The 72,089-nt window shown below is 42.3% G+C and overlaps 2 protein-coding genes and 1 long non-coding RNA gene across 4 annotated transcripts; 1 reads left to right on the forward strand and 2 right to left on the reverse strand.

Moving 5' to 3' along the window:
- Positions 1-22,006: 22,006 nt before the first annotated feature.
- On the reverse strand, positions 22,007-28,436 carry LOC115152377 (potassium voltage-gated channel subfamily A member 1-like). Its single transcript, XM_029697193.1, has 2 exons — positions 28,125-28,436; positions 22,007-27,602 (listed from the first exon to the last, which is right to left on the reverse strand). The coding sequence occupies exon 2, from the start codon at positions 27,364-27,366 to the stop codon at positions 25,888-25,890; it is 1,479 nt and encodes a 492-aa protein (XP_029553053.1). The 5' UTR covers positions 27,367-27,602; positions 28,125-28,436; the 3' UTR covers positions 22,007-25,887.
- A 16,505-nt stretch (positions 28,437-44,941) lies between these two features.
- On the reverse strand, positions 44,942-48,239 carry LOC115152378 (shaker-related potassium channel tsha2). 2 transcript variants are annotated; one of them, XM_029697195.1, is made up of 3 exons: positions 46,395-48,239; positions 45,763-45,816; positions 44,942-45,636 (listed from the first exon to the last, which is right to left on the reverse strand). In XM_029697195.1, exon 1 carries the CDS (start codon positions 47,887-47,889, stop codon positions 46,438-46,440), a length of 1,452 nt encoding a protein of 483 aa, XP_029553055.1. In that variant the 5' UTR covers positions 47,890-48,239; the 3' UTR covers positions 44,942-45,636; positions 45,763-45,816; positions 46,395-46,437. The 2 variants fall into 2 exon arrangements, with proteins under 2 accessions (XP_029553055.1, XP_029553054.1); XM_029697194.1 differs by having other exon boundaries at positions 45,763-48,239.
- A 16,477-nt stretch (positions 48,240-64,716) lies between these two features.
- LOC115151327 (uncharacterized) lies at positions 64,717-65,503 on the forward strand. The gene is made up of 3 exons (XR_003867277.1): positions 64,717-64,777; positions 65,117-65,194; positions 65,486-65,503. It is a non-coding gene; the product is annotated as an uncharacterized LOC115151327 (long non-coding RNA).
- The last annotated feature ends 6,586 nt before the right edge of the window (positions 65,504-72,089 follow it).

Genomic DNA, 72,089 nt, shown 5'->3' on the forward strand with positions numbered 1-72,089 from the left:
TAGTCATTTAGCAGATGCTCTTATCCAGAGCGACTTACAGTAGTGAATGCATACATTTCATACATTTAAAAAACAAAACAATTTTGTTCTGGCCCCCCCGTGGGAATGGAACCCACAACCCTGGCGTTGCACACACCATGCTGGCGTTGCAAACACCATGCTCTACCAACTGCGCCACACCTACCACCATACCCCGTTCAAAGGGACTTTGAATATATTTTGTCTTGCCCATTCATCCTCTGAATGGCACACAATCCATGTCTGTCTCCTCCCCTTGATCTACACTGAATTGTGTATGTGAAGTGGATTTAACATGTGACATCAAAACTGGATATGTTAACTCTCTTGAAGTGCTCTGTTGATTAAGGTCTTGTAAGTAAGCATTTCACGGTAAAGTCTACACTTGTTGTATTCGGCACATGTGACAAATAAAGTTTGATTTTATAGTATATGTCATTGAAAAAACATGTTTTGTAGACTCAGCGTATATCATAAGGCCTTTTTGAGGGCATAGTCATACCCTAAGAAACACCTGGTTTACAGGCCACATTATGCTGGTGTGCAAAGTGATGCTTAATTCCTATTGCAATCCAGCCAGAGGACTAACAATTTGAACTTTTACTCACCTACAACCTGCATTCAGAATGACTGCCATGGTAGGAAAGATTTATAATCGAGATTACTGTAGTTCTTTCTATCGTGTTATTGACCGTACGCTTGTTTGCGTAACTCTGTGTTGTTGTTTTTGTCGCACTGCTTTGCTTTATCTTGGCCAGGTCGCAGTTGTAAATGCGAACTTGTTCTCAGTAGAGGGGGAGGCACTGCTCTCTCTCTCTCTCTCTCTCTCTCTCTCTCTCTCTCTCTCTCTCTCTCTCTCTCTCTCTCTCTCTCTGCTCAGTGTTCCTGGTCGTACAAACACACACACAGGAGAGCAGAGTGCTTTCACACAACAAGCACCTTACACACTCACAGCTGAAGTGATTTTGCACAATTGAGGCCTGATATGTATTTTGGAATTATAAATAGTTTTATATATATCATTTTTTTGTAAGAAACAAGTATTACCTGAAGGTTGGAGTCTGTAATGGAAAAGAGAACATATAGGCTGTGGGCTACATGACTGGGAAAGTCACTGTAGGAAATCCAATACGGTTTTTTAATAGCTTGTGTGAGTGAGTGTGCTGGGTTAGCTTTGTCTTTGGCAGGGGCAGGGAAGAAATCTCAAACAAATAAGAAAATGATTGATTCACTTATTGATTGCTTTATTTTGCTGCAATGGTGTATTCATGCTAGTTACTGTAGTGCTTATTGCTATGTGAGAACAGGGAGACAGTAATGGACATGGTGATGAATTACACTCTGTAATAATGCGCTCATTGTTACTGTTTTTGCTGCAGCTTCTGCTCTGGGAGTTGAGTAGCAGTCAAACACACACACACACACACACACACACACACACACACACACACACACACACACAGCAGTCACTTAAAGGTCTGACATCCAGGTTTTCCTGCCTCCTAGAGGGACTGCTTGCTGCAAAATGTGTAGGGTATTCTCTCTAGCTGCTGTGCCTTATGTCTGTGCTGTCCTTGAATGCTCCTCTGTATCTGGGGGAGGGTACCATAATCCATCTCAGGATCACACACACAGAACGTTGCAAACACACACACATACTGTACATACACACAATCCATCTCAGAATCACACACACACACACACACACAGGTTAACCCCCTAGAGTCGATGTCCGCCCCTTGCGGAAATCTAATTAGCATAATACAACAAATCCCGATAAAAATCTGTCAATTTAAGCCACCTGCGGGGAAAGGTGACAGAGATAGAGCGGTGTTTGTCAGACCATGAGACATTCCGAAAATCGGTCTTCTCACAAAATCGTCTGTAGCGTCCGAATGTTTTGGCATACAAACTACCATATATTACTGTATATACCTACACAATTGTGTTCTCCGTTTTGCTCTACGACCCCCACAAGCGTCTTGGGGCTCGTCTGAAGTAGGTACAGCTGCCAACTTCTGTCTGTAACGTCCGAACAGTTTGGGCTACACACTAATATGACACGTCTGTGGAAAGGTGAGACTCTCAGAAATATCATAGCCCCAAGACATGCTAACCTCTCACCATTACAAGAACAGGGAAGGTCAGCATTTTGGGGGGGATATGATATTTGGGAGTCTGTCACTTTCTCACTCATTATTTTCACGATTCATTCAGGATCATCCGTCATCTTGGTAGCATTCACATTAATGTAGAAGTGTTTAGAAACATATTCTATTATTATAATATTATAATAAAAGTGACTCCAAAATGACACAATACATGATTTACCATTTATTTCTATTGGGCACAAAATCAACCAACACAAACAGCAAATGCATCCAACAAATTTGTAGTCACAAGTTTGAAGTAGTCATTACATGCTATGAATATGGGACCAAATATTTAAAAAAAATTCTACTTGAATACACATATAAATGACATTTGTCCCAATACTTTCGGTCCCCTAAAATAGGGGGACTATATACAAAAAGTGCTGTTTCACCCGATATGGATTCATCCGATATTGATGAAAATACTCTCAAATTAAAACTGACAGTCTGCACTTTAACCTCATAGTCAGTCATTGTATCATTTCAAATCCAAAGTGCTGGAGTGAAGTGCCAAAACAACAACAAAAAATTGTCACTGTCCCAATACTGTACAATATATGCCATTTAGCAGTTGCTTTTCTCCAAACGGACTTACAGTCATGCATACATTTTATGTATGGGTGGAATCAAACCCACTATCTTGGCATTGCAAGCACCATCCTCTACCAACTGAGCTACAGAGGACCACTGTGGTTGGAACTGAAATCTGGACACTGACTGTAGGTCTATAACCTCTCTCATAGTCTAATATAATATTAACTCCTGCAGAATTAAGCAGTTCTTGCAGTAAACTGATACACAAAATGTAGGCTACATTTTGACTCGGGAACAGCAGTAGAGAAATAGGATTTCTTTCTTTCAGCATCATGAGAGAACGAATGCGCGGTTAGGGATCGTCTGTAAAGGTGCTATCTTCATCAGCATCATAAAAGCTGATAGTGAAAAAGCATAAAATAAACATCCAAACCAAAATGAAATCAAAAACATGTTGGGTCATTTTTAACAACTTTACATTTTCTTAAAATGGTCTAAATCTTTCCCGCTCTTTTAGAGTTATAGCATTTTCTGCCCGGTCCCTAAACATCTTTGCTGCACGAGAAAAGCGGAGATGAAAGAGAAAACAAACTTTACCGATGTCAACTAGATTGAAGCATTCATTCTATCAATTTATGCCATTATTCTGCTAAGCAAGGATTTATTAAGTCTAATTATAGACAAGCTGACTAACAAATAGCATAACAAAATGTCAGAAATTAGAAGCAGAAACATAGGCCTTTGAAAAAAATAAAAAATCTCCATCTCTGACAGTACAGCGCACATTCTGTATTTGGTGCAGTCCGGCGCAGGCCTCAGATTTTCACTTTATCACATACAGTCAGGCGATTGCAGATGGGTTATTTCAATCGCTGGCGGGTGCAGCTGAACAAACAGCTGACCCGCGTATCACTAACACCCAATCCATCTCAGGATCATATGATGATAGCCAGATTATAATTACCTGGTGCAGGGGGCGCTAGGTGGTAAAAACCTGTTGGGACAGACAGCTCTCTCTCAGCATCTCAGCAAAAAAAACACTCTTCCCATTTTTCAGCCCTGACAGACTATTTCCAAAATAGCACCCTATTCACTTAGTGCATTACTTTTGACCAGGTCCAGGCTCTCTAAAGCAGAGAGAGAGAGAGAGAGAGAGAGAAATTAGTCCTCTCTTGCTGCAAACTCACAACTCATGATCCTGTGGAAAGGGTTTACTGTAAATGTGCGTTTGCAGTCATGCAGCTCCCGTTGGCCCACAGCCCCACTGGCAGCACATATCCATTGTGTAATAATGAGTCTCTAGGTTTGTGACTCAAAATGGGAAGTTGTTTATGATTAACTGCACATGTCTGGTTTCCCTGAATTTGTTCTTTTCTCCTGGGTTTTCCTGTATAAGGTGAGTCGTACTGTATTGCCAATCTTGGACATCGCCATATCCAACCCTCGCGTCACGTTCGGCCGATTACAACTAATATTCATCCCTATTTATCTCCCCTAACACCAGAGTTGTAGTATAACAACAAAGATATTCCCAGAGAGAATATTCCCATAGAGATACAAGAGAATGTGTTATATTTCATTCTGTGGCTATCCCTCTCAGAGGTCAAGACCAAGGACTCTGGCAAAAAGTCGCCGTATGCGGAGGTTTTCCACAGAAGTATGTGAAGCGATGCAAAATCAATAGAGAGGGAGAGGAGACCTTAGATGAATGACTTTCACACTGTGGTCCAGACAGATAGAGAGCAAGCCGCACTGATGGGACTGCCTGCTATGTGATCTATGGGTGAGGAGTGAGAAGGGGGGGGCGGCGGCGATGGAGATGGGGTAAGGAGGGGAGTGAGTAGGTCTTGTGAATAATGAGCCTTTTCTCCAGTGATTTATCCAAAGCACTAGGCTTAGCCATAGAATCAAGAACTGTGGGCCTTGTCTAGATGTGCCTTGACCAATTAGAGGGATTGTAATGGGTTTGCATAGCTTTCTACTGTACTGTACATCTATGGTATGGCTGCACACATTGCACAGCCTACGTCAGCATTCGTTTGTGCACTCAGACTGTCTTTTCCTCTGTGGTTTCTATTGGCTAACCCCTTATGTGCTGCTGTGGTGCAGGGTGTAATGTGCAGCGATGCTGTAATCCAATCGGTAAATTCATATTAATGTCTGGGTTGGATGATGCTAACTTTCAGCTTTTCTCCCCCAGACAGGCCTGCTGACACTGCATGATGTATAGAGGGACTGTAAGATGAGATCTTCCTCCTGGGTTGGTATCGACAAGAACACATTCTAGACTGGTTTGCTGACCCAACAAGAACAGACTGGACTAGACGGGATTGGATCTAGCTTTAAGAACCAGCAAGATAATGCAGAGGAATGGAAGGACTTTTACTGTAGGTGAGTGGAAGGTTTACACCTTAGATGGCCGCTGTCCACTGTCATGTTGTGCTGAACCTTAGAATTATGATTCAGTCACTGTTTGCTTCAACGGTGCTGAATCGTAGATGGCCGCTGTTACAGATGGTCTGTTTACTTTAGCAGCGTTTTACCTTTTACGTATGTCATCACATATGGATGAATGAATGAATTGATGAATAGATGAATGGATGAATCAATGAAGATGTGGTTCAAGGCCACTCCACGCCTAGTGATCTATCCCTCATCTTGCTTTCCTTTTCTCCCTGGTCTGTCCTGAATCTCTCATCTATTTCTCATTTATTTCTTTGCTGTATTACTGCCGGGATGTAGAGCTGTCAGGGGCGTGAGGTAAAGAGCAGGCACATTTAACCGCCCTGCCTGACTTCCAACAAAAACCATTTTGGACTGCTGCGTCTCAAATGGCACCCTATTCATTATATAGTGCACTACTTTTGACCATGGCTCAAATGTGCCAGCTTGACAGCTCTACAAAGTAGTGCACTATATAGGGAATAGGGTGCCATTTGGGACAGGCCCGTGGATTTCCACAAGGACAAAGTAGGGGAAATATGTCCTTAATAATTAAGCAAGTGTGTCAGCAGCAGCACAGCAGCTGCAGCCTGCCTCTCCTCTCTCTTTGATGGAGGTAATGCAGCGAGGAAGTGGGCCACAGTAGAAATGAATGTGGGGGAGGGCTGGGGGTGTTACATACACATACACAAAGGTATGTACACATGCACACACACACATACACACAAAGACACTCACACACACACCCTTCCTTCCATCCTTCCTTCGGGGTTGGGTGGGGTAAAGGCCTAAGAGTGAGTGGGGTGGGGTTAGGGAAATACACTATTCTACAGGAAGTGGAGGTACTACAGTATCGCTGTCAAAGCAGATTTTGTACATGTAAACACTTGATTGGACTGTTAGAGATATGCAAGAGGGTTATGTGCACTAATTATATATAATATAAACATTTTTGAATGCAGAAAACAAATCAAGTCAGCGAAGTCTGTCTGTGTCTATGAATTTCTATACACCTCTCATATATTTCTGTGGTTTCATAAATACTGGCCACCACAAAATGCAGCTTCAGAAACTTTAGGGATTATGTAAGTGGGAATAACATTTCTTTACTGAAATCGATCTGGAATAGCAAGTAAGCCAGAAGTCTGACTCAGGAAAAACAGCAGGCCTGTGTGTGTGTGTGTGTGTGTGTGTGTGTGCGTGCGTGCGTGCGTGCGTGCGTGCGTGTGTGTGTGTGTGTGTGTGTGTGTGCGTGTGTGCGTGTGTGTGTCTGTTAAAAACAGATACACTATATGGCTAAAAGTATGTGGACACCCCATCAAATTAGTGGATCCGGCTATTTCAGCCACACCCGTTGCTGACAGGTGTCTAAAATTGAGTGCACCGCCATGCAATCTCCATAGACAAACATAGACAGTAGAATGGCTTGTACTGAAGAGCTCAGTGACTTCAACGTGGCACCGTCATAGGATGCCACCTTTCCAACAAGTCAGTCTGTCAAATTTGTGCCCTGCTAGAGCTGCACCAGTCAACTGTAAATTGCTGTTATTGTGAAGGGGAAACATCTGGGAACTAAAACAGCCCAGCCACAAAGTGGTAGACCACACAAGTTCGCAGAACGGGACCGCTGAGTGCTGAAGAGCGTAGCGAGTAAAATTTTCTATCCTCAGTTGTAACACTCACTACCGAGTATCCAAACTGCCTCTGTAAGCAACGTCAGCACAAGAACTGTTCGTCGGAAACTTCATGAAATTAGTTTCCATGGCCGAGCAGCTGCACACAAGCCAAAGATCAACATGCGCAATGCCAAGTGTCGGCTGGAATGGTGTAAAGCTCGCCGCCATTGGACTCTGGAGCAGTGGAAAGTTCCAGTGAAGGGAAATATTAACACTACAGCATACAATGACATTCTAGACGATTCTGTGCTTCCAACTACACGTGCTTAGCAGATGTTATTGCAGGTGTAGCGAAATGCTTGTGTTTCTAGCTCCAACAGTGCAGTAATATCTAACAAGTAATATCTAACAATACACACAATCTAAAGTAAAGGAATGGAATTAAAAATGTCCAGAAGCAAGCTGTTGGTGTCCGCGACGTGGCTGGTTTTCTCTTTGTAGTCCTTGATTGTCTGTAGTCCCTGCCACATACGTCTCGTGTCTGAGCCGTTGAATTGCGACTCCACTTTGTCTCTATACTGACGTTTTGCCTGTTTGATTGCCTTACGGAGGGAATAACTACACTGTTTGTATTTGGCCACATTCCCAGTCACTTGCCATGGTTAAATGCGATGGTTCGCACTTTCAGTTTTGCGCGAATGCTGCCATCTATCGACGGTTTCTGGTTAGGGTAGGTTTTAATAGTCACAGTGGGTACAACATCTCCTATACACTTCCTGATAAACTCAGTCACCGTATCAGTATATTTGTCTATGTTGTTCTTGGAGGCTACACGGAACATATCCCTGTCCACGTGATCAAAACGATCTTGAAGCGCAGATTCCGATTGGTCAGACCAGTGTTGAAAAGTCCTTAGCACGGGTACTTCCTCTTTGAGTTTCTGCCTATAGGAAGGGAGGAGCAAAATCGTGTCGTGATCAGATTTGCTGAAGGGAGGTCAGGGGAGGACCTTGTAGGCCTCCCGGAAGTTGGAGTAGCAGTAGTCTAGTGTTTTAGGAGCGTGAGTACTACAGTCAATGTATTGATAAAACTTCGGTAACGTTTTCCTCAAATTTGCTTTGTTAAAATGCCTAGCTACAATAAATATGGATATGGTGGTTTCCTGTTTGCATAAAATCCAGGGACGTTCTTTGAGGGGCGTTGTGGTATCGGCTTGAGGGGGAATATACACGGCTGTGACTATAACCAAAGAGAGGGAGGTAGTACAGTCTGCATTTGATTGTGAGGTATTCTAGGTCAGGTGAACAAAAGGACTTGAGTTCCTGTATGTTATCACAATCACACCTTGAGTAGTTAGTCATGAAACATACACCCCCAGCCTTCTTCTTCCCAGAGAGATATTTATTCCTGTCTGCACAATGAACTGAGAACCCAACTGGCTGAAAGAACTCAGACAGTATATCCTGAGAGAGCTATGTTTCTGTTGAACAGAGTATGTTACAATCCCTGATGTCTCTCTGGAAGGAAATCCTTGCCCTGAGCTCGTCAACTTTATTGTCCAGAAACTGTACATTAGCGAGTTATATACTCGGAAGCGGTGGGTGGTGTGTGCGCCTCCTGAGTCGGACTAAAAGTCAGCTCCGAGTGCCTCTTTTCCGCCAGCAACAGTTTGTGGCAACAGTTTGGGGAAGGCCCTTTCCTGTTTCAGCAGACAATGCCCCCGTGCACAAAGCGAGGTCCATACAGAAATGGTTTGTGGAGATCGGTGTGAAAGAACTTGACTGGCCTGCACAGAGCCCTGACCTCAACCCCATCTACCCCTTTGGGATGAATTGGAACACCGACTGCGAGCCAGGACTAATTTCCCATTTAGTGTATGACCAACAGTCAGTTTTCAGACAACTGTTCATATCATACCATTCCAAAAAAAAATTACACGAGGGAGGGATTAGATGGACACTGGGGGAGGTTTGATTGTTGTACCACAGACTTGAACGATAGTTCCTCAATTACTGCAGCAGACAGACGGAGAGGGAGACAAGACTGATTTCCACCACAGTTTCAATTAAATGTTCCCCTCGCAGGCTCGCATGGATACTGCGGATAACAGTGATCCCAAATACCAGGTACAATATCTCCATGGAATTAGTGTCTCTAAAAGGACAGCGTCATAGCAACGGCTTTACAACTTCCGGTTTGGACAAACTGTACACAAAACACACACACAAATCAAATCAAAATCAAATCAAATTTATTTATATAGCCCTTCGTACATCAGCTGAAATCTCAAAGTGCTGTACAGAAACCCAGCCTAAAACACCAAACAGCAAGCAATGCATGTGAAAGAAGCACGGTGGCTGGGAAAATCTCCCTAGGAAAAACTCCTGAGAAAGACCAAAAACCTAGGAAGAAACCTAGAGAGGAACCAGGCTATGAGGGGTGGCCAGTCCTCTTCTGGCTGTGCCGGGTGGATATTATAACAGAACATGGTCAAGATGTTAAAATGTTCGTAAATGACCAGCATGGTCAAATAATAATAATCATAGTAATTGTCGAGGGTGCAACAAGCACGTCCGGTGAACAGGTCAGGGTTCCGTAGCCGCAGGCAGAACAGTTGAAACTGGAGCAGCAGCATGGCCAGGTGGACTGGGGACAGCAAGGAGTCATCATGCCAGGTAGTCCTGAGGCATGGTCCTAGGGCTCAGGTCCTCCGAGAGAAAGAAAGAAAGAGAGAAAGAGAGAATTAGAGAGAGCATATTTACATTCACACAGGACACCGGATAAGACAAGAGAATACTCCAGATGTAACAGACTGACCCTAGCCCCCCGACACATAAACTACTGCAGCATAAATACTGGAGGCTGAGACAGGAGGGATCAGAAGACACTGTGGCCCCATCCGATGATACCCCCAGACAGGGCCAAACAGGCAGGATATAACCCCACCCACTTTGCCAAAGCACAGCCCCCACACCACTAGAGGGATATCTACAACCACCAACTTACCGTCCGAAGACAAGGCCGAGTATAGCCCACAAAGATCTCCGCCACGGCACAACCCAAGGGGGGGGCGCCAACCCAGACAGGAAGACCACGTCAGTGGCTCAACCTACTCAAGTGACGCACCCCTCCCATGGACGGCATGGAAGAACACCAGTAAGTCAGTGACTCAGCCCCTGTAAAAGGGTTAGAGGCAGAGAATCCCAGTGGGAAGAGGGGAACCGACAAGGCAGAGACAGCAAGGGCGGTTCGTTGCTCCAGCCTTTCCGTTCACCTTCACACTCCTGGGCCAGACTATACTTAATCATAGGACCTACTGAAGAGATAAGTCTTCAGTAAAGACTTAAAGGTTGAGACTGAGTCTGCGTCTCTCACATGGGTAGGCAGACCATTCCATAAAAATGGAGCTCTATAGGAGAAAGCCCTACCTCCAGCCGTTTGCTTAGAAATTCTAGGGACAATTAGGAGGCCTGCGTCTTGTGACCGTAGCGTACGTGTAGGTATGTACGGCAGGACAAAATCGGAAAGATAGGTAGGAGCAAGCCCATGTAATGCTTTGTAGGTTAGCAGTAAAACCTTGAAATCAGCCCTTGCCTTAACAGGAAGCCAGTGTAGGGAGGCTAGCACTGGAGTAATATGATAAAATTTTTTGGTTCTAGTCAGGATTCTAGCAGCCGTATTTAGCACTAACTGAAGTTTGTTTAGTGCTTTATCCGGGTAGCCGGAAAGTAGAGCATTGCAGTAGTCGAGCCTAGAAGTAACAAAAGCATGGATTAATTTTTCTGCGTCATTTTTGGACAGAAAGTTTCTGATTTTTGCAATGTTACGTAGATGGAAAAAAGCTGTCCTTGAAGCAGTCTTGATATGTTCTTCAAAAGAGAGATCAGGGTCCAGAGTAACGCCGAGGTCCTTCACAGTTTTATTTGAGACGACTGTACAACCATCCAGATTAATTGTCAGATTCAACAGAAGATCTCTTTGTTTCTTGGGACCTAGGACAAGCATCTCTGTTTTGTCCGAGTTTAAAAGTAGAAAATTTGCAGCCATCCACTTCCTTATGTCTGAAACACAGGCTTCTAGCGAGGGCAATTTTGGGGCTTCACCATGTTTCATTGAAATGTACAGCTGTGTGTCGTCCGCATAGCAGTGAAATTTAACATTATGTTTTCGAATGACATCCCCAAGAGGTAAAATATATAGTGAAAACAATAGTGGTCCTAGAACGGAACCTTGAGGAACACCGAAATGTACAATTGATTTGTCAGAGGACGAACCATTCACAGAGACAAACTGATATCTTTCCGACAGATAAGATCTAAACCAGGCCAGAACTTGTCCATGTAGACCAATTTGGGTTTCCAATCTCTCCAAAAGAATGTGGTGATCAATGGTATCAAAAGCGGCACTAAGATCTAGGAGCATGAGGACAGATGCAGAGCCTCGGTCTGACGTCATTAAAAGGTCATTTACCACCTTCACAAGTGCAGTCTCAGTGCTATGATGGGGTCTAAAACCAGACTGAAGCGTTTCGTATACATTGTTTGTCTTCAGGAAGGCAGTGAGTTGCTGCGCAACAACTTTTTCTAAAATTTTTGAGAGGAATGGAAGATTCGATATAGGCCGATAGTTTTTTATAATTTCTGGGTCAAGATTCGGCTTTTTCAAGAGAGGCTTTATTACTGCCACTTTTAGTGAGCTTGGTACACATCCGGTGGATAGAGAGCCGTTTATTATGTTCAACATAGGAGGGCCAAGCACAGGAAGCAGCTCTTTCAGTAGTTTAGTTGGAATAGGGTCCAGTATGCAGCTTGAGGGTTTGGAGGCCATGATTATTTTCATCATTATGTCAAGAGATATAGTACTAAAACACTTTAGTATCTCCCTTGATCCTAGGTCCTGGCAGAGTTGTGCAGACTCAGGACAATGGAGCCCTGGAGGAATACCCAGATTTAAAGAGGAGTCCGTAATTTGCTTTCTAATGATCATGATCTTTTCCTCAAAGAAGTTCATAAATTTATTACTGCTGAAGTGAAAGCCATCCTCCATTTGCGAATGCTGCTTTTTAGTTAGCTTTGCGACAGTGTCAAAAAGAAATTTCGGATTGTTCTTATTTTCCTCAATTAAGTTGGAAAAATAGGATGATCGTGCAGCAGTGAGGGCTCTTCGATACTGCACGGTACTGTCTTTCCAAGCTAGTCGGAAGACTTCCAGTTTAGTGTGGCGCCATTTCCGTTCCAATTTTCTGGAAGCTTGCTTCAGAGCTCGTGTATTTTCTGTATACCAGGGAGCTAGTTTCTTATGACAGATGTTTTTAATTTTTAGGGGTGCAACTGCATCTAGGGTATTGCGCAAGGTTAAATTGAGTTCCTCGGTTAGGTGGTTAACTGATTCTTGTCCTCTGACGTCCTTGGGTAGGCAGAGGGAGTCTGGAAGGGCATCAAGGAATCTTTGGGTTGTCTGAGAATTTATAGCACGACTTTTAATCTTCCTTGGTTGGGGTCTGAGCAGATTATTTGTTGCAATTGTAAACGCAATAAAATGGTGGTCCGATAATCCAGGATTATGAGGAAAAACATTAAGATCCACAACATTTATTCCATGGGACAAAACTAGGTCCAGAGTATGACTGTGGCAGTGAGTAGGTCCAGAGACATGTTGGACAAAACCCACTGAGTCGATGATGGCTCCGAAAGCCTTTTGGAGTGGGTCTGTGGACTTTTCCATGTTAATGTTAAAGTCACCAAAAATTAGAATATTATCTGCTATGACTACAAGATCCGATAGGAATTCAGGGAACTCAGTAAGGAACACTGCATATGGCCCAGGAGGCCTGTAAACAGTAGCTATAAAAAGTGATTGAGTAGGCTGCATAGATTTCATGACTAGAAGCTCAAAAGACGAAAACGTCATTGTTTTTTTTTTTGTAAATTGAAATTTGCTATCGTAAATGTTAGCAACACCTCCGCCTTTGCCGGATGCACGGGGGGTATGGTCACTAGTGTAACCAGGGGGTGAGGCCTCATTTAACACAGTAAATTCATCAGGCTTAAGCCATGTTTCAGTCAGGCCAATCACATCAAGATTATGATCAGTGATTAGTTCATTGACTATAACTGCCTTGGAAGTGAGGGATCTAACATTAAGTAACCCAATTTTGAGATGTGAAGTATCACAATCTCTTTCAATAATGGCAGGAATGGAGGAGGTCTTTATACTAATAAGATTACTGAAGCGAACACCGCCATTTTTAATTTTGCCCAACCTAGATCGAGGCACAGACACGGTCTCAATGGGGAAAGCTGAGCTGACTACGCTAACTGTGCTAGTGGCAGACTCCGCTAAGCTGGCAGGCTGGCTAACAGCCTGTTGCCTGGCCTGCACCCTATTTCATTGTGGAGCTAGAGGAGTTAGAGCCCTGTCTATGTTCGTAGATAAGATGAGAGCACCCCTCCAGCTAGGATGGAGTCCTTCACTCCTCAGCAGGCCAGGCTTGGTCCTGTTTGTGGGTGAATCCCAGAAAGAGGGCCAGTTATCTACAAATTCTATCTTTTGGGAGGGGCAGAAAACAGTTTTCATCCAGCGATTGAGTTGTGTGAGACTGCTGTAGAGCTCATCACTCCCCCTAACTGGGAGGGGGCCAGAGACAATTAATCGATGCCGACACATCTTTCTAGCTGATTTACATGCTGAAGCTATGTTGCGCTTGGTGACCTCTGACTGTTTCATCCTAACATCGTTGGTGCCGACGTGGATAACAATATCTCTATACTCTCTACACTCGCCAGTTTTAGCTTTAGCCAGCACCGTCTTTAGATTAGCCTTAACGTCGGTAGCCCTGCCCCCTGGTAAACAGTGTATGATCGCTGGATGATTAGTTTTAAGTCTAATACTGCGGGTAATGGAGTCGCCAATGACTAGGGTTTTCAATTTGTCAGAGCTAATGGTGGGAGCCGTCGGCGTCTCAGACCCCACAACGGGAGGAGCAGAGACCAGAGAAGTCTCGGCCTCCGACTCCGACTCGCTTAACGGGGAGAACCGGTTGAAAGTTTCTGTCGGCTGAATAAGCGACACCGGTTGAGCATTCCTACAGCGTTTCCCTCCAGACGCCATGAGAAAGATATCCGGCTGCGGGGACCGTGCGAGGGGGTTTATACAAACGTTACTATCTGTACTTGCTGGTGGCACAGACGCTGTTTCATCCTTTCCTACACTGAAATGACCCTTGCCTAACGATTGCGTCTGAAGCTGGGCTTGCAGCACAGCTATCCTTGCCGTAAGGCGATCGTTCTCCTGTATATTATGAGTACAACGACTGCAATTAGAAGGCATCATGTTAATGTTACTTAGCTTCGGCTGTTTGAAGTCCTGACGAGCCATGTCCAGATAAAACCTCCGGGGTAGGAAAGTTGAATGGAAAAAAAAGTTGAGTGAGGGAAAAAGTAAAAATATACGGTAATTAAAAAGTAAAAACCGTCAGGTAGCAAAGTAAAAAACACACAACACAGGGATGACACAGCCCTCTCTCACACAACATGGTGTGAGACAGTTGTTTTGTGTGTATGTGTGGCTGGCTGTGGTGAAAAATACTTTAAAGTAGTACGTTTTTGTGGTATCTGTACTTTACTTTACTATTTACAGTTCCAGTCAAAAATTTGGACACACCTACTCATTCAAGGGTTTTTCTTAATTTTGACAAGTTTCTACATTGTAGAATAATATTGAAGACATCAAAACACATATGGAATCATGTAGTAAGCAAAAAGTGTTTAACAAATCTAAATATATTTTACATTTGAGATTCTTCAAAGTAGCCACCTCTTGCCTTGATGACAGCTTTGCACACTCATGGCATTCTCTCAACCAGTTTCATGAGGTAGTCACCTGGAAGGCATTTCAGTTAACAGGTGTGCCTTGATAAAAGTCGATATGTGGAATTTCTTTCCTTCTTAATGATTTTGAGCCAATCAGTTGTGTTGTGACAAGTTAGGGGTGGTATACAGAAGATAGCCCTATTTGGTAAAAGAACAAGTCCATATTATGGCAAGAACAGCTCAAATAAGCAAAGAGAAATGACAGTCCATCATTACTTTAAGACATGAAGGTCAGTCAATGCGGAACGTTGCAAAAATGTGTAACGTTTCTTCAGTGCAGTTGCAAAAACCATCAAGCGCCATTATAAAACTGGCTCTCATAAGGACCGCCACAGGAAAGGAAGACCCAGAGTTACCTCTGCTGCAGAGGATAAGTTCATTAGAGTTACCAGCCTCAGAAATTGCAGCCCAAATAAGTGCATCACAGAGTTCAAGTAACAGACACATCTCAACATCAACTGTTCAGAGGAGACTGGGTGAATCAGGTCTTCATGGTTGAATTGCTGCAAAGAAACCACTACTAAAGGACAGCAATAATAAGAAGAGACTTGCTTGGGCCAAAAAACACGAGCAATGGACATTAGACCGGTGGAAATCTGTCCTTTGGTCTGATAAGTCCAAATTTGAGATGTTTGGTTCCAACCGCCATGTCTTTGTGAGACGCAGAGTAGGTGAACGGATGATCTCTGCATGTGTGGTTCCCACCGTGAAGCATGGAGGTGGATGGTGTAGGGGTGCTTTGCTGCTGAGACCCTGTACCGATACGCCATCCCATCTGGTTTGTGCTTAGTGGGACTATCATTTGTTTTTCAACAGAACAATGACCCAACACACCTCCAGGCTGTGTAAGGCTATTTGGCTAAGAAGGAGAGTGATGGAGTGCTGCATCAGATGACCTGGCCTCCAAAATCACCCGACCTCAACCCAACTGAGATGGTTTGGGATGAGTTGGACTGCAGAGTGAAGGAAAAGCAGCCAACAAGTTCTCCTCATGTGTGGGATCTCCTTCAAGACTGTTGGAAAAGTATTCCAGCTGAAGCTGGTTGAGAGAATGCCAAGAGTGTGCAAAGCTGTCATCAAGGCACAGGGTGGCTACTTTGAAGAATCACAAATATGAAATATATTTTGATTTGTTTAACACTTTTTTGGTTACGACATGATTCCATATGTGTTTTTTCTTAGTTTTGATGTCTTCACTATTATTCTACAATGTAGAAACTTGTCAAAATAAAGAAAAACCCTTGAATGAGTAGGTGTGTCCAAACTTTTGACTGGTACTGTATATTTTTGCCTACTTTAACTTCACTACATCCCGATAGAAAATAGCGTACTTTTTACTCCATACATTTTCCCTGACACCCAAAAGTACTCGTTACATTTTTAATGCTTAGCAGGACAGGAAAATGGTCAAGAGAAGAAGAGAACAACCATGGTCATCCCTACTGCCTCTGATCTGGCAGACTCACTAAACACAAATGCTTGGTTTGTAAATTATGTCTTGAGTATTTCAGTGTTCCCCTGACTATCGATAAATAAATAAAAACTAAAATTGTGCCATCTGGTTTGCTTAATATAAGTAATTTTGAAATGTTTTATACTTTTACTTTTGATACTTAAGTATATTTAAAACCAAAAACTGTTTAGACTTTTACTCAAGTAATATTTCACTGAGTGGCTTTCACTTTTACTTGAGTCATTTTCTGTTAAGGTATCTTTACATTTACTTAAGTATGACAATTAGGTACTTTTTCCACCATTGCTGGCTGGTGTTGTAGCAGTGTAGCATAGAGCCGCTGTCTGTGTACTGTGCTCTGTGCTACAGTACAGCAGAGCTTTGGTGCCGGTCAAAGTGTTTGCAATGGGACAGGAGCCAGCTTACCCCACCCCTGCTGCTATACTGCTGCTGGCAGAGAGAAGTGCTGCATTTCCTGAGGGCAATGCAGAGGACAAGAGAAAGGGAACTACACAGGGTCGCAATACCCCAAACACCCGGGGCAGACAGACAGAGAGAGAGAGAGAGAGAGAGAGAGAGAGAGAGAGAGAGAGAGAGAGAGAGAGAGAGAGAGAGAGAGAGAGAGAGAGAGAGAGAGAGAGAGAGAGAGAGAGAGAGAGAGAGAGAGAGAAAGAAAGAGAGAGAGCTGTAGCATTTACTATGATGACTCTGCAGCACCAAGCCTACTAGCAGTAACAAAGCTCTGCAGCACAGGCACAGCAGCAGGGAACAGTCAGAGTGGGGATGAATCATTTTGATTTCCCCTAAAATCGCACAGACACAACACATCTCACTCTCACACAGGCTGGGTGGGTGGGTGGGTGGTTTGGGACTCTAGAATTATTAAATATGCTGAGAAATGCACCAGGAGTGTTGTTTAGTTTGATTTCAACAGAACACAACACTCCTTGTCAACTATTTGCAATGCTATTTGACATTGTTATGTCTGGATTGTAATAAGGCTGTTGGGCTTTTTGGGGGGGTAATTTACTAGTGGTTTTGTATTAGCAGTTTCCCCAGTGGTGGCAGAAGTGGGATTTGCACTCTTCAGACCCCAGGACGGAGTAATGACATGTGAAGTAGGATGAAAATGCGAGAGGTCATCTCCTGAATATGGGGATTAGTGTAAAGAAAAATCTTTAAATTGGCTCCCCTCTCTGTAACATTACCAATGGGAAAAAAAGAACATATGGATTTTTGAAGTGTATAGCAAATTGGTAGCTACACAGATAGCTGAGCTTCAGAGTAAGAGGGCTCGATTCCTGCAGCCCTGTGAGCGCGCCGTTCCATTCTCCTACGTCACATGCAGTAATGCTGTTCTCAGATGTCGCGTGCTTTGTGCTTCGTAACAACCACAGTGTGAGCAACAGGTAGGCAAGAGGTGACATGGACTGTAGCCAGGTACTTAAGGCAGTGCCTGAATGCAGGGTGGGTAGTTTTCAATCCAAATAAATGAACACAGGTGTTTATCGATATTGAAGTACTAAGATGTTTGTAATTGATCAAGACTCACCCTGAATGTAATGCGATAGCATCGGTGCCATCGGGAAGGTCACCGTTGGGGTTTGGATAGAAGCCGAACGGGAATCTTAAACCCTTATTAATGGCTCACAAGTACACAGTCAGCACCTATAGACTTGACTAGACAGCCAAACCTCCTTTTTTACCAAGTAACAAATGAAAATACACAATGAGATCCTTCAAAAATTTATTGTGTTTGATGTACGATGAAATCATGACGTGGGACATAAGTAAGAAAAGAAATACCCTTGCATAGATCACAGACGATGCCTTAGTCAGACGTCTGACAAACTGAACGTATCGTAGCATAATCCTCGTAAAACAAAACATGAGTAATGACGAGCAAACAGAAAAGAAGACATTTGCAATGTTCAGCAGGCAAGTGGACTACTTAATAATAATAAAAAAGAGCATGAGTTTATTCAGCGATGTGAAACATTGAGAATGTTGCAGTTAGACGTGTAATGGGTATAGCTGACATGACTCACTGTTCTACATGACAGATGGTCATATCTCATCTACACAATACATTTCTATCCGAATGTCTTGTAACGTTGCACCCTCCTGAACAGACCCCCAGGAGTCAACAGTCCCTCGTGCCTCTGAGCTGCTCGCTCCAAAGCAAGCCAGCTTCCCTAAATATAATGCACATGGTCACATTTCCATAGGTTCTTATAGGTTTTCTATAGGATGTCATTCCTATATACATGTAGGTGCACAATGGTTGTATCCAAAATCACACCCTATTGTCTATTTAGTGCGCTACTTTTGACCAGGGCCCATAGGGCTCTTGTCAAAAGTAATGCACTATATAAGTAATAGGGTGTCATTTGGGATGCAAACCATGTCTGATGGATGGACAGGACGACAAACTCATAGTAATCACACGTCTACCATCATATCAATCCCTGTCATCAAACAAAAACTAGTCGCCTCTCATCACCATTCTAACTAAAGTGAGGTTTGAACGTAAAGCCTGGTCACAGATATGTTTGTGCTGTACAGCCAACTCCTATGATCGTTGTCATTGGTAATTGCCAAACATGTTTGGCCTGACAACGACTATATAGTTGGCAAGACAGCGCAAACAGACCTGAGACCAGGCTAGTTTGAACATGGTGGGATGTCAATAGTCAGAACGTACGCCTGATCCGAGATGAAAACCAGAAGCTACGCCTGATCCAAGATGAAAACCAGAAGGTACGCCTGATCCAAGATGAAAACCAGAAGGTACGCCTGATCCAAGATGAAAACCAGAAGGTACGCCTGATCCAAGATGAAAATCAGAAGGTACGCCTGATCCAAGATGAAAACCAGAAGGTACGCCTGATCCGAGATCAAAGTGTTTGTCAATATCTTAAGCAAACAATAATGTTTTCAATAAAAAGAAAACAAGAAATGTATAATATAGGAGGGTATTTCATATTAAAAAAAAAGCCTTTGGTGTAGATGAAAGCAAGGGTTTTCTTTTAAGTGATGCAACCTTTATTATAGCTGATCCACAGTTTTGAGAAGCTCATGCAGTCTTCCGTTGACCATGCAGTTTTTGTGATCAGTAGGTTTGCCGTTGAGATATGTATACATTATCTATACATTATCAGTTGGTTTTTAGTAATGGGCATTTGGAAACGCTCTTAAATGGTGTGGTTAGTTAGGATGAATTTCCCAGTACTTCTTTAAATAAAATGAGAAGACGATCCACATATCCTGATGCTAATATAGTGGTTTGTAGTCCATATCATTAAAATGTAGGCTTACAATAAATTGATAATAGTAGGCTACTTCAGTTTAATTATCATGGCTTGCCAGAGGAACACATTATTATAGAGTATTTGATATTTCAGTATATTATGGCATGTTCTTCCTAAAAACAATCAGACAATCGTAGTATAGTGCCACAGAAATCAGAAAAATAAGACACACAATGAAAAGATAGTCATCATTGGTTTTGGCCTTTTGCAATATATATTTTCTTGCTATACTCTATTTTACTATAGCTAAATGATTTCTTACTACTTTTTTAGATAGGTATGGTTTACTTATATTTCTGTTTTTGTGTTGTCATTTCTCTGAATTACGTTTTTTAAAAGACCTTCTCACACACGTCTTTCTTTTGAAGAACATACATCTCTGAAAGCATATGAAATGAATGCAATTTTTTTTTTTAAAGAACAACATAGGCACCTTCTCTGACTCTCCTTCATACTAAGTTCACACTAAACACACAGCCATTCAATCCAGCAGTGGGTGGATGCTTGCTGTAAGTGTGTTGCATTTCAGGCTATTAATTCCCTCCGGGAGGGTGCTACTGACTGCTTTGCCCCATTTATCAACATAGGGTCCTAACTAGAAAACGACTACAGATCAACCTATGAGTTTGATGGGGGTTGGATGGTCGCTGTAAAAATACACTACACTACCATTCAAAAGTTTGGGGTCACTTAGAAATGTCCTTGTTTTTGAAAGAAAAGCACATTTTTTGTCCGTTAAAATAACATCAATTTGATCAGAAATACAGTGTAGACATTGCTAATGTTGGAAATGACTATTGTAGCTGGAAACGGCAGATTTTTAATGGAATATCTACATAGGCGTGCGCACAGAGGACACTCCTGTGTTCCAATGGCACGTTGTATTAGCTAATTGATCATACGAAAAACCTTTTGCAATTATGTTAGCAGAGTTGAAAACTGTTGTTCTGATTAATGAAGCAATAAAACTGGCCTTCTTTAGACTAGTTGAGTATCTGGAGCGTCAGCATTTGTGGGTTCGATTACAGGCTCAAAATGACCAGAAACAAAGGACTTTCGTCTGAAACTCTTCAGTCTATTCTTGTTCTGAGAAATGAAGGCTATTCCATGCGAGAAATTGCCAAGAAACTGAAGATCTCGTACAATGCTGTGTACTACCCCTTCACAGAACGTAGCAAACTGGCTCTAACCAGAATAGAAAGAGGAGTGGGAGGCCCCGGTGCACAACTGAGCAAGAGGACAAGTACATTCGAGTGTCTAGTTTGAGAAACAGGCGCCTCACAAGTCCTCAATTGGCAGCTTCATTAAATAGTACCCGCAAAACACCAGTCTCAACGTCAACAGTGAAGAGGCAACTCCGGGATGCTGGCCTTCTAGGCAGAGTTGCAAAGAAAAAGCCATATCGCTGACTGGCCAATAAAAAGAAAAGATTAAGATGGGCAAAAGAACACAGACACTGGACAGAGGAACTCTGCCTAGAAGGCCAGCATCCTGAAGTCGCCTCTTCACTGTTGACATTGAGACTGGTGTTTTGCGGGTACTATTTAATGAAGCTGCCAGTTGAGGACTTGTGAGGCGTCTGTTTCTCTAACTACACACTCTAATGTACTTGTCTCCTTGCTCAGTTGTGCACCGGGGCCTCCCACTCCTATTTCTATTCTGGTTAGAGCCAGTTTGCGCTGTTTTGTGAAGGGTGTAGTACCAGCGTTGTACGAGATCTTCAGTTTCTTGGCATTTTCTTGCATGGAATAGCCTTCTTATCTCAGAACAAGAATAGACTGATGAGTTTCAGAAGAAAGTTATTTGTTTCTGGCCATTTTGAGCCTCTAATTGAACCCACAAATGCTGATGCACCAGATACTCAACTAGTCTAAAGAAGGTCAGTTGTATTGCTTCTTTAATCAGAATAACAGTTTTCAGCTGTGCTAACATAATTGCAAAAGGGTTTTCGAATGATCAATTTACCTTTTAAAATGCTAAACTTGGATTAGCTAACACAACGTGCAATTGGAACACAGGAGTGATGGTTGCTGATAATGGGCCTCTGTACGCCTATGTAGATATTCCATTAAAAATCAGCCGTTTCCAGCTACAATAGTCATTTACAACATTAACAATGTCTACACTGTATTTCTGATCAATTTGATGTTATTTTAATGGACAAGAACATTTCTAAGTGACCCCAAACTTTTTAACGGTAGTGTATATTTGGCTTCTTCATAGGGGCTATCTGTTTAATGTAAGGACAGGGTCGTGTTCATTAGGTTCATTAGGCACCAAATAGAATAAAACACTCAGAAATTGAATACATTTCTTGTCCAATTTCTTGTCCAGTAAGAAATGCTTGTTTATGTTTTCTGTCGCAAAGTGTGTTAAATAATATTTCTATGGTTTGCCCTGATGAACACTTTGACCTTTGACCCCAACTGTCCTTAACAACTAAATCAAAGAATAAACACCATAGACAGCCCTGTTGTTAATGTCTTGTCAAGAGATCGTCTTTTTCCTCAACATCTTTTTTTTAAATAGATTCATTCAACTCCTATTTTACAAAAGTTTCTAAGAAACAGGTAACTGCAATTCTATTACTATAAGAATGCATTTTTTGTTTTTTTGTAGAATAATTGAATGCATAGCACCATACATAGATTGCCCTCAGAGCAAGAGCAATGGATGCACTGGTATCGTGACATGAGGGGTTTTGCATGTGTTCCCTAAACCTCACTCTGAACTGTTGCATCATGGGTATTTGGTGGAATAGGACCTGTTTTGTCCAACCACACTTCTGGGCCATAAGAGAAACCACATATGGTAAAAATATATAATTTACCTGATGGTCAGCTAGCTACTGTACATGGTATAGATAAGGTTGCTGTGGATAATCACTTTTTATTTGTTGTATTTTGGGGTATTCTATATGTCTGTTCTTAAGACCTGATGACATTCTCTTGGTTTGAAACCTTAAAAATCCCTGACACAGAAGTAACATTTTTTTTGCACTCATATGTCAACTCCACTGACATATTCACCTCATAATGTCAAATGAACTGACATCTAGGAAGGCTTTCGCATAGACAGACACCAGACCTGTTGCAGACAGACACATTCTAAGTTCCCCAGCAATACACTAGAACGACCATGAGCAAATAAAGAGAACATAGCCGATAACATATAGCACAAAACGACCAGCAACTCGATTCACAGAATCAAAAAAGGCCTCGTCCATAAACAACGTTCACATAGAGGCTTTCGGCTAGTCCACAAAAGGTATAGCCTTTGCACAAACTGATGAAAGCAAATGCTTCACTAGCTGAGACATTTTAGTTGAGGGGGTATACATACAGTAAAGGCCAATGGAAAAAGAGAAAGGAAACATAGTACAGTACTTTTCACCAAATGACATACCATCATGAGGGCCTTTGACTCTTTAGCGATGTTTACGCGTGGTCTCATAACATCTGTCTTGCGTATAACCCCTCAACTTCAGTGTCACAAACATTGTGTCGCTACCATAACAACATATGTCTTGACCCTAAATCATCTGGTCATTTCACACACTTACAGGACATATTTTGCTGCAATAACGAAACAAGATTCACACTGCATCAGTAAGCTTTGCGGAGAGCTGGAAGACTCAATTATGAAATAAATACATGTAGCTATTTAGCAAATGGAACCAGCAAAAACAGTGTAGCATCTAATAATGCACTTATATTGCCCAGAGTGAAATTCCAATATGCTAAAAATCAGTTTAAGAGCCCCTGGCTACTCCATTGTGATTCTGTGACAAATACACACGTAGAAATGGAATTGCTAGAATCGACATTCCCATTCAAGTCAATGTTCTGTGATGGATGTGAGTAATTCTATTTCTATTAATACACATGTCAATGACGTGTGGCACACTTTCAGACATTCACAGATAAAATTGCCCGTGGTATTTCTCTGGTTTAATAGTAGCAAACCTGCCTTAGTTCTCAACAACTGTAATACTAAAGAATCCAAAGCAAACCCATTTGTATCAACATGTTTTTTCGAGAATCAGTCAGTCTACATCACTATGCTCTAGTCACCTCTACTACTATAGTAATGCGTTTATTTTATTTTTTGATTGTGCGCAGCTTGGAAGGAAAATGGGATAGGGGTAAGGGTGGTTGGTACAGTATGTCCTAAGACCTAAGTGCTTTTCTAAGGCTACTTTTAGGGGCCAATCTAAGAGTTTAACATCAGGGTCTGTATTCACAAAGCATCTCAGAGTAGGAGTACAGATCTAGGATCAGATTAGTCTTTTAGGTCATAATGAATAAGATTACACGGACAGTGGGGGGACCTGATCCTAGATCAGCACTCAGCACTCTGAGACCATTTATAAACACAGGCCCTGATGACCACAGTCTATTCCACTTAGAGGCCATTTTGCATGTTTATGCATGGAAGAATAGCCTGGCTTGCAGCTCTGCAGTGAGTTCTGCAGTGACCTCACTGAGGTAGACACATTTAAAAGACTTATGGCAACATAAATCAATAGCAACAGCAACACAAGCAAAGAAAAGCTACGGATATTCTCTTTTGGTTTGAAGTGGTGCATGGGTGGAGAAGCATAAAGTACTAGAGGGGGGTTGTTGGAATATCGTTCTAGAGTCTTGGGTCAACTCGACTATGGATCGTGTGGGTAGTGCACTTTCATGGTTGTTTTCACCAAACATTCTCCGACTGTATTAATAATGATCCGAATAATCAATCATCATCATCATCATCCTCACCATCAACAACAAGAATGACAGCATAATAGTGCTGAAGCAAGCAAGATCTTTTGCATCTGATCTGTTCAATTTACCATGGATTTCCATTGTAGGCTACATACACAGAGGCACTTTCACTGAGCCTGTTGCATGGTGAGCAGGGTAAAGGCACTAGCAACTAATGTACAAAATTATTATTGGCCATATCTATTAAGCAAAGGCTAATTTCAGTAAAATAAGAGTTGTTTCTGTTGTTTTGTTTGTGAAAACAAACAAACATATCCCTAAATTTAGTAGTGAAATGGAAGACCTGACTCATAATACGTTTACTTTTTCTATGTTCAAAGGTCCATGCGCTGCACTATTGAAGTAATACTGTAACTCGGTGCTTTATGAGTATATGCGTTTTGATAATAAGTATTTATTCTGCTTCTTTGATCTCCTACGTTTTAAACTAGAAAATCAGCGTCCCCGAGCTGGGTTTTGGATATATTTTGTAATATTTCAGAAACGGTTCAGAGATTTTTTTTTAAAGTTTCCACGTTTCGTTTCCATGACAGTATGATACACTTTTCAGAGTGTCTGTAATTGCAACAAGCTGAATACTGACGTCATGCATTTAGATATACTAGGATACACAGTACCTTAGTCGATAGGCCATAATGCAGTTTACTTTTTCTCATGCTATGATCTTCGTTTAGTTTACTGTTTCCCTTAAGATTTTTTTGTTTAACATTCACTCGCTAAATAATTCGTAATTTTTCAAATCAAAAACTATTTCAAACCGGTGCTGCACTATAAGTGAAAACGAATAATAAAGGGGGAATCGAATGAAGGCATAAGGGGATGGAAAAATCCTAAATAAATATAGTTTTTGCATTATTATAAGGTTATGTTTCATCATCACGCATGCCAATATCAAAATGTATGGGGAGTCTCTTCTAAACATGCTCATGTGAAGCTCTTCTGTTATATCATTGTGCTGTCTTGCATCTAACGGGGAAAAATGACATTGAACCACTTGCTGATATCGTAATTATAGCATTTTACTGCTGGAAAATAGCAGCATTGCGGATGTCCGTAGGTCTATCAGACTGAGGCGTGTAGATCATCAGCCTCTTTTTAACATCCAAACCAGGAGATCAGTGATCCTCCGTTGTCAGTATTTTTCCTATAAGGTGCTTTGCTGGATAATAGATCCTTTGATGACAGAGGGGTAGAGGAGTCGCCTCGGACTTCAGGCCAGGTGTCAGTCGGCCCGACCACTGACTGGGTGCTGCAGATCCTACCTTGCGTGTCTCCCTCTTTGCAGCAGATGGTATTTATGATGCATTTTATCCTTGATGCAGTGTACACTTGCTGAAATGTTATCTGTGCCGATGCATAACGTTTTAATTATTACGCCTGGCTTTGTCTGATAAAAACAGATATGTCGTCTAAGTGGTGTTGGTTAGTCGTCCTCCAAGGGCGCGCGATTATGCGTGTGCGTGTTAAATAGAAGTTAATCTTTTTTAATACCTATTTGAATGATCGTTTTAAAATAATGAATTACTCTATCTGTCGTATTCTCTAATAACAGCTTAATTTTCATATTTTTTTCCTTTCAAACAATTCCTTTCAAATTGGTGAGCACGGTTGTTGTCATAATGCTAGAGCGCTTATTGGAGGCGAATGAAGCATTCAAAAAGGATGGTGTACTCAACGTGTGACGGCATCATGTAAGTCCCATGTTTTTTCTCATTCGATTCTACACATCTGTAAGCAGCTTGCTTTTATTTACACAGTTTTGGTTTGCTAGAGTGCAATTGCCAGTTCTGAGGTTTGCCTCTCTAAAATTGTCGATGCTATTATTAATGTCTCCATCAATTTCCATGTATTCTGATTTGCTGACAGTGGACGAGCTGCGTCGACTAGAGTTGCTTTCACTAATGTTTGGTTCACTAACGTTTAAGAGTTGGGCCTGCTCCTCTCCCTCGGTCTCCCTGTGGTAGAAGTAGTTGAAGTTGGACACAATGACAGGCACTGGGAGCGCAATCGTCAACACACCAGCTATGGCGCAAAGGGAACCCACTATTTTACCCCCTATAGTGACAGGCACCATGTCCCCATAGCCCACAGTTGTCATAGACACCACGGCCCACCAGAAAGCTTCCGGTATGCTGCCGAAGTGCGACCCTTTCTCCTCGGCCTCTGCGAAGAACACCGCGCTGGAGAAGAGGATGACTCCGATGAAGAGGAAGAATATCAGCAATCCGAGTTCGCGCATACTGGCCTTGAGGGTCTGTCCCAGGATCTGCAATCCTTTGGAGTGTCGTGACAGCTTAAAGATTCGAAACACTCTGACCAGTCTGATTACCCTGAGGATGGCCAGAGATGTCGCCTGCTCCCCCATGCCCTCGTCCTGGTCTTCGGGGTCCTCAGCCAGCTCCGTGCCCAGTGTGATGAAGTAAGGGATGATGGCCACTATATCAATAATGTTCATCATGTTTTTGGAGAAGACTGCCTTGCTTGGACACGCGAAGAACCGCACTAACAACTCAAACGAGAACCAGATAATGCAAAGAGTTTCAATAATGAAGAACGGGTCGGTTAGGATGTTTGGTTTGTAGTAAAAGGTATGATTCCCTACAGTCTTAAACCGACCCTTAGGGTCCTCTTTCAAGTCGGGTAAAGTCTCTAAACAAAATATGACTATGGAAATCAGAATTACCATTACAGATACTATAGCGATCCCTCTGGCCGGACCCGAACTCTCTGGGTGCTCAAAAAGCAGCCAGATCTGACGCTGGAACTCCTTCTCAGGTAAAGGACGTTCTTCCTCCCTGACGAAGCCCTCATCCTCACGGAATTTCTCCATGGCATCCACTCCCAACTCATAAAACTTTATCTCTTCCGAGAACATATCCAACGGGACGTTGACGGGCCTTCTCAGCCTACCCCCGGACTGGTAATAGTAGAGGATGGCATCGAAACTGGGACGGTTTCTGTCAAAGAAATACTCGTTTCTCAGGTGGTCAAAGTAGCGCATCCTCTTCTTGGGGTTGCCTAGCAATGTCTCGGGGAACTGGGAGAGAGTTTTGAGCTGGGTCTCGAACCGCATCCCCGCTATGTTGATGACCACTCTTTCGCAGCAATCGTGGTCTTCATGGTCGGGGGGGTACGCGTCCTGCGGGTGCCCCGGTACGGCTGCGGTCTCATCCATGTTATCTCCTGCCACAACGGTCATCTTGTAGGTCCAAGGAGTTTTGGTATTCCGGTTATACGGTTAATCTAATTGAACAGGCGGCATTCAGGTTTTGGGTTGATACAAATTGACTTCTAAATTCCTCTTCTTTTTCTCCCACTATGTGTTGTCCTAGTCCCCGGATAAGGGGCTAGCTTGCTTTGCCTCAGTGCGGCTCCACTGCGGTTCTCGCTGACTCGACCATTGCTGCTCTCCGCTGCATCTGCTTGCTGCTGCCTCTGTTACCCAGTCAGAGAAGGGGGAAAAAAAGAAAAGATTGGATCGAATGAACAGCGGAGATATTTGCTAGCTCAGCAATTTCTACCATTTATTTATTTATTTAGCCTCTAGGCTATATGTCCTGCCTATTTATCAGCGTCTAAAGGGGTAAATTATATTGTTTTATTGGTGATAATCTAGACATAAAGCAATCGAATATGCATATTATAATTGGCAGGGTAAATATTCAATATAGCCTATATAGCAAATATATATAAATATATATATAAAATGTTATATTATTGCAACACTTTATATGCATGTTTTGTCGCATAACACTGTTTGCAACTTGCCTAGGCCTATAGGCTACCTCACGCAAATAATGAAGCGTTAAAAGCACAAAAAGTCATATAGAAAGCAATACCAATTGACTGTCACAGTCTCTAAACAATAGTCATATTGTAACAATAGCCTCGGAATTATTCCCCCTGACCCCTCTTATGACAGACAGACAGACAGAGTGCACCAGTTTCAAGGCTTACCTGCGTCTTGTCCGCGACTCGGCGCAGTCATCCAACCGCCAGGACAGCCCAGGACAGCCGTAGCTTTGTGGTCATGTGTTAAAACATGAACACTTTACAACGCACCCCTCCGCAACACATTGGCGCTTTCCTCTGTGCAGGCCCTGCTACAGACTAAAACGCTCGAGACATCACTGTCTGAGCCCTTCGTATCGGTAAACTTAAATGTCTTGTTTGTCTACATCTTGATCCCGTCGCTTAACATTCGTTGTAAAATCAGGATGGAGTCAGAGAAACGTGAGCAACTTCTGTAGCCTATAGTCACTTGTGCGGTGGGGCACTTCGGTGTGAATGGCTTAGAGCAGGATAAATTATTATGCTGCGATTCGGGGGGGGGGGGGGGGGGGGGATACATTAAGGGGCAATAAGCGAACCCGTGCCATTTCAAGACATTACCGCATCAGCAGAAATGTCCTGTTACGAGTAGACAAGATGACGAGTGTTTTAGAATTTGTTTTTACCTCGAGCCGGCACAGACGGAGGAATCGATTATGTGAAGATATAATCATTTCTTAATAACGTTCAGTATATTGTTCTTATGTATTTCACACGCAAGGAGAGTGGATGGGGAGATAGAGGGAAGGGGTGAGAGAGAGAGAGAGAGGGGGGGGGAGGGAGGGGAGAGAAGGGGTTTCGACGCAATGCAGACTGGCTATACTAAAGCACGCAGCCACGAGTGCTCTCTACACCACAAAAACAAGAGTATTTATGTGTGCCAGCACTGGTGTAATATCTGCTCCGCTGGAGGGTGATAAGCAGGTATCTTCATTTTTTGTTCCTAAAAACCCAACAATGGTCCTAATGACAGGCTACTTATAAACTGATATTCTGAAAAAGTAGTCTAACTTGGCACGGTCATTACTTTATACAGTTTACATTACAACACTCAGCTATGCATATTCTAACTCAGCTCAATTCTGTGAGTGGCCAAAGACCGGAAAGAGCGGCCGCGGTGCAGACTGTTTCAGCACGACAAGGAGTGGCTTGATTCAGCGCCATGGACAGCGGTCGTGAGCACCGCGTCTCAGAACAGACCGCTCCACCGTCATCCTCCTCCCGACGTTCCACCCCCTGCCCTTCCTCGTGCATGGTGCAACGTTATGTTGTTGTTTGTCCTGTCAGTCTGATCGATGGGACGAAGCACGCAGGTTACCGTTTAAGATTGATTTGCGTCGAGCTGCACTGAGTTCATTCAAGGAGAGGGGGCTTTTCAAAGGCAATGAAGTGAGATTACTTTTTTTTTAGAAGGGCTGCGTGCATGATCGCAAGGGGATGTCAGTATACCTGTTCACTTGTTTTATAGAACACAATGGAAATAACGGTTTTAGTAACCTGCGTGTTTCGTCCCGTTGGTTTGCTATGTGTTTTTAAAATGGTCTAATAGGCCTAAACAAACAATAACATATATTTTCATTACTTTTGGCAAGTAGGGGACCTTTTTATGGATGTGAATAAAAAAATATTATATATATATAGCTGCGGGCAGCCATGAACGGTGTTCACAGGATGACAGAGAGGAAACGAGATCAGTTGGATACCGAAGCAAGCACTCTATCATGAAGGAACTCTCTTTATTTATGTGCAATCAGTGAAAACATTAGCATGTTGATTTACATCTCAGTTGGTACATTCTAAATTAGCATTCCACAATAATTCAATACATTCTGTAATATGCTTGCAGAGGCAGGACCTCCTGTTTCTCTTTTTACAGAATAAAAGATCCTACCTTTCACTGTGTTCAGACCACATAATAGGGTAACACTATGTGGTTATACAGATATATTCATCTCAATAGTTCACATTGTTTGTCTGCTTCATTTAAATCTAACATGAATTTGCATGAGACATTTGATCAATAGTTGTCTTAGTGCCACCAACTGGTCTGGTGCAGCCATCTAAGGTTGCAGTAACTTTATATTCACACAGCTTCTAAGGACATATACATCAAGTTTACATCCCAATTTTATTGCCCCATGTCCATCAGTTCAGTTCTAGTAGCCAGTTGTTGCCCATGGTGGAATCATTTTCAGGGCTTGACATTACAGGGCTTCGGACAAGTAGGACAGATTTTTTTTTACTTGTCTGAAAGCTCAAGTCACTTGTCCAAAAATACAAAAAATGTCTGTAACACCATGGGCCGAAAGGTGACTGACAGGGACTATTCCATCTAACATGTTCATGGAATGCATGATGCATATTTTGATTTGCAACATGTCAAAATTGGATGTAGAATGATCCCATATCTTTTTTCCTGAAAGCGAGGTCAGTACAGGTGCATCAAAGCTGGGACAGAGAAACTGAAAAACAAATAGCCATCACTAGCCAACCTCCACCCAGTACCCTGCCCTAAACGTAGTCACTGTCACTAGCTGGCTACCACCCAGTTACTCATCCCTGCACGTTAGAGGCTGCTGCCCTATGTACATAGACATGGAACACTGGCCACTTTAATAATGTTTACATAGTGTTTTTCCCATTTCATATGTATATACTATATTCTAGTCAAGGCTATCCTGTTGAACTATTGCTGTACATACACTACAAGTAAAACGTTTTAGAACATCTACTTATTCAAGGGGTTTTCTTTATTTTTACTATTTTCTACATTGTAGAATAATAGTGAAGACATCAAAACTATAAAATAACACATATGGAATCATGTAGTAACCATAAAAGTGTTAAACAAATCAAAATATATTTTATATTTGAGATTCTTAAAATAGCCACCCTTTACCTTGATGACAGCTTTGCACAAGCTTGGCATTCTCTCAACCAGCTTCATGAGGTAGTCACCTGGAAAGCATTTCAATTAACAGGTGTGCCTTCTTAAAAGTTAATATGTGGAATTTCTTTCCTTCTTAATGTGTTTGAGCCAATCCGTTGTGTTGTGACAAGGTAGGGGTGGTATACAGAAGATAGCCCATATTATGGCAGGAACAGTTCAAATAAGCAAATAGAAACGACAGTCCATCATTACTTTAAGACATGAAGGTCAGTCAATATTGAACATTTATAGATCTTTGAAAGTTTATTCAAGTGCAGTCGCAAAAACCATCAAGCGCTATGATGAAACTGGCTCTCATGAGGACCGTCACAGGAATGGAAGATCCAGAGTTACCTCTGCTGCAGAGGATAAGTTCATTAGAGTTACCAGACTCAAAAATTGCAGCCCAAATAAATGCTTCACAGAGTTCAAGTAACAGACATATCTCAACATCAACTATTCAGAGGAAACTGTGAATCAGGCCTTCATCGTCGAATTGCTGCAAAGAAACCACTACTAAAGGAGACCAATTTGAAGAAGAGACTTGCTTGGGCCAAGAAACACGAGCAATGGACATTAGACCGGTGGAAATGTGTCCTTTTGTCTGCAGTCCAAATTTGAGATTTTTGGTTCTAACCGCCGTGTCTTTGTGAGACGCGGTGTGGGTGAACGGATGATCTCCGCATTTGTATTTCCCAACGTAAAGCATGTAGTTGGAGGTGTGATGGTGTGGGGGTGCTTTGCTGGTGACACTGTCTGTGATTTATTTAGAATTCAAGGCACACTTAACCAGCATGGCTACCACAGCATTCTGCAGCGATACGCCATCCCATCTGGTTTGGGCTTAATGGGACTATCATTTGTTTTTCAACAGGACAATGACCCAACACACCTCCAGGCTGTGTAAGGGCTATTTTACCGAGAAGGAGAGTGATGGAGTGCTGCATCAGATGACCTGGCCTCCACAATCCCCCGACCTCAACCAAAATGAGATGGTTTGGGATGAGTTGGACCGCAGAGTGAAGAAAAAGGAGGCAACAAGTGCTCCGCATATGTGGAAACTCTTTCAAGACTAGAAAATCATTCCAGGTGAAGCTGGTTGAGAGAATGTCAAGAGTGTGTATTTTTTTTTATATTGGTGTCACAAATTTATAATTTGTAGTTCTTTATTAAACATTTAGTTATTTGTTACATTTGACTGTGTAAAACCTAGCAGTACCACTTAATTCTCTGAATGAGACAGATATATAGCGTTTTGCAAAAATATACACTACCATTCAAAAGTTTGGGGTCACTTAGAAAATCCTTGTTTTTGAAAGAAAGGCAACTTTTTTCCATTAAAATCAACTGAAGCTGTCAGTTGAGGACTTGTGAGGCCAGTTGTATTGCTTCTTCAATCAGAACAACAGTTTTCAGCTGTGCTAACATAATTGCAAAAGGGTTTTCTAATGAGCAATTAGCTTTTAAAATGATAAACTTGGATTAGCTAACACAACATGCCACAGGAGTGATGGTTGCTGATAATGGGCCTCTGTACGCCTATGTAGATATTCCATTAAAAATCAGCTGTTTCCAGCTACAATAGTCATTTACGACATTAGTAATGTCTACACTGTATTTCTGATCAATTTGATGTGATTTTAATGGACAAAAAATTAGCTTTTCTTTCAAAAACAAGGACGTTTCTAAGTGACCCCAAACTTTTGAACGGTAGTGTATATTATTTGTCTCTGAAATGAAACCATCAAGTGATAGATTTCAAACAAGCCCATGCCATGATAGTGATAAAAAACATTCCAATCTCTTTTATAAGTTCTAAACAATAAAAGCACATTTGACCATTTACCAACATTACTGAAAATCGTGTTTAGCATGAGGAAAGACACCTACATACCATATAGTTAGATAGAGGACTCAGCTTTGTATCTGTGCCGTTATAGTGTCTGGGACAGCATGGGCACCGCCATTGAGGCTATCTCCATTTTAAAGTATTCCAATCTTTATTTTTCATTGGCTGATTGCTACAGACTTCTAAGAATCCCCACCCAGTTGACTACTTTAAAATGGTGGAAGTCCTCAATCGCAATAGAGCCCCACAGTGGAAGTGTCATAATACCCATAAAACCTAGCGGTCAAACAAGGAAATGGTTCCAATCGTTTTTCCACCATTCAATTTTCCCATGGAGGATTTTAGAAACACTTAAAATAAGGGCTGTGTTTCGTGTCGGCTTACCCTGGCGTGATTCGAAAATACTTATTAGCATCAAAGTAGATATCATGCAAAACTACAAATCGTTGCAATCAATCAATCAATCACATTTATTTATAAAGCCCTTTTTACATCAGCCGATGACACAAAGTGCTATACAGAAACCCAGCCTAAAACCCCAAACAGCAAGCAATGCAGATGTACAGTTGAAGTCGAGAGTTTACATACACCTTAGCCAAATACATTTAAACTCAGTTTTTCACAATTCTTGACATTTAATCCTGGTAAAAAATCCCGGTTTTAGGTCAGTTAGGATCACCACTTTATTTTAAGAATGTGAAATGCCAGAATAATAGTAGAGAGAATGATTTATTTCAGCTTTTATTTCTTTCAACACATTCCCAGTGGGTCAGAAGTTTACATACACTCAATTAGTATTTGGTAGCATTGCCTTTAAATTGTTTATCTTGGGTCAAACGTTTCTTCGGGAAGCCTTCCACAAGCTTCCCACAATAAGTTGGGTGAATTTTGGCCCATTCCTCCTGACAGAGCTGGTGTAACCGAGTCAGGTTTGTAGGCCTCCTTGCTTGCACACGCTTTTTCAGTTCTGCCCACAAATTTTTTATAGAATTGAGGTCAGGGCTTTGTGATGGCCACTCCAATACCTTGACTTTGTTGTCCTTAAGCCATTTTGCCACAACTTTGGAAGTAAGCTTGGGGTCATTGTCCATTTGGAAGACCCATTTGTGACCAAGCTTTAACTTCCTGACTGATGTCTTGAGATGTTTCTTCAATATATCCACATACTTTTCCTACTTCATGATGCCATCTATTTTGTGAAGTGCACCAGTCCCTCCTGCAGCAAATGGTGTTGGTGGATGGTGTTCTTCGGCCTGCAAGCCTCCCCCTTTTTCCTCCAAACATAACAATGGTCATTATGGCCAAACAGTTCTATTTTTGTTTCATCAGACCAGAGGACATTTCTCCAAAAAGTCAGATCTTTTTCCCCATGTGCAGTTGCAAACCGTAGTCAGGCTTTTTTTTTGGTGGTTTTGGAGCAGTGGCTTCTTCCTTGCTGAGTGGCCTTTCAGGTTATGTCGATATAGGACTCGTTTTACTGTGGATATATATACTTTTGTACCTGTTTCCTCCAGCATCTTCGCAAGGTCCTTTGCTGTTGTTCTGGGATTGATTTGCACTTTTCACACCAAAGTACGTTCATCTCTAGGAGACAGAATGCATCTCCTTCCTGAGCGGTATGACGGCTGCGTGGTCCCATGGTGGTTATACTTGCGTACTATTGTTTGTACAGATGAACGTGGTACCTTCAGGTGTTTGGAAATTGCTCGCAAGGATGAACCAGACTTGTGGAGGTCCACAATTTTTTTTCTTAGGTCTTGGCTGACTTCCGACTTCAACTGTAGAAGCACCTGCACGTCATCTCTAGCTGGCACGTTTTCTAACAGGTCAATTTAAAGAAATGTAGCCAATTTATTCATTACTACATTTAGCTAATATTACAGTTATTCCAGATATTCTTGTCATTGCCATGATTCGGCAGTCTCATCCAGATCATCATGGCATTTGTAGTTCTTTATGATAGCCACATTAGCAGGTAATTAGCATTTCATTTGTGGGGGTAAATACAGGTGAATATATAACTGCTCTTAAATGCTAGTAAAACTAAATGCATGCTCTTCAACTGACCCTCGTAAAACTGACTATCCTGCCGATCCTTGACTTCGGCAATGTCATTTACAAAATAGCCTCCAAAACTCTACTCAGCAAATTCGATGTTGTCTATCACAGTGCCATCCGTTTTGTCACCAAAGCCCCATATACTACCCACCGTTGTGACATGTATGCTCTCATTGGCTGGCCCTCGCTACATATTCTTTTCCAAACCCACTGGCTCCAGGTCATCTATATGTCTTTGCAATGTAAAGCTCCGCCTTATCTCAGCTCACTGGTCACCATAGCAGCACCCACCCATAGCACACGCTCCAGCATGTATATTTCACTTGTCATCCCCAAAGCCAACACCTGCTTTGGCCGCTTTCCTTCCAGTTCTCTGCTGCCAATGACTGGAACTAATTGCAAAAATCACTGAAGTTGGAGACTTATATCTCCCTCACTAAATTCAAGTATCGGCTGTCAGAGCAGCTTACCAATCGCTGCAGCTGTACACAGCCCATCTGTAAATAGCCCATCCAACCAACTACCTACCTCATCCCCATATTTGTTTTATGTTTTTTTCTGCTCTTTTGCACACCTGTATTTGTACTTGCACATCATCATCTGCACATCTATCACTCCAGTGTTAATTACTAAATTGTAATTACTTCGCCACTATGGCCTATTTATTGTCTTACCTCCTTACTTCATTTGCACACACTGTATACAGATTTTCTATTGTGTTATTGACTGTATGTTTGTTTATCCCATGTGTAACTCTGTGTTGTTGTTTTTGTCACACTGATTTGCTTTATCTTGGCCAGGTCGCAGTTGTGTGAGAAGTTATGTTGAGAAGTTGTTCTCAACTGGCCTACCTGGTTAAATAAAGGTGAAAAATATATATATATACTGTGTTATATATATATATACTGTGTTACTCACACTCATATATCCATGTTAAAACGGGTTATATCCATGATGAGTCTTCTATCTATCTCTATGCTACATACAAAGTTGTCCCCTCTCTGCTGTGGGGACGACAAGGTTAATTAACATACAGCTGGCGGGGTTTATGCTGCATCGGCAAGATAGAACAGCTGCCTCCGGTAAGACAAGGGGTGGCGGTCAGTGTATATTTGTAAACAACAGCTGGTGCACAAAATCTAATATTAACCTCTCTTGGGTAGGGGGCAGTATTTTGACGTCCGGATTAAGAAGGTGCCCAGAGTAAACTGCCTGCTACTCAGTCCCAGAAGCTAAGATATGCATACTATTAGTAGATTTGGATAGAAAACACTCGGATGTTTCTAAAACTGTTTGAATGATGTCTGTGAGTATAACAGAACTCATATGGCAGGCACAAACCTGAGAAGAAATCCAACCAGGAAGTGTGGAAATCTGAGGTTTGTAGTTTTTCAAGTGATTCCCTATCCAATATACAGTGTCTGTGGGGTCATTTTGCACTTCCTAAGGCTTCCACTAGATGTTAACAGTCTTTAGAACGTTGTTTCATGCTTCTACTGTGACTGGGTAGAGAATAAGAGCCATTGGAATCAGATGACTGAGAAAATGACATGAGCTCAGTTTTGCGCACTCACGTGAGAGTTAGCTGTGTTTCTTTTCTTTTTTGAAGACAAAGGAATCGTCCGGTTGGAATATAATGGAAGATTTATGATAAAAACATCCTAAAGATTGATTCTATACATCGTTTGACATGTTTCTACGAACTGTAATATAAATTGTTTGACTTTTCGTCTGAACTCACTGCGCGAGCACAGTGGATTTGGATTACTCGACTGAACGTGCAAACAAAATTTTTGGAGGTATTTGGACAAAAAGGATGGACTTTATCAAAACAAATGAACATTTATTGTGGAACTGGGATTCCTGGGAGTGCATTCCGATGAAGATCATCAAAGGTAAGTGAATATTTATAATGCTATTTCTGAGTTTTGTTGACTCCACAAAATGGCGGGTTTGGTTTGGTGACTGAGCGCCGTACTCAGATTATTGCAAAGTGTGCTTTCGCTGTAAATCTTTTTTGAAATCTGGCATAGCGGTTGCATTAAGGAGAAGTGTATCTATAATTCTTTGAATAACAGTTGAATATTTTATCAACGTTTATGATGAGTTTTTCTGTAAATTGATGTGCTCATTCACCGGAAGTTTTGGGAGGCAAAACATTTCGGAACATTACACGCCAATGTAAAATGGGGTTTTGGGATATAAATATGAACTTTATCGAGCAAAACATACATGTATTGTGTATCATGAAGTCCTATGAGTGCCATCTGATGAAGATCATCAAAGGTTAGTGATTAATTTTAGCTGTATTTCTGGTTTTTGGGACGCCTCTCCTTGCGTGGAAAATGGCTGTGTGGTTTTTCTTGTCTAGGCGCTGTCCTAACATAATCTAATGTTATGCTTTCGCCGTAAAGCCTTTTTGAAATCAGACAATGTGGTTGGATTAACGAGAAGTGTATCTTTAAAATGGGATATAATAGTTGTATGGTTGAGAAGCGTCCCACATACCCCAGAGAGGTTTTAAGGAAGTCTCAAGGTTTTGCTCGCCTGAAGTAGAGTATCTCATGATAAGCTGAAGACGACACAATTTAAGCGGGACTTTAACCCGGATGCTTATAAGAAATCCCGCTATGCCCTCCAACGAACTATCAAACAGACAGAGCGTCAATACTAAGATTGAATCATACTACACCGTCCCCGACGCTCATTAGATGTGGCAGGGCTTGCAAACTATTACAGACTACAAATGGAAGCACAGCCGAGCTGCCCAGTGACACGAGTCTACCAGATGACCTAAATTACTTCTATGCTCGCTTCGAGGCAAGCAACACTGAAGCAAGCATGAGAGCATCAGCTGTTCCGGACGACTGTGTGATCACGCTTTCCGGAGCCGATGTGAATAAGACCTTTAAACAGGTCAACATTCAAAAGACTGCAGGGCCAGACGGATTACCAGGACGTGTACTCCGAGCATGCGCTAACCAACTGGCAAGTGTCTTTACTGACATTTTCAACCTCTCCCTGTCAGAGTCTGTAATACCAACATGTTTCAAGCAGACCACCATAGTCCACCATAGGTAACCTGCCTAAATGACTACCGACCCGTAGCACTCACGTCTGTAGCCATGAAGTGCTTTGAAAGGTTGGTCATGCTTCACATCAACACCATTATCCCAGAAACTCTAGACCCACTCCAATTTGCATACCGCCCCAACAGATCCACAGATTATGCAATCTCTATTGCACTCCACACTGCCCTTACCCAGCTGGACAAAAGGAACACCTACGTGAGAATGCTATTCATTGACTACAGCTCAGCGCTCAACACCATAGTGCCCCCAAAGCTCATCACTAAGCTAAGGACCCTGGGACTAAACACTTCCCTCTGCAACTGGATCCTGGACTTCCTGACGGGCTGCCCCCAGGTGGTAAGGGTAGGTAACAACACATCTGCCACACTGATCCTCAACACGGGAGCCTCTCAGGGGTGCGTGCTCAGTCCCCTCCTGTACTTGCTGTTCACCCATGACTGCGTGGCCAGGCACGACTCCAGCACCATCATTAAGTTTGCCGATGACACAACAGTGGTAGGCCTGATCACCGACAACGATGACACAGCCTATAGGGAGGAGGTCAGAGACCTGGTCATGTGGTGCAAGGATAACAACCTCTCCCTCAACGTGATCAAGACAAAGGAGATGATTGTGGACTACAGGAAAAGGAGGACAGAGCATGTCCCTATTCTCATCGATGGGGCTGTAGTGGAGCAGGTTGAGAGGTTCAAGTTCCTTGGTGTCCACATCACCAAAAAACTATCATGGTCCAAACACACCAAGACAGTCATGAAGAGGGTACGACAAAGTCTATTCCCCCTCAGGAGACTGAAAAGATTTGGCATGGGTCCTCAGATCCTCAATTTTCTTTACAGCTGCACCATCGAGAGCATCCTGACTGGTTGCATCACTGCCTGGTATGGCAACTGCTCAGCCTCCGACCACAAGGCACTACAGAGGGTTGTGCGAGCGGCCTAGTACATCACTGGGGTCAAGCTTCCTGTCTTCCAGGACCTCTATACCAGGCGGTGTCAGAGGAAGGCCCTAAAAATTGTCAAAAACCTCATAGACTGTTCTCTCTGCTACCGCAGGGCAAGCGATACCAGAGCGCCAAGTCTAGGTCAGAAAGGCTTCATAACAGCTTCTATCCCCAAGCCATAAGACTCCTGAACAGGTAATCAAATGGCTACCCAGACTACCCCCTCTTGACTACCACTCTCTTTTACGCTGCTGCTACTCTCTTTTTATTATCTATGCATAGTCACTTTAACTCTACCTACATGTACATATTACCTAAATTACCTCGACTGACTTGTGCCCCCGCACATTGACTGTACTGGTACCCCCTGTATATAGCCTCGCTACTGTTATTTTGCTGCTGCTCTTTAATTATTTGCTGTTTGTTATTTTATTTTTTACTTATCTATTTTCACTGAACACTTACTTTTCTTAAAGCTGCATTTTTGGTTAAGGTCTTGTAAGTAAGCATTTCACTGTAAGGTTGTATTTGGCGCATGTGACAAATTGATTTGAAGTCTCTAGGTGAAACGGGACAGTGGATATGAGGGTTTAAGTGAGACTGCTTCATAGAGATAGATTGAGGACTGTATCTGTGCCATTATAGTGTCTGTGACAGCATGGACAGAGCCATTGAGGCAATCTCCATTTTGAAGTAGTCAATCTTCTTCTTCACGATTGGCTGATCCATCCTGATGACCCCATTGGACATGTCTCCAACAGGGTCTCCAGGAGGGATCAGCCAATTCAGTTGGAAGTCCCAGCCAGTGCCCTCAATGGCACTGCCCATGCTAATACAGCTGCCCATGCTAATATGTACTTTTGGCCACTAGTGGCCTTTATCATTCTCAATGGACTGCTTATAACAACGCCACCTATAGGCCAGTCGGTACCACTCTTTTTGACCAAAAATATTGTCTTCACTGTGAACCCCTGATGACAATTTACAAAGCATGGTTTGATTGTACATTCTGTACAAGCAGGAATAAATACACCAATGGCAATATCCCACAACAGTTATGTTTGTTTATAACCACAGACATTGTAATTTAATATAATATCCGTTGCCTAATCGATATATCCTACAGGGTTAACATTAGGAATGAGTCTAGTATTAATGCTACAACCCAAATAGTGTTATGTGAGTTTAGGCTTACTACACTTTTTATCAGTTAGGCTACCTATTGTGCCCCCCCCCAAAAAAGTAAATAATCAATATCCATTTACGTTTTTACAGTCAACTGGGTACTCAACAATAGGGAAGGTATCTTTGGACATGATCCATTGAATATCCATTGATAGACATTTTCGGGGCCAAACAGCAAGTGGAGTGAGCTCTAAACTGCTAGTATCATTAATAAAGAATGGGCTGTCTTTCCAACCCTCCCTATCTGCACAGTGGATCTCCTTGACTTCCTCTCTCGCTCTGTCTTTCTATCTCTCTCTCTCTCCCTTTCCCCCACACTCTCTCTGCTTAGTTTATTCTGCTAAGATGTGCTGCTAGCTGGTGCTGCAAGTGGGCCTACCATATTGATAAATTAATATCATACACTTAATATATCACTGTCGCACTTCAATTAAGTTAATGGAGTCGTTTGCAATATTAACTAGTTACTTTAAAGTAAGGACACTCCCATCCCACTTCCTAATTATTGCATGGAACTCCGTTCCATCTCATATTGCTCAAATAAACAGCAAACCTGGTTTCAAAAAACAAATAAAGCAACACCTCACAGCACAACGCCTCTCCCCTATTTGATCTAGATAGTTTGTGTGTATGCGTTGATATGTAGGCTACGTGTGCCTTTTAAAAAATGTATGTAGTTCTGTCCTTGAGCTGTTCTTGTCTATTGATGTTCTGTATTATGTCATGTTTCATGTTTTGTGTGGACCCCAGGAAGAGTAGCTGCTGCTTTTGCAACAGCTAATGGGGATCCTAATAAAATACCAAATACCTAATATTATCGAAGAGTTACTATTTTTGGGAGGATCTATGTTGTTAATATTATAAAATATGATTCTATTTGACGTTTTCCATACATGAAATGAATTGCAACTGTGGAATATTCAAATGTGCATTTCAGTAAATATTACTTTGTAATAGAATTGTTTTGTCACTTGATTGTTTTGTTCTCATTTGCAAACCAAATAAAAAGTGGACCATATTTTTATAACCTTAAACGTATATGTAACACAGGTCAACTCATGTTCAATACTTATCGTTACTAGTGAGATTCCAGTAACCAATCATATTTAACTTTATTTTGAGCCAATCAAAACTCAAATAAATGGCCTGGCTCCCCCTCCACTTTGTTAAGTAGAAAACCCAAACCCCTGGCAGCAGATCCACAAGATCTGCCATGAGAGGTGACTGTATAGTTCCCTGAAGGAAAAGCACCTTTAGTCAATCTGCTTTCTCTGTGAGAGCTTCCCATGTCTGGAACACACAGCCGTTAGACACACACAGCTGCACCGCATATTGCACCTTCACAAAAAAACATAAAGACATGGCTAAAGGCCAATCAGACTTGTGAACATAATCCCTAGCTGTGTATTGCCACTTTCCATGTTTGTCTATAGTTTGTGAGGTGTGGAAACATTTTGTTACTTTTATGTACAGTACTTTTGGAAAATATTCAGACCCCTTGACTTTTTCCACATTTTGGTAGGTTACAGCCTTATTCTAAAATGTATTAAATTGTTTTTTTCCACATCAGTCTACACACAATACCCCATAATGACAAAGCAAAAACAGGTTTTTATATTTGCACATGTATTAAATCTTTAAAAAAAATGAAATAACAGATTTACATAAGTATTCAGACCCTTTACTCAGTACTTTGTTGAAGCATCTTTGGAAACGATTACAGCCTCGAGTCTTCTCGGGTATGACGCTACAAGCTTGGTACACCTGTATTTACGGAGTTTCTCCCATTCTTCTCTGCAGATCCTCTCAAGCTCTGTCAAGTTGGATGGGAAGTGTTGCACAGCTATTTTTAGGTCTCTCCAGAGATGTTTGATCGGGTTAAAGTCCATGTTCTGTCTGGGGCACTCAAGGACATTCAGAGATTTGTCTCGAAGCCACTCCTGGGTTGTCTTGGCTGTGTGTTCAGGGTCGTTGTCCTGTTGGAAGGTGAACCTTCGCCCCAGTCTGAGGTCCTGAGCGCTCTGGGGCAGATTTTCATCAAGGATCTCTGTACTTTTTTCTGTTCATCTTTGCCTCCATCCTTACTAGTCTCCCAGTGCCTGCTGCTGAAAAACATCCTCACAGCATGATGCTGTCACCTCCATGCTTCACCGTAGGGATGGGTGCCAGGTTTCCTCCAGACGTGACACTTGGCATTCAGGCCAATGAGTTCAATCTTGGTTTAATCAGACCAGAGAATCTTGTTTCTCAGGGTCTGAGTCTTTAGGTGCCTTTTTGCCAACTCCAAGCGGGCTGTTATGTGCCTTTTACTGAGGAGTGGCTTCCGTCTGGCCACTCTACCATAAAGGCCTGATTGGTGGAGTGCTGCAGAGATGGTTGTCCTTCTGGAAGGTTCTCCCATCTCCAAATAGGAACTTTAGAGCTCTGTCGGAATGACCATCGGGTTCTTGGTCACCTCCCTGACCAAGGTCCTTCTCCCCCGATTGCTCAGTTTGGCCGGGCAGCCAGCTCTAGGAAGAGTCTTGGTGGTTCCAAACTTCTTCCATTTAAAAATGATGGAGCCAACTGTGTTCTTGGGGACCTTCAATACTGCAGATATTTTTTGGTACCCTTCCCCAGATCTGTGCCTCAACACAATCCTGTCTCGGAGCTCTACGGACAATTCCTTCGACCTCATGGCTTGGTTTTTGCTCTGACATGCACTGTCAACTGTGGGACCTTATACAGACAGGTGTGTGCCTTTCCAAATCATGTCCAATCAATTGAATTTACCACAGGTGGACTCCAATCAAGTTGTAGAAACATCTCAAGGAAGATCAATGAAAACAGGATGCATCTGAGCTCAATTTCGACTGTCATTTCAAAGGGTCTGAATACTTATGTAAATAAGGCATTTCTGTTTTTTACGTTTAATACATTTGCAAACATTCTACAAACCTGTTTTCGCTTTGTCATTATGGGGTATTGTGTGTAGATTGCTGAGGATCATTCTTTTTTTTATTATCCATTTTTAGAATAAGGATGTAACATAACAAAATGTGGAAAAAGTCAAGGGGTGTGAATACTTTCCGAAGGCACTGTATTTTGTTTTGTTGCTTTTTGTGCTATTGCTGTGTCTGTGTTGCTTGTTGCTTGTTGTATGTTGCTTTGCATGTGCTCACTCCTCATTGTTTGTCTGTATTGTTATTGTAATTATTTATGATATCCTGCCCAGGGACTGCAGTTGAAAATTAGCCGGCTGGCTAAAACCGTCCCTTTTACTGAAACGTTGATTCATGTGCATCGTCCCTGTACAGATAAAAACAAACTCTAACTCTTGCGTTAGCATTAGTTAGCAACTTCCTTCAAACTACACGTAGAGACATAAAACTGGTATCCCAAAATTCACCTCGTTCTGGTGAAGTACACTGAACAAAAATATAAACGCAACATGGAAAGTGTTAGTCCCATGTTTCATGAGCTGAAATAAAAGATCCCAAAATTGTTCCATATGCACAAAAAGCTTATTTTTCTCAAATTGTTTGCACAAATTTGTTTACATCCCTGGCAGTAAGCATTTCTCATTTGCAAAGATAACCCATCCCCCTGACAGGTGTGGCATATCAAGAAGCTGATTAAACAGCATGATCATTACAAAGGTGCACCTTGCGCTGTGGACAATAAAGGCCACTATAAAATCTTGTCACACAACACAATAACACAGATGTCTCAAGTTTTAAGAGTGTGCAATTGCCATGCTGACTGCAGGAATGTCCACCAGAGCTGCTGCCAGAGAATTGAATGTTAATTTCTCTACCATAAGCTGCCTCCAATGTCATTTTAGGGAATTTGTCATTACGTCCAACCGGCCTCACAACCACAGACCATGTGTAACCACGCCAGCCCAGGACCTCCACATCCGGCTACTTCACCTGCGGGGTCGTCTGGGACCAGCCACTTGGACAGCTGATGAAACTGTGGGTTTGCAGAAACTGTCTCAGGGAAGCTTATCTGCACGCTCGTCGTTCTCACCAGGGTCTTGACCTGACTGCAGTTTGGCGTCGTAACCGACTTCAGTGGGCAAATGCTCACCTTCAATGGCTACTGGCATTCTGGAGAAGTGTGCTTTTCACAGAGGAAGTTGCATGGCGTCGTTTGGGCGTGAGGTTGTGAACAGAGTGCCCCATGGTGGCGGTGGGGTTATGGTTTGGGCATGCATAACCTACGGACAACGAACACAATTGCATTTCATTGGCAACAATTTGAATGCGCAGAGATGAGATCCTGAGGCCCAATATTGTGCCATTTATCCACTGCCATCACCTTATGTTTCAGTATGATAATGCACGGCCCCATGTCACAAGGATCTGTACTCAATTCCTGGAATCTGAATATGTCCCAGTTCTTCCATGGCCTGCATACTCACCAGAAATGTCACCCATTGAGCAGATTTGGGATGCTTTAGATCAATGTGTACGACAGCGTGTTCCAGTTCCGGGCAATATCCAGCAACTTTGCAAAGCCATTGAAGAGGAGTGGGGCAACATTCCACAGGCCACAATCAACAGTCTGATCAACTCTATGCGAAGGAGCTGTCGCGCTACATGAGGCAAATGGTGGTCACACCAGATACTGACTGGTTTTCTGATCCACGCCCCTACCCTTTTTTTAAAGGTATCTGTGACCAGTCATGTGAAATCCATAGATTAGGGCCTAATGAATTAATTGTAATTGACTGATTTCCTTATATGAACTGTAACTCAGTAAAACCTTAGAAATTGTTGCATTTTGAGTTTATATTTTTGTTCAGTGTAGATAAAGGGCCTCTTTGCCAAAATCCCGAAGTATCCCTTTAATGTGTGTAAAGGTGCACCCACCCAGAACAATGATAATAAAGGCCACATTGAGGTATTTTCAGAATTGTTTTATAAAAAAAGATTCTTCAAAAGTTCACATACATTTTAACAATCTTACAAAAATATAAATAAATCTTCATGACATTTTTTTGAGCACAATTGATGTCTCCTTTACATGCAGACTTAATACGATTCCTATGGTTAAGTTATTTTAAGACTAGTGATTTTAAAACTAGCTTCCCAAGGAACGTTTATAGCGAAATCAGATTCTCTGTACAATGAAGAGTTCAATAAAATAAAGGACTACCCAAATAGTTCCTCTGAAATCATCCACGTAAAGGCACACAGAGTAAGATACGTTCGCATTAAGATTCTGAGTCGAGCACAACGATTGAATTTACAGTATAGGCCTATTTACAACAATACACAACAGGATATCTACAGTAGTAATTTCATAGATCATTGAATACACAGCAAAATACTTTGAAATGTTAATTGATTTTCAAAGGTTATCAGTTTCCTAAAGGCAGAGGCTCCAAAACCGTGTTTTCTTCAGCGAGCTCTCCATTGGATGATGCATCAGCCCCTGTCATCTCACATTGCTGGCCAATTGTTCATGGAGACATGACATGTGTGTTTTTTATTCACTATCTTGACTTTTTCAGTTACAAGTATATCTAGAATTGGAAAAGTCATGCCTGCATTTCCTTTCAAGTGGAGCAGAAACGCAATGATCTTTGATCTTGTCCCCTGGAAGTAAAAAGAAGATGGTTTTTTTTGTGTGGTGACATTCCATCACTTCTGTCTAAAATGTCCCTAGAAAGCTTTTTAGGGAAAATGTATGCACAGTCATAAGTAAATAATACACACACTTACATCAGCATTTCCTTTCAAGTGGAGCAGAAAGGCAGTGGTTTTTGATCTTGTCCCCTGGAAGTAAAAAGAAGATCATGTTTTTTGTTGTTGTGTGGTGACATTCCATCCCTTCTGTCTAAAATGTCCCTAGAAATATTTTTTATGGAAAATGTATGCACAGTCACAAGTAAAGTATACACGCACTTACATCATCAGCAACGTCTTGCACGCGTCACGTAAATAGCTGCTTGAACGTTTTACCTGAGAAGCGTCTGCTGCGCGATTGCGTTTCAACCACACAGTGGCGCTCCGAGTTCAGAAATTCTATAAACTCTCCAAAAGCAACCCAGTTTCAGAAGTTGTTGTGGCCACTCAACACTGTATGCTACTGACCTGTAATACAGTTTTAGGCCTACTGAAGGTGTCAAACAAATTCATTCCGTCTATTTTAAGATTATAATGCAACAAACACCGTGCGTAATAGGGTGGGTAAAACTGGGTGTAGTTATTCAAACATGCACACAGGCCAGACGCTGACCTGACATTACTGTGACGAAGCATTAGGCCAACTGAAGGCATTCAACAAATGAATTCAAGTTATTGAGAGATTGCATGTAAAAGCGCCCATAAATGTTCTCAGGCCGGCTACTCACCGATATCGTTTTTTTCCGCTCAGCTAGGGCGTTGCTTGTTTTTTCATACATCTGTCAGCTTGCCAGTGTAATGTTCAAATGGGCTGAAGTTAGTAAATCTGATAGTCTCGAAAGAATCATCTTCGATGTACTCTGATTTGGCGAGGGACTGTTTGCTGTCGCTGGTCGAGTTGAATTCGCCAAATGAAGTGTTCTGTTGACCACAAGTCACGTGAGTATACACGGCGGTGTCCTCATCATTGCGTTCTCTGTGATAGAAGTAGTTAAAATTGGAAACGATGACAGGGACAGGTAGGGCTATGGTCAGCACTCCGGCGATGGCACACATAGATCCCACTATTTTGCCGCCAATAGTAACCGGGCACATGTCTCCATATCCAACCGTTGTCATGGACACCACCGCCCACCAAAATGCGGCGGGGATACTCGTGAATCCCGATTCAGGGTCGTCTGTCTCTGCAAAGTAAGCAGCGCTGGAGAACAGAATAACCCCTATGAGAAGAAAGAATATCAAAAGACCTAGTTCGCTGATGCTGGCGTTGAGGGTCTGGCCCAAGATTTGGAGACCCTTGGAGTGCCTGGAAAGTTTGAAAATCCTGAAGACTCGAACCAAACGGATGACTCTGAGAATGGCTAACGACATGGCCTGCTCGCTCCCCGCTCCCTGTAGCTCTGCGAGTTCAAGTCCAAGGGTGATGAAATAAGGAACAATCGCCAATATGTCAATGACGTTCATTGCGTTTTTGAAGAAAGCCGGTTTGCTGGGGCACGATAAAAACCTCATGAGAAATTCAAAGAAAAACCACACGATACAAAGTGACTCGACCATAAAAAACGGGTCTGTCAACGGATTGTGTTTTTTGTGGCGAGTAGTCCCATTCGTGGTGAGGTGATTACTGAGTTCTATGTCTGCGCTGTGATCTTCCCTGAACCGTGGCAAAGTCTCCAAACAGAAAATCAATATGGATATCAAAATGACACTGACTGATACGACAGCGATCATCCGGGCAGGCCCTGAGCTGTCCGGGTACTCAAACAACAGCCACATCTGGCGCTGAAACTCGTTGTCAGGCATCGGACGTTCCACCTCTCTGATCATACCTTCATCTTCTTTGAACATCTCTACGGCCTCCTCTTCGATTTCATAAAATTTGATCTCTTCCATGAAAATGTCCATGGTGACGTTGACGGGTCTCCTAAGCCTTCCTCCAGACTGGTAATAATAAAGGATGGCATCGAAGCTGGGTCTATTCCTGTCGAAAAAGTACTCATTTCTCAACGGATCGAAGAAGCGCATCCTTTTACGCGGGTCTCCCAATAGCGTAGAGGGAAAACGCGAGAGGGTCTTTAGTTGAGTTTCGAAGCGCAGCCCGGAGATGTTGATGACGACCCTCTCGCTACACTCCTGCTCGCCCCGCTCCACGTCGCAATCATCTTGGTACAGGGGAGGGACTACCACAGTCTCGTCCTGGTTCTCAAGGGATACGACAGTCATCTTTTGCCCCTCTCAAGGGTAAGCGCTTCACTCACCTCCACGGCCCCAACTGTCACTTTCGCTCTGTAGTTTTTCTTTCTTTCTCTCCCTCTCGTTCTTTGGGTAATGAATCCAAGTAAATCCTCGCTGTATCACTCCAGCCTCCCAAAGGGTCTGATTAATTACTCCACCATATGTTTTTTTTCCTGCCCAGTAAAAGTGTTCTTGTTGGTTTCCCCCATTTAAATCAATACACTTTTTGTAGTTGCAGACGGTCCTGAAATACTCTCCAGTCTGTCTACTTGCTACCGTTGGCTGTCTACAGTATTGGCTATCATATTCACACCATTTTAAACAGCCAGAAGCCCTCCCCAAATTGACTGACGTGATGACACTCTCTGCACTGTCCACTGCTCACTTACTGCTCTCTCTGTGTCACGTTGTTGAATCTAACGCAACTAGTAAACACCTTTTACACTTCTTAAACGTTTTCTCAACTCAGGATTTGCAGTGTTGACCAGTGCTCTAATATCTTATTTCAGAGAAACAAATCACTGCCATAATTTTTTTAAAGGACTGACCAAGTTTCCTTTAGTTAACCTACACAAAAATCATAACTCAGCCAACTTCACCAGTTCGTTTTTTTTATGTTGCATTTCAAATGTTTGTTTCCAATGTGGACTAAACGCAGGGGTTTTAATGCAGTTTCACATTGGAACAATATTAGCAATATTCGCACATCATGTCTAAATCATCCAAAGGTGTCAATAAATCATTGTGAGGCTCTACAAAGTCGGTTATAGATGTTTTGAACAAATTGATGCTTGAAAAATGCTGATATCAGTTCCATGACTTGAATGGGATTTGTGTCACAAAGGCTAAAACGTTAGCATGTGGAAACAGTGCCAGGGAAACTAAACCAAAGCATGGATTGCTGTCGTACCTTGGCCAAAGACTGCTTACATGGCAAGGAAATCAATATGTCATTTTGAAATGTGGGGAACTTTCCCCTTAAGAACGACTGCAACCCTCATAATGAAAAAGTATTTTTTATTTTCTTCATGGATTACATGTTCCTGATGTTCCTGTAGGCCCTCTGCCCTCACTGTAAGTTAATCCTCTCTGACACAACCCGTTTCAGCTGCTTCACACATGGTGTGCTCTGAAGACTGAGAAATAAACCGAAACAAGATCATCCTTCCTAGGAATATACAGTTGATTAATCTCTGTGTCAAAACTGAAGCACCAAACCTAAGATAGGCTGTTTATCTACAGATACTCCACAAATGACCCGTTTTTTTAAATACAGTAGCCTATGTAGCCTACCCAACCCATGCTGTAACAGCTAATTGATGGCCAATGAAGTTCACTTTTACTTTTGTGGTGATCAAACGTTTTCTGAATGGGCGACCATGACCATCAGTTAACACAGTGGACACAGCTTAACTGCTCCCGCTATCTATACAGACCCAGGTTTGGATGTTAGCGTCAAATGTCAGCGTTAGCGGCATACAGAGGTCACCAAACGGCTATCTAGGTCAGGCCAAGGTGTCAGGGCCTTCTGTCTTCATGTTGGGGCGGCAGGTAGCCTAGCGGTTAGAACATTAGACTAGTAACCGAAAGGTTGCAAGATTGAATCCCTGAACAGACAAGGTAAAAATCTGTTGTTCTGCCCCAAACAAGGCAGTTAACCCACTGTTCCTAGGCTGTCATTGAAAATAAGAATTTGTTCTTAACTGACTTGCCTAGTTAAATAAAGATGAAAAACAGTCGGAGTCACTTCAGGCTGATGAATGTGTCAGGATTAAAAAAAAAGGTTATAAGCATGCCAGGTTCATCATTACTGTCAAGAATCTGGATCTAGAATGTCTCTGTCATTTTTTCACTTGTCATCTTTTCCCCCGTTGGTCGTGTAAGCTATGACACGCAGATGCTCTTAGGCAGCCTTAACTGAAAACAGCACTAACTGATGACCAGTCACCTCATTTGCCTCTGAGAGACTCACTTCTTTCCCAGAGTTAATATATAGCATATGTGAATCTGGGGGAAAAAAGTAACTCAGTGGGTTATTATAGCTGACTGAAAAATAATAGCATTTAGTTAGCCTTCCTAGGGAGTTTTTCCTAGCCACCGTGCTTCTTTCACATGCATTGCTTGCTGTTTGGGGTTTTAGGCTGGGTTTCTGTACAGCACTTTGAGATATCAGCTGATGTACGAAGGGCTATATAAAATAAATTTGATTTGATTTGATTTGAATGGAGCCTGAGGCGTGTAAAATGCTGACAGGAAGCACATTCGACCCCCTCATTATGGATGTCCTGACCTGTGGGTGCAGGAGACCCTCCATGGCAACAGGATATCCTCAAGTCATTCACACCACTAACGGAAGGCAACATGGAGGTCATGCCAGGTCCCACAGCGCTCACAAGTACACAGTACACAAGCATGCATATATTGAAGCACAGCATGAACCCATCAACCAATGTCGACTTGTCAAAATAAATGCATGGATACAGTGTATACATTTCAAGTCGTTCTTTCTTATAGGACCTTAGATATTCTTACAGGACGTTAGATACTGATCGACGAGGACTGCATGTATACACTCATTGTCGATCACGCCACAGAAAAGCATGGCATTGGCAATGTATCCAGATCAATTCATTGTTGTCATGTCATTATCATGGAATAATCTTGGTGTTAGTGATTGACGTCAGAGATGAGGCCTGATATCATGTGATCCTCCATATGGAAGTTTAGGTATCAATATCATAATGATGAAACACTGCGTGAAGTTCGTTCTGGGTGGAAGTTATGTTTACCGTCTTTGAACACAGTTGCACACATTTCACCATGCAGCCTCTCTTTATCTAAATATAGCAGAGATGAGCTTTCCTCCTTCCTTTCACCAAGCAGCACAGACATGAGGTAATCACGGTGGGAACTGTGGGTGACTTCCTTGACTTTCAGTTTCCATGTGTGTCCGTCCGTCCATCTGCCAGCGTTAACCGCACGATTGAATAACTCTATATGAAGATAAAACACATACCATTTGTAGACCATGTGTTATTGTATGATATTGGATTTTTATTAGGTCAGTCTCAATAGTCAACAGCTTTGGCTGACGGCCTTTGGATCTCATCATTATTGTGTCATTTATGTTTTTGAATATGCAATAGTGGGCCTTTTACTTGACCTGATGAATGCGCCGCAGGGGAAGTGGTACCAGGGCTTCAATGGAAGGGATGAGTATGTGGATGTGGAGCTTGAGTCAGAGTTAGAGTCTGGGAAGCCTCTGTTTTGAGTAGGTTTCCATTTACACAGAAGTCTTACAGTAAGACCATCCACTTTTGTCTCAAGACTTCCTTAAGGTTTTGTAATTTAGACAGCCAGCAGGTGAGATACAAATGATATCTAAAAATGTGGGAAATATCTCAATATTACGAGGTTATTCTATACATTTTCTGAAGGACAATAACCTCTGTTTTATTAGCAAGCATATTTTTGTATGGTCACGAACATTGGATGGGAACTAAGGGTTTAGTTGAACTCATTATCCATAGTTAAAGGGTAACTCTCAACCTCAATTTCAGCCTTTGCCCAACCCCTTAAAATAAAATAAAAAGCATTCAGGTGAGCATTGTGGGTGGGGGAATTGCTCATAAATATTGGGTTGACATAGGTGGTGTAAGTTCGAGTCTCCCATTGGCGCAAAAAATATTCTTTGAAAGTGCAGTCACATTTATTGCGGTATTGTGTTGGGAAGTTAAGTGTAATCATCACTTTGAAAATGGGGATCTTTTTCCAATGGTCAAATGAACTCACAGATTGGTCTTGGGTACTGTATAAAAACTACAGCCAAGGCAACCCTCTTACAGGTATTCTTTCACTGTTCAGAATTAGAAGTGTGTGGGCATGGGAGGAATATTGTAAATAAAGGATTTCACCTGGATTCACCTGGTCAGTCTATGTCATGAAAAGAGCAGGTGTTCTTCGATTTTTGTACACTCGGTGTATAATCCTCATAGCCTACATGTTTTGTTTTTCTTCGTAAAAGCAAATAGATGTGTATGAAACATGAAGCGAAACATTGCATTTGGTCATATTATTCTGAAATGTGCCTTACACTGCCTTTTGCATTTTTTGTAACGTCAGTAGTCTAGTCAAGGAAGCATCACACCAAAATATATTGTCACACTCCACTTACCAAGACCATTGCCAAATAAGTAATGACGGGTTGTTCGCAAACTAACGGCTATTCTTGAGCAGCTCTTTTTGGTGAACGTCGGGAACCGAATCGCATCTGTGAAAGAGCCGTTCACTGGGCTCTCTGAAGATTGTAATTACTCACTGCACGAACAATAGATAGTGATGAGAGATACTTTTTCTGGTCCACACACATTTTTTTGCAGTGAGTTCATGTTTTTCCTCATTTTTTTTGCAGGTCATCTAATAATTTGGTAATGTAAAAATGTCTTTGAATTCACGTCACAATCTGACATAATGGCAGGCAACTGTAGGTTTTACATGAGAGATATTCCATTTTTTCATGGTTGTAGGTATTTTGAAGCGCTACTGAACGAAGAGCCGTTTGGGAGCCAAATGAATGGCCCTTTTAGCAGAACGGAGCCAAATGAGCAGGCTCACTAAAAAGTCTAAAAAGAATGCCCATCACTACAAATAAGGTGCTAGCTTTTATAGTAAGCCTTCAGGTGGTACCATCCAGCACATGTAGAAGGGAGTGTATTTCATACCAAACCCCCATACCAAACCCCATATAGTTGAACCACTAGAGGCAAAAAGAACTAGATTCACTTTTGCAACGAGCAGTCAAAATGAAGACCAGAATTGACGTGTTTCACTATAACTAAGGCCAAAATATCTGGTTTTATTCATGAAAGTTACTCTAAGTCTTACAACAATGTAAGAATAAAATGTCATGATATGAGAGTCAATTAAATTAGTTACAAAAGGCTACTGTATATCTTGACAGACATTTAGTGCTTCCTCCTTCCTCCCCCTAGTGTATTATAAATATGTCCAACATAGAAAGCGGGAGAGCAAACTCATCTCATTAGAAGTGTGAAAGTGTTGGCCTAAACAACCTTAAGATCTGTTAATGCTATCCCGATTAGCCCCTATGTACGTACACTAAATGACCAAAAATATGTGGACGTCTGCTCGTCGAACATCTCATTACAAAATCCAGAGGTGTAAAGTACATAAGTAAAAATACTTTAAAGTACTACTTAAGTAGTTTTTTGGGGGTGTCTGTACTTTACTTTATTTATACTTTTGACAACTTTTACTTCAGTACATTCCTAAAGAAAATAAAGTACCTTTTACTCCATACATTTTCCCTGACACCCAAAAGTACATTTTGAATGCTTAGCAGGACAGGAAAATTGTCCAATTCACACAATGGTCCAAGACACAAATCCCTACTCCCTCTAATCTGGCAGACACACTAAACACTTAATTTGTGAACTAAACACACTAAACACTTAATTTGTAAAGGATGTCTCAGTGTTGGAGTGTGCTATCTGTAGATTAAAAACAAACATTGTGTCATTTGGTTTGTTTAATATAAGCAATTTGAAATGATTTATACTTTTGACACTTAAGTATATTTTTGCAGTTACATTTACTTTTGATACTTATCTATATTTAAAACCAAATACTTTTAGACTTTTACTCAAGTAGTACTTTACCAGGTGACTTACACTTGAGTCATTTTCTATTAAGGTATCTTTACTTTTACTCAAGTATGACAATTGGGTACTTTTTCCACCACTGCCAAAATCATGAGCATTAATATGGAGTTGGTCCCCCCTTTACTGCTGTAACAACCTCCACTCTTCTGGGAAGGCTTTCCACTAGATGTTGGAACCTTGCTGCAGGGACTTGCTTCCATTCAGCCACAAGAGCATTAGTGCAGTCAGGCTCTGATGTTAGGCGATTAAGCCTGGCTCGCAGTCGGTATTCCAATTCATCCCAAAGGTGTTCGATAGGGTTCAGGTCAGGGCTCTGTGCAGGCCAGTCAAGTCGCCACACTGATTGACAAACCATGTCTGTATGGACCTCGCTTTGTGCACGGGGGCATTGTCATGCTGAAACAGAAAAGGGTCTTCCCCAAACTGTTGCCACAAAATTGGAACACAGGATTGTCTCTAGAATGTCATTGTATGCTGTAGCGTTAAGATTTCCCTTCACTGGAGCTTAGGGGCCTAACCCAAACCTGTTAGGCGGAGCGACACAGGGGAACCCAAGAGCAGACTCAGATGAGGAAACAGGGATGAATGAACCAAAATATTTATTGTTACACAGAGAGATATGTAGTGCAGATCCGGGGAAGCTCGGATGAGTTGCAGAAAACCCAGATGTGGAGACTGAGGTTGGAGTTAGCTGAGTAGAACAAGGTAAACAGGTCCTGAGGGGAATCCAAGGTAGTGATGGTGAGTATAATCCAGAGCAAGGTAGTTGGGTGGTGAGATGTGGAACAGGAGACAGGAGCCAGAGAGGTAACTGCAATGAGAGGATAAACGGTGTCAGGCAGGGAAACAGGATCTTGAATAATCATAAATGGCTAGAATCATGGACTGACTGAGCAGAGATTACAATCTGGCAGAGTGGAAGTGGCAGGACTGAGTATTTGTAGAGGTCTTGATTATGGAATGAGTTGCAGCTGGTAGGGATCTGCTCTGACTCCAGCACACCTGTCTCCAACCACACAATCACACAGAGAGGGAGAGGGAGAGGGAGAGAGAGAGTGTGTGTACAGGGGGAGTAACTGCAGGTCAAGAAGACACCGGATGAACACCAGAGGGCATAGCAGGGGCAGATGTGACAAAACCATGAACAACAGTCCCAGACCATTATTCCTCTTCCACCAAACTTTACAGTTGGCACTATGTATTGGGGCAGCTAGCGTTCTCCAGGCATCCACCAAACACAGATTTGTCCATCAGACTACCAGATGGTGAAGCGGGACTCATCACTCCAGAGAATGTGTGTCCACTGCTCCAGAGTCCAATGGCTGCGAGCTTTAGACCGCTCCAGCTGACGCTTGGCATTGCACATGGTGATCTTATGTTTGTGTGCAGGTGCTCGGCCGTGGAAACCCATTTCATGAAGCTCCCGACGAACAGTTATTGTACTGATGTTGCTTCCAGAGGCAGTTTGGAACCCGGTAGTAAGTGTTGCAACTGAGGACAGATTATTTTTGCACACTACCCGCTTCAGCACTCGTCGGTCCCAATCTGTGAGCTTCGCAGCTGAGCCGTTGTTGATTCTAGACATTTCCACTTCACAACTATAACAGCACCAACAGTTGGCCGGGACAGTTCTAGCAGTGCAGAAATTTGATGAACTGTCTTGTTTGAAAGGTGGCATCCTATGACGACGCTACGTTGAAAGTCACTGAGCCCTTAAGTAAGGCCATTCTACTGCCAATGTTTGTCTACGGAGATTGCATGGCTGTGTGCTCGATTTTATACACCTGTCACCAATGGGTGTGGCTGAAATAGCCAAATCCACTAATTTGAAGGGGTGTCCACATGCTTTTGCATATATATAGTGTACTGTATGTGTGTGATCAGAGGCTTGGGGCACAGGCATCCAGACCTGGATTCAAAGGCTATTCAAAATTATTTAAACAAATGTATCTGCTCTTAATTGAGCTTGCCTGTTGCAATGGAACCAATAGAAAAGGCCCAAAGTGCAAACCCCCACCCACATGGCACTCCAGGTAGGTGAAAGCAACTGTTCAAAGTATTTGAAATATTTTAAATAGTATTTGAACCCAGGTCTGAACCGTCTTCAGACACCCAGAGGTGTCTGTCCCAGCCTTAAGGCTTCCTATATGGATTAAGGAGACACCCTAGGTCCCCAAGCCAAGCTCCATGCCAGTTCCTGGGGAGGGTTGGATTCCTGCGCACCCATTTTAGAAGGCTGTTATCTAACGTTGATGGCCATGGTTTCACTGAGAAGTAACTAACCAACCAGGCATGGATCAAGAGGAGGCTGAAACCCGACACTGTGGGTTCCCCCTCGAAATATCCTCCTCTGCATTCTACATTCTATCTCCTCTGCTCCTCTTCAAGCTCCTTCCGGAGCATGATTTCACTGCTTGATCATATCAAGCCCTTTGCCCTTTTTTAGTAGACAGTATTGGCAGTTGGAAACTTCCAATACAAGCAAACCTGGGTTCAAATACTATTTAAAATATTTTCAAAAACATGATCTATGCTTGACTGAGCTTGTCTGGCTTTAATGGAGCAAAATAATATTTCCAAAACTGCAAACCCCACTCATCTCACTCTACAGGCAGGTTAAAGCAAATGCTCAAAGTATTCAAAAGATATCAAATATTATTTAAACCCAGATCTGAATCCAAGCCCTGCCTGGCATCTGTAAGGGGATCAGTTCCAGGACTGAGATGCTGTCCTCTTCACAGTTGTTAATCAGGGGGAGACACCAAAGGTCTTCGTGAATGTTATTTTTTATTTGAGAAATAACACGTGTAGCCAAGTATCTAAACTCAGCAAAAAAAGAAATGTCCCTTTTTCAGGACCCTGACTTTCAAAGATAATTCGTAAAAATCCAAATAACTTAACAGATCTTCATTGTAAAGGATTTAAACACTGTTTCCCATGCTTGTTCAATGAACCATAAACAATTAATGAACATGCACCTGTGGAACGGTCATTAAGACACTAACAGCTTACAGACGGTAGGCAATTAAGGTCACAGTTATGAAAACTTAGGACACTAAAGAGGCCTTTCTACTGACTCTGAAAAACACCAAAAGAAAGATGCTCAGGGTCCCTGCTCATCTGTGTGAACGTGCCTTAGGCATGCTGCAAGGAGGCATGAGGACTGCAGATGTGGCCAGGGCAATAAATTGCAATGTCCGTACTGTGAGACGCCTAAGACAGCGCTACAGGGAGACAGGATGGACAGCTGATCGTCCTCGCAGTGGCAGACCACGTGTAACAACACCTGCACAGGATCGGTACATCCGAACATCACACCTGCGGGACAGGTACAGGATGGCAACAACAACTGCCCGAGTTACACCAGGAACGCACAATCCCTCCATCAGTGCTCAGACTGTCCGCAATAGGCTGAAAGAGGCTGGACTGAGGGCTTGTAGGCCTGTTGTAAGGCAGGTCCTCACCAGACATCACCGGCAACGACGTTGCAGATGGGCACAAACCCATGGTAGCTGGACCAGACAGGAATGGCAAAAAGGGCTCTTCACTGACAGGTTGCGGTTTTGTCTCACCAGGGATGATGGTTGGGTTTGCGTTTATCGTCAAAGGAATGAGCGTTACACCGAGCCCTGTACTCTGGAACGGAATCGATTTGGAGGTGGAGGATCCGTCATGGTCTGGGATCTAAACTTGTTCAGTTTATGTCTCAGTTGTTGAATCTTGGCGTTCGGCGGTCGACGTCACCGGCTTTCTAGCCACCGCCGATCCACTTTTCATTTTCCATTTGTTCTGTCATTATCTCACACACCTGGCTTCACTCAACTAATTACTTGTTCATTATTTAATCCTCTGTTCCCCATGTTGTGTTTGTGAGTGATTGTTTATTTGTAATTCGGTCCGTCTTTGTGGGCTCATATGTTACTTTGTATATTTGCCTTTTTTTGAGTAAAGAACGTTGATTACTTAACTCTGCTGTCCTGCGCGTGACTCTCTACACCAGCTACACACAGGACCTTTACAGAATGTCTAATTTCCTCCACTTGCAAACAGTGGGTTAATTGCCCACATGTTTTAAATGTACTGTTTTCTGGCAACAGTCTGCACCGAACACATCTTGTGCATGCATGGGATCTGAAAAGTAACACCACCAATACATGTGTAACAGCGTTGCTTCCGTCCCTCTCCTCGCCCCAACCTTGGCTTGAACCAGGGACCTTCTCAACACATCGACAACAGTCACCCTCGAAGCATCATTACCTATTGCTCCACAAAAGCCAAGGGAAACAACAACTTCAAAGTCTCACAGCGAGTGACGTCGCCGATTGAAATGCTTGGGATAGCTAGCAACTTTGTACAGGAAAAGGCGCAACACTCGCTCATCATAAAAAATACGTAGTTTTATTTGACAAGTTTAAAAGATTGATGTTTCGGCCTTCAATGGCCTTCTTCAGAACAACTTGCAGACAATTACCCATTCCTATAAGTGTGTACTATACTGAACAAAAATATAGACACAACCTGTAAAGTGTTGGTCCATACACACAAAAAGCTTATTTCTCTAAAATGTTGTGCACAAATTTCTTTACATCCCTGTTAGTGATCATTTCTCCATTACCAAGATAATCTATCCACCTGACAGGTGTGGCATATTAAGAAGCTGATTAAACAGCATGATCATTACACAGGTGCACATCGTGCTGGGGACAATAAAAAGTCACTAAAATGGGCAGTTTTTCACACAAAACAATGCCATAGATGTCTCAAGTTTTGAGGAAGCGTGCAATTGGCATGCTGTCTGCAGGAATGTCTACCAGAGCTGTTGCCAGAGAATGGAATGTTAATTTCTCTACCATAAGCCGCCTCCAAACTCTTTTTAGAGAATTTGGCAGTACGTCCAACCAGCCTCACAACCGCAGACCATTTGTAACCTAGCAAGCCCAGGACCTCCCACCCGGACAGCTGATGAAACTGTGGGTTTACAAAACCAAAGAATTTCTGCACAAACTGTCAGAAACCATCTCAGAGAAGCTCATCTGCATGCTCATTGTCTTCACCAGGGTCTTGACCTGACTGCTGTTCGGCGTTGTAACCGACTTCAATGGGTAAATGCTCACATTTGATGGCCACTGGCACACCGGAGAAGTGTGCTCTTCACGGATGAATCCCAGTTTCAAGTGTACAGATAGCAGACAGCGTTTGTGGTTGTGTGGGCAAGTGGTTTGCTGATGTCAACGTTGTGAACACAGTGCCCCATGGTGGCGGTGGGGTTATGGTATGGGCAGGCATAAGCTACGGACAACGAACACAACTGCATTTTATCAATGTCAACTTGAATGCACAGAGATAACGTGACGAGATCCTGAGGCCCGTTGTCGTGCCATTCATCCGCTGCCATCACCTCATGTTTCAGCATGATAATACACGGCCCCATGTTGCAAGGGTCGGTCCACAATTCCTGGAAGCTGAAAATGTCCCAGTTCTTCCATGGCCTGCATATTCACCAGACATGTCACCCATTAAATCCATAGATTAGGGCCAAACAAATTTATTTAAATTGACTGATTTCCTTATATGAACTGTTAACTCAGTAAAATCTTAGAAATCATTGCATGTTGCGTTTATATTTTTGTTTAGTGTATTTTAATAGTATGTTAAAAATAATACACCTTGGCTGTTAAGTCAATTATTGCCTCCCGTTTTAGTTTATTGTGATGGTAATGAGGTTTTTAAAAAAAATCTATTTTAGTATAAGGCTGCGTGATGGAAATGTTTATGTTTGCGCTTTTCTAATAACCAATTTCTGTGTTCATGCAAGTGACTGATTGAACGAATCCTCACTATCAGTATCGGCATAATTCAGTTTCAAGGTCTCAGCTTAGAGAGAAGAAGCCTCGTGAGGTATTGGTCATGCATGACCCAGTATTGCATGACTCAGTATTATTTGTCACATGAATGAAGCAAATGTTAATGATTAATTAATTATGAATGATGAATAAGCTAAATCATGCAAATATAACTTATGTGTATATAAGAGAACTAACGGGACTTCCCCGTGTAGAGCTCCTGATCGACATGTGTACTTGGTGCATTGAGTTTGTTGGAACCTCTCCAGCTTGCTGATAATTCAACTTCTTAGGGATCAAATCCCGTTAACGGGATCGATATGACAACAGCCACTGAAAGTGCAGGGCGCCAAATTCAACCAACAGAAATCTCATAATTAAAATTCCTCAAACATACAAGTATTATACACCATTTTAAAGATAAACTTCTTGTTAATCCAACCACAGTGTCCGATTTCAAAAAGGCTTTACGATGAAAGCATACCATGTTAGGTCAGCGCCTAGTCACAAAAAAACAGCCATTTTCCAGCCAAAGAGAGGAGTCACAAAAAGCAGAAATAGAGATAAAATTAATCACTAACCTTTGATGATCTTCATCAGATGGCACTCATAGGACTTCATGTTACACAATACATGTATGTTTTGTTCGATAAAGTTCATATTTATATCCAAAAATCTCAGTTTACACTGGCGCGTTATGTTCAGTAATGTTTTGCTTCCAAACCACCGGTGATTTTGCAGAGAGCCACATCAATTTACAGAAATACTCATCATAAACGTTGATGAAAGATACAAGTGTTTCGCATAGAATTAAAGATAAACTTCTCCTTAATGCAACCGCTGTGTCAGATTTCAAAAAAGCTTTACGGTGAAAGCCCACCATGCAATAATCTGAGTACAGAGCTCAGCCACCAAAACAAGCCATACAGATACCCGCCATGTTGTTGAGTCAGTAAAAGTCAGAAATAGCGTTATAAATATTTACTTACCTTTGATGATCTTCATCGGAATGCACTCCCAGGTATCCCAGTTCCACAATAAATGTTTGTTTTGTTCGATAAAGTTAATCTTTATGTCCAAATACCTCCTTTATGTTCGCGTGTTTAGTTCACTATTCCAAATGCACAAGTCCAGACGAAAATAATCAATCTTTAGGATTTTTTATCATAAATCTTCAATAATATTCCAACTGGACAATTCCTTTGTCTTTAGAAATGAAAGGGAACGGAGCTCATCGACGGCCGCACGCGTGACTAAACTAAAGGCTTTCAGCCAGACCCCTGGTTCAAACAGCTCTTATTCGCTCCCCTTTCACAATAGAAGCCTGAAACAACGTTCTAAAGACTGTTGACATCTAGTGGAAGCCTTAGGAAGTGTAATCTGACCCCACAGACACTGTATATTGGATAGGCAATCACTTGAAAAACTACAAACCTCAGATTTCCCACTTCCTGGTTGGATTCCTCTCAGGTTTTCGCCTGCCATATGAGTTCTCTTATACTCACAGACATAATTCAAACAGTTTTAGAAACGTCAGAGTGTTTCCTATCCAAATCTACTAATAATATGCATATCTTAGCTTCTGGGCCTGAGTAGCAGGCAGTTTACTCTGGGCACGCTTTTCATCCGAACGTGAAAATACTGCCCCCCAGCCCAGAGAGGTTAACAATGATTCATTTAAGATTGACTTTGAGTGTCTTTGTGTAGAATATGCATGACAATTTGGCATCGTGAACATCATGATTCTTCCTGCGGCGCTTTCCAGTGGTGGTCTGCGAGGAAAACCGGTGGTGCATTTTATGAAATGTGAGGGAAATTCCAGTCTAACCAAAAGACAATGAGACCCGCCCAGACCAGACCCTTACTGTGAGCTGCCCAGGAGGAGATCACCCGAAAACAATTGAGGGATGGAAACTGATTTCAGTAAGTCAATTTAAATGATTTTTTAATGATAAAACCATTAAAATGAATGCAAGTAACGCATAAAAAGGTACACCATAGTCTTAGAGAAGGCTATACACTAGTCTTCTGAGAAGACTAGAGCAAGGGTGTAACGGTATTACATTTACATTTACGTCATTTAGCAGACGCTCTTATCCAGAGCGACTTACAAATTGGTGCATTCACCTTATGATATCCAGTGGAACAACCACTTTACAATAGTACATCTATATCTTTTTTGGGGGGGGGTGGGTTAGAAGGATTACTTTATCCTATCCCAGGTATTCCTTAAAGAGGTGGGGTTTCAGGTGTTTATTTTATTTTTATTTTATTTTACCGTTATTTTACCAGGTAAGTTGACTGAGAACACATTCTCATTTACAGCAACGACCTGGGGAATAGTTTCAGGGGAGAGGAGGGGGATGAATGAGCCAATTGTAAGCTGGGGATGATTAGACAGCCGTGATGGTATGAGTGCCAGATTGGGAATTTAGCCAGGACACCGGGGTTAACACCCCTACTCTTACGATAAGTGCAATGGGATCTTTAATGACCTCAGAGAGTCAGGACACCCGTTTAACGTCTCATCCGAAAGACGGCACCCTACACAGGGCAGTGTCCCCAATCACTGCCCTGGGGCATTGGGATATTTTTTAGACCAGAGGAAAGAGTGCCTCCTACTGGCCCTCCAATACCACTTCCAGCAGCATCTGGTCTCCCATCCAGGGACTGACCAGGACCAACCCTGCTTAGCATCAGAAGCAAGCCAGCAGTTGGATGCAGGTGTCTCCGGAAGGTGGTATTATGGAAAGCCCCACTGACAGCTGTCTGTAGGCATTTATAAGAAGTGTCTACGTGGTCTGCAGCCACTAACAATAACACTTGATATTATTATATATGTACAGGAGATACATATGGTACATAGCATATGGTGCATAGCAAGATGCACATGGGGTAATAAGGGAGATTACTGAGTGTGTTAGGGAATAGTACTAAGTGAATGTGGATGTGAAAGTTGTGTGATTGTGAGATATTAACCTTTTCACACGTACCAACAAACGGGTGTGATCATTCTACAGTGGTACCTGTAGCGTATGCTCAAACCGGTGTGATTAGAACGCTTGATTAGAATGTTTATTTACAACGTCCAGTTTCGATTGACACAACAATCAGCATTTGAGCTGGCTACACTGTTTTTTCACAGAAGTATTTTGCACAAACACAGTCCTTACCAAGTTATGGCCAGATTGTGACCAGTTTATTTTTGGATGCAATGTTCAGACATTCACAGAAGTAGCTACAGCATAACACAATCATCCAAACTGGAAAATGTAAGCTACCTTTGTCCTAGTGCTAACTGAGGAAAGATTGACGTAACACAAACAGTCATATTTTTATAACTCTCAGCTGACAAAAACTACAATATGAATTAGCTAATAGCAATTACTATTTATAATTAATTACATCACGGCTGAGCTCACCATTGATCAAATATATTTGAGTAAAACACTTTCTAGAAATCGAAAGTAATCTGACGATATGTAGTTTGTGCACGCCGCCATGTCTGTTTTTTCGCATCAACCAAAGATAATAAGAGGAGACAAGATGAGTTTGGTCTATAGTATGCATGATGAAGGGGGTGTGTCATGTACCATTGTTCACATCCCATCATTCACTTTCGGAAGTTTACTCGAAAAATGAGTGAACTCTTCCTCACCTCATTTTGTTATAACATCTTTGGTCCGACAGACATTTACGTGAAACCCAGAATGCATTGTATGTCAACAAACATGGCTCCGCACATAGCTAGATTTAGCATTGCCCATCATAATCAGTACAATCTTTAAAAAAGTATTTTACACACATAATATGTGTCCATTACAATATATGTAAGAATCGGAATGCATGATTTGTTACCAGTACTTGAAAACATGTGAATAAAACAGTAAATAAATACATAATTACCACACAAAACACTTTCTGATAGTGATTTATTGATACAAGTGGTGCGTGCCGGCAGTCAATCATGTAACCTCTCACTCCCACTCTGAGCCATTCAGTGTTGTTGTTTATGTATGTAGCTGGTGAGCTAAGCTGTAGCATTGCATAGCAATGTCTTCAAAAGGAGACAACTCACAAATGCGGAATTTCTGGAGATTTTTATAAATTCTGACAATGAGTCTGAGTATGAAAGTCAGAAATTCAATTCTGACAGTGACAGTGAGGAGCTACCCCCCAACCTTGTAGCCATTTAGAACCCTGAATCTGAGGACCCCTTGTCCACTGAAGAAGTCCCAGGTCCCTTTAAAGATGTTGGTGGTGATGGAGGCAGACTGACAGTGGATGCAGTACAGTACAGTGGAGTTCTGTGGTAGCTGGAAGACCGCCAGCCATTTCACCCCTCCTGGCCCTGCTGTTTGCTTTGATGAGTCCCAGTCTGGAGTGCAAATCCCCTTGCCATTTTCCTCTGAGGCAGAGTGCTTCAAGCTGTTTCTGACAGAGGAGCTGGTAGGAGACATAGTAGAGGAGATTAATCACTATGCCTTGAAGCTACAGGAGAAGAGAGAGCCAGGAGTGAGGGAGAAACTCGCTAAATAGGTGACAACCACAATTAGTGAAATATATACCTTCCTGGTGACAGTCCTTCTCATGGGAATACTAAAGAAGAACTCCCTAAGAGAATACTGGAGCACAGATCCTATGTTGCAACTCCCTTCTTTGCCACCCTCTTTTCCCCAAATTAAGAAACTGCTTCGCCCACCCACTGGAGCAGGTTGTTCGTCGACTGTCAGATAAGAAATAACACAGAAGAATGATCACCTCAAAAGCAAGGTCTCTGAGAGAGCACAACACCGGACCATTCCTTAATGGACTAGCAGTGAAAAATCAGTTTGAGTTTTACTTTGGAGAATTTACTGTGAAAAGGACAGAGGGAGACAACTGTGTCCTGTTAGAAAACCAGGACATTGCTGTTGAACAGAATGTGGTCGTCAATGAAATGGGCAACACTTTCGTAATCTACAAGAGGTTCAGGAACATGGTTGATTTCTTCACCTACCCTTTGCCATCTTCCAAGATAGGCATTTTTCACCTCTGCATTTTTCACCTCTCTGGATTATCAGATAATCTCCTCTTCACCAACGCTATTAATGTGCTGAAGAATTCTTCTTCCTTGCCAGAATGGATAAGCTGGCTTTCCATTGAGCCACTTGTAGACATGGCATAGCCCTGCTTGTTTCTGTTCGCCTCTCACAAGGTTTTTTTGTGTGATTGTAGTGTAAATTATTATTTTTGATTGTAAGCGGTCTCTATGCTTTGTTCTCCCTCATTCTCTCCTGTCTTTAGATCATGAACTTTGCTGTAATTCAGTTCCTGGATGAAACGAACGAGCCACATACAGTAGTTCTACAAGTATGTATCAAAGACGACATCTGTTATATCAGAAAAAATAACAAAAGTAACAATTTAGCCATCGAATGTACTCCACCAGACAGCACCTGAGAAAGAAGTTGCTTTAAGTTCATGAAGGGAGCAGGTCATTTTGCCTAATTTATGTCTCTGATATACTCTCATTTTAACTGTTAGTGTAATTAACTTGTCTGATGTGACAGTCCGTGTTTTTCAGAATGATTCATGCCTCTACCTTATTATTCACTGGTCTAGACAATTAGGAAACGGCACAAATGTAATGTGAAAACATTGAGGCGCTAGTGGACAGTAGAGTCGGTATGTTAAAAGCTTCTCTTCCAGACACACCGCCAGTCCTACCGTATCAGGAGCTTCTATCGAACCGTGAAAACATTGGGGTGCCAGCAGACTTTAGAGCTGGTATGTAAAATAGATTTTTTAAATGCTTGATTATATGCAAAGTTCAATTTCTGAACCATATTCAGCTTTCATGGTCAATTTCCAAAAGTATTTATGTATTTTCTATTCTTAGAATTAGTTGTCTCCCCTATAACACATATGCCACGTCAGAGGCCAAGAGTCCAAATACAAGTTAGGGAAGCATTATTCATTCAAAAATCCATTGGAGGATAAATCCTGTCCTGCTAACTGCTAATGGCATTTCAGAGGAGAAACATGCCCCTTTATTCATGTAATCTGTCTTTCAATTAGGACAAGCATCATATTCACCACAGCAGTATGTGGAGGACACCCTTGGAGGTATGTAGTACCTGTACTTTCACTTTTCCCAAATGAGACTTTGCCTATCTGTTCTTTTTTGCACAGTATTTAATTTCAATGTATTATTTCAAATAGGGCCTACAATGAGACACTTCAACGGGACAAATTATGGCCGTAGATACAGTATGAATGTAAGAACATATCGACTTAAAATAGGAACAGTAACTTTTTTGCACCATGTATGAATACGTACATTCAGAGGAGAAACAAGACCCTTTATTTGTGTAATTTGTCTTTCAAGTAGGACAGCCCTAGCATCATGTTCACCAAAGCAGCATGTGGATGACAGCCATGGAGGTATGTAATACATTTGCTTAGCCCTGATGAGACTTTACCTATCTGTTCTTTTTTGCACAGTATTTACTTAATTTCAATGTATTGAGTGCCAGGACTGAGACATTTCAACGGGAAAAGTTACGGCCATAGACATGAAGGTAAGAACATACCGACTTAAATATGTGACCGACCGGCTCAAATAGGTCTTATGTAGCAACATTTTAAATTGTGTTTTTTACGTTGGATTAAAGTAGAGACTAGAAAATGGTATATCATACACTACAGTTGAGGAACAATGGGCAAATAGCCTTTGACTATTTTGGTACTACTACTGGAGAGCCCTTCTTTGTCTACACCCATTCAGCATCATTCACACCTTCTTAGCTTTAGCCCCACTCAGCCCTTTAAGGGTTGACGTGAGCGTTCTGTACTAACAGCAGTCAAGCACCCAAGGTAACTTGCTAGCTACTTCCAGACACAAATGAGAGAACAGCTCACTGAACATTACTCGCCCTAGCAGAGCTGGTTAGGCTGTTATGTTGTCCACAGCGTTGGTGACTGCAACTGTGCTGTCAGATTGTCCGTTTGGAAATTCAGAGCGTTTCACTCAAATCAAATCAAATTTTATTTGTCACGTGCGCCGAATACAACAGGTGTAGACCTTACAGTGAAATGCTTACTTACAGGCTCTAACCAATAGTGCAAAAAAGGTATTAGGTGAACAATAGGTAAGTAAAGAAATAAAAACAACAGTAAAAAGACAGTGAAAAATAACAGTAGCGAGCATATACAGTAGCAAGGCCATAAAAGTAGCGAGGCTACATACAGACACGAGTTGGTCGGGCTGATTGAGGTAGTATGCACACGTAGATATGGTTAAAGTGACTATGCATATATGATGAACAGAGAGTAGCAGTAGCGTAAAAGAGGGGTTGGTGGGTGGTGGTTGGTGGGACGCAATTCAGATAGCCCGGTTAGCCAATGTGCGGGAGCACTGGTTGGTCGGGCCAATTGAGGCTGTATGTACATGAATGTATAGTTAAAGTGACTGTGCATATATGATAAACAGATGCACTGGGCCGTACGCACTATCCTCTGTAGTGCCTTCCGGTCAGAGGCCGAGCAATTGCTATACCAGGCAGTGATGCAACCAGTCAGGATGCTCTCGATGTTGCAGCTGTAGAACCTTTTGAGGATCTCAGGACCCATTCCAAATCTTTTTAGTTTCCTGAGGGGGAATAGGCTTTGTCGTGCCCTCTTCACGACTGTCTTGGTGTGTTCGGACCATTCTAGTTTGTTGGTGATGTGGACACCAAGGAACTTGAAGCTCTCAACCTGCTCCACTACAGCCCTGTCGATGAGAATGGGGGCGTGCTCGGTCCTCTATTTCCTCGGAGCGTTCAGAGCTCACACGACGCTCTGGCCGATGAGTAGGGTTGATCTGAACGTTCTGACCTCACAACGTCTGTCAAGCACTGAAGCTAACTGGCTAACATTGGCTAGCTTGCTAGCTACTTCCAGACACAAATGAGAGAACAGCCAATTCTGACCATTTTACTCGCCCTAGCAGAGCTGGTTAGGCTGTTTTCATGTTATCCACAGCATTGGTGACTGTAACTATGCTGCTGGCAACAATTTAATTCCGCTTTTTTTGCCGACGTTTACTGACACCGGCCATATTCAACAGGCGTTGCGCATTTGTAAATTCATCAGTTATTCAGCACTCTCATCACAACTCAGGATGTGACCCAGATGCAGACACAGGAGGCGGATAGTACAGTTCTTAGATTATTTATTGTAAACACAGGGCAGGCAAAGGGCAGGTTGAGGACAGACAGGGGTTCGTGATCAGGTCAGAGTCAGGCAGGTACAGGACGGCAGGCAGGCTCGGGGTCAAGGTAGACAGAATAGTCAGAATCGGGAAAAATAAGAAACAGAACTTGAGAAAAAGGAAGACGGGAAAGCACGCTGGTAAGACCTGACAAGACAAGAGACAAACAGAGAACACAGGTATAAATGCACCAGGGATAATGGGAGAGATGGGCGACACCTGGAGTGGGGTGGAGACAAGCACAAAAACAGGTGAAACAGAACAGGGTGTGACAGCTCTGGCACACTTAGACGAGAGTGCTCTGAAATCGGAGTAGATGGCCAGACTGAATTTACGAACACAACCCGAAATGCTTACTTGCATAGTGTAGTCTTTTGTTAAGACATACTACCCCGCTTGAATCCACAGGTAGCTAACCAACCAGGTTTAATGTTCGCTAGCTAACATTAGGCTATAACTAGTCAAGAAAATGGCTCTGTGATACGACTAATAAGATCATACATGTAATGTTAGCTAGCGAGCCAGCCAGACTTTATGTCAAAATTAGAATTGTGTAATATCTCAAAATGTAGCTAGCTAAACTATCTTACCCGTGGTCTGAAATCAGAGTTGATAGCCATAGCAAATTTACCAGCTAGTACGTCTATCAACAGTTGTTGCAGTTACATTCTACTGAAATGGATACTTGCATAGTGGAGTCTTTTGTTAAGACATGTAGCTAGCTAGCTAGATAAACAATGAACCATAATCCCAACTCATGACGTTACTACCCTGCATGAATCTGCAGGTAGCTAACCAACGAGGTTCAATGTTAGCTAATTAAAATTAGCTTATAACTAGCCAACCAAATGGCTCTGAGATACGAATAATAAGATCATACACGTAACGTTAGCTAGCGAGCCAGCCAGCTAACTTTAGCTATCTAACAGTACACTTTAACTTGAAATGAAACCACTTTCTGTCAAAATTAGAAACGTGTAATATCTGAAAATATAACTAGTTAGGCTATCTTACCCGTATACATCATGGATGGACGCGTCTCCTGTCGGATGCCATGTAATTTGGAGACAGGTGTTTTCTACATCTCCTTAGCTATCACTAGAATTCCACTGATTTCAAATCTCGGTCCTCAATAAAGTGGAGAGCAACACTTATGCAGTTTTACTACGTGATACATTTTTTTAAAGTCACGTTAGACAGAATTACCTAGACATACTGACTAGCTCAAATAGACAGAAGCATGCTAAATGGCAGACCAATCCAAACTCAGCTCTTGGCCAAGTATGCTCTTGAGATCCGCACCATGGCCACAGGGAGTGGACGGAATGAGGCTGCTTTACTTACCATCTACCGAAGAGGGCTAAACAAGGAACTTCAGGTGGAGCTGGCCTGTAGAGGTGACCTTCAGGATTTAAATCAATACATTCGTATGTCCATCTCCATCGACCACCTCATTGCCGACCGCCGAAGAACTCTGCCACCCAGGAACCCGAAACCTTCTCTTTCCATGAAATCCGTCATCCCGTCCGAGTCTTCCTGAGCCCATGCAGTTGGGCCATGTTTCTCTCCCATGTATCGAACGTCAAAAGCGGATCCAAGAAGGACTCTGCCTATACTGTGGAGGGAAAGACCATCTACTCAGCCATTGCCCTGTTCGCCCCCCACGGAGAGATGAGAAGGATCCCCCCGCTGCCATGAAGGTAGGCGTGTTCTTATTTCTAAATATCTCCCAGAAGTAATGCTCCGTCCCAGTATTGATAACCGTGAAGGGGGTTACCAAGTATGTAGAAGGCTTGATAGATTCGGGAGCAGCAGGTAATTTTATCGATCACCAGCTAGTACAAGAGCTTGACATTGATCTAACACCTGTCACCCCTCCCTTAAGGATTAACACCCTGGACGGGCAGCCATTGGGCACGGGCTTCATCACGACCTGACACCGACCGTCACCCTCCAGATTGGAGTCTTTCACACCGAAACCATTCAACTCATGGAACTCTCATCCCCCAAACAGCCACTCGTCCTCGGACACCCCTGGCTTTGTCGTCACGACCCTGCCATCTCTTGGCGACAAGGTGAACTGGTCGCCACAACCTTCTCCAGTTGTCTCCGCCTACCCTGCAGAGCCACCACCATTAAGGACTCTGCCTTGGCAGTGCCACCCACCATACCATCTGAATACACCCAGTACAGCAAAATCAAGGCCTCCATTCTGCCACCACATCGCCCAGGAGACGGTGCTATTGACTTACTCCCTGGAGTGTCCCCACCGAAGGGCCGTGTTTACCCCTATCCTGGAAAATGAGGCAATAGAGAACTACATTGAAACCGTTTGAGTGATTCGTCATTCATCCTTCTTGGATGGAAAAATAGTGGTTTTGGATGGTGGTCTCTGTCCATGTATTGATTATCGTTCCCTGAATGACGTCACAGTCACAAACGGGTTCCCTCTGATCCCAGCGACCCTTGAACAAGTGGACTGCGCCAACATCTATACTAAACTCGACCTGCGAAGTGCATATAACCTTGTCCGTATACATAAAGGCGACGAATGGAAGATGGCCTTTATCACTGCTTGAGGGCACTACGAATACCTGGTCATGCCTTACGAACGCCCCCACCATCTTCCAATCCTTTATGAATGAGGTTTTCCAGGATATGATCAATTGCTTTCTCATCGTCTACATTGATGACATCCTGATTTACTCCTACTCCCTGAAGGAACACATACAGCATGTGCAAAAGGTTCTTCAACGGCTCCTTGACCATAACCTTTATGTGAAGAAGCATACAAACATTTTACAACCAAGTAAAGGAATTACAAAAGTCAGAAATAGCGATAAAATGAATCACTTACCTTTGAAGATCTTCATATGGTTGCAGTCACAAGAGTCCCAGCTACACAATAAATGTTTGTTTTATTCGATAAAGTCCCTCTTTATATCCCAAAAACTCTGTTTTGTTGGTGCGTTTTGTTCAGTAATCCACTGGCTCAAAGGTGGTCAAAACATGCAGACGAATACATCCTAATAGTACAGGTAAAGTTCGTCGAAACATGTCAAACGATGTTTATAATTAATCCTCAGGTTGTCAATTGTTTAAATAATAAATAATATTTCAACCGGACAATAGCGTATTCAATAGAAAGGAAAAACAACAAAGGGCACGCAATCGGTCATGCGCACAAACCAGCACTGCATTATTCTACAGTTCACTGACAGAAAGGTCTCATTCTTCTTCATTTTTCAGAAAACAAGCCTGAAACAATGTCTAAAGACTGTTGACATTTAGTGGAAGCCATAGGAACTGCAATATGGGTCCTAACCCATTATATACTCTATAGGCATTCAATTGAAAATACCCACATCAAAGAAATCCCACTTCCTGGATGGATTTTCCTCAGGTTTTCGCCTGCGATATCAGTTCTGTTATACTGACAGACATTGTTTTAACAGTTTTGGAAACTTTAGAGTGTTGTCTATCCAAATCTACCAATTATATGCATATCCTAGCTTCTGGGCCTGAGTAACAGGCAGTTTACTTTGGGCACTGTCACATCCTGACCAGTATAGGGGTTATTTGTTATTGTAGTTTGGTCAGGACGTGGCAGGGGGTGTTTGTTTTATGTGGTTCAGGGTGTGTTTTTGTGTATGTGTTTAGGTAGAGGGGTGATTTGATGTATTAGTCCGGGGTTTGTTAGTCATTGTTCTATGTTAGTATATTTCTATGTTCTATCTAGTCTTTTGTAGTTCTATGTTTAGTTAATTGGGGTTGGACCTTCAATTGGAGGCAGCTGGTTATTGTTGCCTCTGATTAAGGGTCCTATAATTAGGAGTTTGTTTTTCATGGGATTTTTGTGGGAGATTGTTCTTGTTTAGCTGTTTGCCTGACGAGACTGTCAAGTTCGTTTTGTTTTGTATACGTTTATGTGTTTTCCTTCTTCACCAATAAAAAAAGAAGATGAGTATACATTTTCCCGCTGCGTCTTGGTCTCTACCCTACGACACCCGTGACAGGCACATTTCTCATCCAGACGTCGAAATACTGCCCCCAAGCCATAAGAAGTTTTAAAAGAAAGTTTTTCAACAGAATCGGAGGCATAAATACACCCCTGATCACACGCAAACAGTTCACTTTCATAGTAGCCACATAAAAACAGCATGATCACTTTGCTCATTCTATATATATATTTCCTTCTTGTAATTATCTACGCGCTCTCCTCTCACCTTTTCCCTTCGCTTGTGGACTCCAGTGAACAACACATCAGCTGTCTGTAACCAGGCGAAAAACCTTTCCAAGCCAAACCTTCATATCATGACCGCTAGCCATTACACACAGACTACATCATTGTCACGTCATAGTCAACTAGAACTAACGCGTTAGTAAACCCGCTACAATTGTGCAGTACAGTGTACAGTCAGAAAGCAG

The sequence above is a fragment of the Salmo trutta genome, chromosome 17 (genome assembly GCF_901001165.1).
Source record: "Salmo trutta chromosome 17, fSalTru1.1, whole genome shotgun sequence".
NCBI lineage: Eukaryota > Metazoa > Chordata > Actinopteri > Salmoniformes > Salmonidae > Salmo > Salmo trutta.

Excerpts from the sequence above, each read along its gene's own strand:
- LOC115152377 (XM_029697193.1), bottom strand. The coding sequence starts at position 27,366 with ATGACCGTTGTGGCAGGAGATAACATGGATGAGACCGCAGCCGTACCG.
- LOC115152378 (XM_029697195.1), bottom strand. The coding sequence starts at position 47,889 with ATGACTGTCGTATCCCTTGAGAACCAGGACGAGACTGTGGTAGTCCCT.